Source organism: Engraulis encrasicolus, chromosome 16 (assembly GCF_034702125.1).
Source record: "Engraulis encrasicolus isolate BLACKSEA-1 chromosome 16, IST_EnEncr_1.0, whole genome shotgun sequence".
Lineage (NCBI taxonomy): Eukaryota > Metazoa > Chordata > Actinopteri > Clupeiformes > Engraulidae > Engraulis > Engraulis encrasicolus.
Window position 1 is genome coordinate 34,134,506 of NC_085872.1, and position 70,679 is coordinate 34,205,184.

At 41.9% G+C, this 70,679-nt stretch overlaps 6 protein-coding genes across 8 annotated transcripts; 1 reads left to right on the plus strand and 5 right to left on the minus strand.

Annotated features, from left to right (window-relative positions):
- Positions 1–2,996: 2,996 nt before the first annotated feature.
- LOC134465662 (zinc finger protein 316-like) lies at positions 2,997–5,282 on the minus strand. Its single transcript, XM_063219452.1, has 2 exons — positions 4,276–5,282; positions 2,997–4,068 (listed from the first exon to the last, which is right to left on the minus strand). The coding sequence occupies exons 1-2, from the start codon at positions 4,628–4,630 to the stop codon at positions 3,341–3,343; spliced, it is 1,083 nt and encodes a 360-aa protein (XP_063075522.1). The 5' UTR covers positions 4,631–5,282; the 3' UTR covers positions 2,997–3,340.
- Positions 5,283–5,721: 439 nt separating this feature from the next.
- cactin lies at positions 5,722–13,134 on the plus strand. Its single transcript, XM_063219454.1, has 10 exons — positions 5,722–5,996; positions 6,103–6,688; positions 6,800–6,895; positions 7,037–7,182; positions 7,594–7,756; positions 9,279–9,414; positions 9,654–9,846; positions 10,419–10,535; positions 11,481–11,917; positions 12,379–13,134. Exons 1-10 carry the CDS (start codon positions 5,746–5,748, stop codon positions 12,867–12,869), a joined length of 2,616 nt encoding a protein of 871 aa, XP_063075524.1. The 5' UTR covers positions 5,722–5,745; the 3' UTR covers positions 12,870–13,134.
- On the minus strand, positions 13,133–24,798 carry sema4e (semaphorin 4e). 2 transcript variants are annotated; one of them, XM_063219456.1, is made up of 15 exons: positions 24,630–24,798; positions 22,686–23,012; positions 22,372–22,517; positions 21,469–21,531; positions 21,204–21,302; positions 20,886–20,985; positions 20,664–20,774; positions 18,103–18,254; positions 17,351–17,526; positions 16,932–17,088; positions 16,455–16,677; positions 15,685–15,812; positions 15,327–15,496; positions 14,661–14,713; positions 13,133–14,316 (listed from the first exon to the last, which is right to left on the minus strand). In XM_063219456.1, exons 2-15 carry the CDS (start codon positions 22,792–22,794, stop codon positions 13,727–13,729), a joined length of 2,277 nt encoding a protein of 758 aa, XP_063075526.1. In that variant the 5' UTR covers positions 22,795–23,012; positions 24,630–24,798; the 3' UTR covers positions 13,133–13,726. The 2 variants fall into 2 exon arrangements, with proteins under 2 accessions (XP_063075526.1, XP_063075525.1); XM_063219455.1 differs by having other exon boundaries at positions 24,625–24,798.
- A 2,223-nt stretch (positions 24,799–27,021) lies between these two features.
- Positions 27,022–35,437, minus strand: stap2a (signal transducing adaptor family member 2a). Its single transcript, XM_063220427.1, has 11 exons — positions 35,226–35,437; positions 33,832–33,903; positions 33,560–33,679; positions 33,261–33,317; positions 32,155–32,306; positions 31,443–31,574; positions 30,534–30,603; positions 30,325–30,427; positions 30,068–30,163; positions 28,870–29,001; positions 27,022–28,031 (listed from the first exon to the last, which is right to left on the minus strand). Exons 1-11 carry the CDS (start codon positions 35,325–35,327, stop codon positions 27,973–27,975), a joined length of 1,095 nt encoding a protein of 364 aa, XP_063076497.1. The 5' UTR covers positions 35,328–35,437; the 3' UTR covers positions 27,022–27,972.
- Positions 35,438–37,893: 2,456 nt separating this feature from the next.
- Positions 37,894–51,433, minus strand: sh3gl1a (SH3-domain GRB2-like 1a). Of its 2 annotated transcripts, XM_063219496.1 has the most exons (10): positions 51,094–51,433; positions 47,812–47,880; positions 47,380–47,452; positions 47,083–47,229; positions 46,353–46,486; positions 45,276–45,434; positions 42,976–43,079; positions 42,290–42,423; positions 41,535–41,573; positions 37,894–38,709 (listed from the first exon to the last, which is right to left on the minus strand). In XM_063219496.1, exons 1-10 carry the CDS (start codon positions 51,136–51,138, stop codon positions 38,516–38,518), a joined length of 1,098 nt encoding a protein of 365 aa, XP_063075566.1. In that variant the 5' UTR covers positions 51,139–51,433; the 3' UTR covers positions 37,894–38,515. The 2 variants fall into 2 exon arrangements, with proteins under 2 accessions (XP_063075566.1, XP_063075567.1); XM_063219497.1 differs by lacking the exon at positions 41,535–41,573.
- Positions 51,434–53,140: 1,707 nt separating this feature from the next.
- Positions 53,141–66,957, minus strand: rorcb (RAR-related orphan receptor C b). The gene is made up of 10 exons (XM_063219457.1): positions 66,536–66,957; positions 61,399–61,484; positions 60,851–60,992; positions 60,060–60,569; positions 59,599–59,720; positions 59,008–59,140; positions 57,909–58,016; positions 57,355–57,465; positions 56,706–56,818; positions 53,141–56,071 (listed from the first exon to the last, which is right to left on the minus strand). Exons 1-10 carry the CDS (start codon positions 66,540–66,542, stop codon positions 55,910–55,912), a joined length of 1,494 nt encoding a protein of 497 aa, XP_063075527.1. The 5' UTR covers positions 66,543–66,957; the 3' UTR covers positions 53,141–55,909.
- Positions 66,958–70,679: the final 3,722 nt, after the last annotated feature.

Consider the following 70,679-nt stretch of genomic DNA (forward strand, 5'->3'; position numbering starts at 1 on the left):
CAAAAGTAATTGTACAGTCTAGTATTTATACATCACACTTTCAATTTTTAATTATTTGGTTGCAAATACTTTCCAGTCAGTTACAGCCTGTAATTTGCAATCCATAGACATCAATAGACACTTGGTTTTATCCCTGGTGATGCTATTGAGCTCTATTGCAACAGTCTTCAGTTCCTGCTTATTCTTACGGTATTTTCCCTTCAGTTTTGCCAGCAGCAAGTGAAATGCTTGCTCTACCGTACTCAGGTTTAGGTAATTGACTGGGCCATTGAATAATATTCCACTTTTTTGGGGTAGAAATGGCTTAGTGGCTTTCAGATGAAGCTTTGGGTCATTGTCCATCTGCACTGTGAAGCATTGTCCAATGAGTTCAGAACCATTAGGTTTAATATGACATGATAATATAGCCTGAAAATCTTCAGAATTCCTCCTGTGGCTTTTGTCGGTAGTCCTCATCATCAATAAATACAAGGGGGAAATAGTATTGACAGATATGCATGCCCACACCATGACACTACCACCACCATGATTCACTGATTGGGTGGTATGCTTTCAATCATGAGCAGTTCTTTCCCCTCTCTATACTCCTTTCTTCCCATTACCCTTGTACAAGATGATTTTTGTCTCCTCTGTCCATAGGATGCAGCTCAATACCTGTAAAGTCTTTTTAAGACCTTGTTTGGCAAAGCCAAATCTGGTATTGCTATTTCTGATGCAATCAATAATTTACATCTTTTAGTGAACCCTCTGTATTTCTTATGGTGAAGTGTTCCTGAATGTTCTTGATCTTTTTCTTGATTGTTGCCTTGGACATGTATCCACCGTTCACCTGGACACTGTTCTACATCTGGCAAACTGTTGGGAGATGGGTTTTTGTTCACCAGATACAGAATATTGTCTGTCATCCACAGCATTTGTCTTCCATGTCTGCCAGGTGTTGCTCTAGTATTTCTTTTTTCCAACATTCTGAACTCTTGAATTAATCATATTCAATGTTTCCCTATCTCTCAAATGGGTTTGTTTTGATTTTGTTCAACCTTATGATGGCTTGCATCACTGATGGTGACAGGTGGACTTTGGATCTCATGGACATTGCGTAAAAATATATGGAAATGCTAATGGAACACTTCAAATGACCTGTAAGGCCTTGTATTGACATCTTGGTGATGGTGTAGTAAGGGAATAACACACATCTGACTAGAGAATAGCTGAGAAGCCTACTGTCCAATTACTTTTGATCCCTTGAAAAGTGGGCAACAGACAAAAAACGTTGCTATTTATATCCCCGAAACGCGGAGCGTCGGGTATGTAATGGTTTTGTGTGCGCCGCCGCCGCCGCGTAAGGTCTTTCGTGTTAACGCGATAACTTTTGAACGGATGTTTGGATTTGTCCCAGATTTTTTGGGTGAATGTTCTAGGGCAGGTTCATGAACTGATTCGAGTTTGGAGGTCAACACTTTCAAGATGGCTGAATTCAAGATGGCCAAATTTTTGTTTGGCCCATAACTTCTGACTGGGTGGATGGATTTCTCCCAGATTTGGTGTGTTAATGCTCTAGGGTAGGTTCATGAACTTATTCGAGTTTGGAGGCCAACACTTTCAAGATGGCTGAATTCAAGATGGCCGAATTTTTGTTTGGCTCATAACTTCTGACCAGTCGGATGGATTTGTCCCAGATTTGGTGTGTTAATGCTCTACGGTAGGTTCATGAACTGATTTGAGTTTGGACGTCAACAATTTCAAAATGGCGGAATTTTTATTTGGCCCATAACTTCTGACTGGGTGGATTGATTTGCCCGGTACTACCTTATTTTAACAGTTCACCATTTCAGTGAATCTACCATATTAGGTACAGTGTAACAATATTTAATACCATGTAATACTAGTGTAATACCAGTGTAACAATATGCAATACCAGGTACAGTGTAATAACCAGTGTACAATATTTAATACCATGTAATACTAGTGTAATACCAGTGTAACAATATGCAATACCATGTAATACCACTTACACAAAAATACATGATGTAGTACAAAATTGGTACATGGTGTTACACTGGTATTACATGGTATTAAATATTGTTACAATGGTTATTACACTGTACCTAATGTGGTATATTCACTGTAATAGTGAACCATTAAAACAGTGTTACCATTTGCCCCATTTTTTGCTTCATTTTCACAATAGTCATTTGGTTTTAAGCCTATGCACGTCATTGATCTATGTATAGATATTAAATATATTTCTTTAATATTTTGTATTTATCATACACGTTTATGAAAAGGTGGACGGGAGTGGTAGAAATGATGGGGGACTGGAAGCGTTGCGTTTCGGGGATATACCTTAAGCAGTCGAAGGCGACTGCACAGGCAGTCTAGTTTATTCCTGTTAATGCGATATGGATGTTAACACCTTCACATTAACGCTAAGAGTCTACAGTTAATGCACAGCTTATTTGTTTTATTTCAAATCCATTGTGGTGGGGTATAGGGTGGAAAAGGATGATAATTGTGTTGCTGTCCAAATATTTCTGGCCCTAACTGTATAGGCCTACATCAACTATTTTTTCTCGCACCTGCAAATAAAATACTTGCGCAAGCGCATGTGTGAGGTAAAAGAGTATGTATGAACTTTTAGTGATGATGTGAGACCTTCTGATATACAGTATATCAAAGGGGCACCTCATACCTACTACTTATGTTACATACTACTTAAAGGTTTTTGGAAACGCATCCCTAACCATGTTCTATGACCAATTTCAACAGAAAGACACATCAAGGAATTTAATAGAAATGAATGTAAACAATTCACCGTATACATAGCCAATTTTTATTTTCATAAGGCTAATGGTGCAATTTATTTGTGAACGTATACATTGTTCTATTTCATTTTTGGTGTATCATTTGACACTATAGAACACAACCTGTGTAGGCTCCTGATTGTATGGATGTTGAGTCAATAATAATAATAATAATAATAATAATAATAATAATAATAATAATTCTTGCCATTTATTCAATCTGCAGTCTGCAACCAAACAGGCATGAAAATTGCAGAAATTAGCTGTTTATTGTAGGTTAACTAGAGGGAAGTCAAGTCCACTTTTTCCTAAATGTCCATCATATCACACTACTCAGAATGTGACAAAAAAAACAACTACTAATGTAATCTACACAGAAATCCTTGAATCACCCTCTGTTGAATTCACACAGTCAGTGACACGTGACATCACTGTTGTGTCAGAAACAACGCCAAATTAATTTAAGTACAAATAAATATTTAAGCAATTCACACATATCTGTTACTGGAATGTTGAATACTGAATTAAACTGATTGAGTTTAAGTCACAGACTTGATCTTGCCACACTTGGCACACGGCCTGGTGGAACGGCGTCTGCTTGTGTCATCCTCGAGTGACGCGGGAGAGTCTGCACTACACAGGCTGCAACCAGTTTCTTTGGGCTTGTGTGACCACATATGTATTCTAAGATTGCTATTGCTCTGAAAGGTCTTTCCACACAAATCACAGGAGAAGGGTCTCTCTCCAGTGTGCGTGCGGATGTGGTTCATCAGCTGGCTCCTGAATGGGAAGGTCACTCCACACCAGTTGCAGGGCAGCAAGGCCTTCTCGTTGTGAACGACGCGGTGCCTTAATAAATCGACTGGACGAGAAAACTTTTCATTGCACACAGAGCAGACGCTGGGGAAGTTTGATCGTTTTCCTCTCGGCCTACGTCTCGGTTTCTTGGTTGGTATTTCCTGAGAGGCAGGTTCCTTCTTGATTGCTATTGTTCTTGGGGCATTCAACCTTGGTCTCCCCACCTTTCTTTTCCCCGGTACAGATGACATCTTGTGTTGAACTTCAGAGGTCTTACTATGACTTGGTACCTGAACACCGGATTTGGAAGCTTTGATCTCAAACTGCATCACACCAAATTCACCACTTTCACTTCCTGACCTGGACCAATCAACAGGACCCTCTGGCGGTACAGATGGATACTCCCCTGACTGTTCTATCAGAGGGTGCGCCTCATCTTCATCATCCTCCTCATCAACATCATTGATCCCTGCAGTGAAGATGTCACAAGTTATTACATGAACTCCCGTGGTTTATCCTAAATGATGCCACATGTCACACAGTGTTTGCAATGTACACTGGTCTGGTAGGCAGCCCAGTGCCCTGGTCAGGGCCTTTATGAACTTATAAGAAATGAGACATTTCATTTTAATGTGATAGCAGGTTATGTGGCTTTGCATAAGGATGTATAGCCTACCTTCAAAAATGTATTGTTGCTCGTCGGGGAAATCCCACTGCGTAACTTGTGTGGAGAGGCAATGTTGCCCCATGTTGCCCATTGCCCAATGTTGACTGTCCTCTGCAGACTGGTGATTGCCATGAGATTCACCATGACGTGACGTGGGAAACGTCTCGTCCGAAGTCTTTCCGGTTGTGTCCACCACTTGATTTGAGTGCAGTGTCTTTGTCAGCCTATCAATATCATTCTGTTTCTTATTCAGTTCTTCGATAAACGCAGCAAAAGTGTTGTCAAACAACTTCATGATTTCAGCAACAGCCCTTTTGGCCAAGTCGTCCAAAATAAATGCAACATGAGACTCTACTGCTGACATCTTTCCACAGCAGTTTGTCTCAAAACCAAAAACGTCGTAACCTTCCTAACCCGGTCGACCATTAAGTTGATATTATGAGCTATTCTTCAGATGTGCAATGATGAATCCATACAAATTATGGGCAAGAGCAGGTAGAACAACTTTGCGATAGCTATGCAAGACATATGCTGCTCCAGTGAGTAGACAACTGTCGTGTGAAGCCCGTGACAGCAGCGGTTTTTCGAAATCGTCGGTACCTGAGCAACTGGTCTGTTTCAAAATAAGAGTACCTACCTGGCCTATTTCTACGTTTTGGTTAAATATAAATTAAAGATAGTCTGAGTATAGTCACATATACAACTACAAGTTACGTGAACAGTGAATAAGAAAACAAACATGTGTAGCCCCGTTCGCAGACGTCCGACCGTCGGGGGCTCCCGAGAACTCTCATCTTCGCTCTGGTGGTCGTGTTCACTCTCAAACAGTGATGGCAAAGCCGTTCTGTGTTTTTATCATCGGCTCTGAGAAATGTTAAAGCGTGGATCTGATGGATCCGACGCTGTTCAAAATCTCTAGACCAGCTGTGCAATCTGAGCAATTATTCCAAAAGGCTGGTGGAAATGTTGCCACAGCCGGTTTACATAAGCCCTCTCTGGTGCTGCTTTCGTTCTGTGACTGGATTCCTGTGTGAAAGGAATAGACATTTCTCCTGTCGAAGAAGGGGACATTTTACTTATCATTTGGCCTACAAGTTTTTAGGCTAGATAGACCATTCATGGATTAGCCAGTCAAATATAACTTTGCAATCAAGTTTCTTTAGTAATTAGTTTTATTATTGTTTGATTGTTTTTTTCCAGCCAAATTTGAGCAGATAGGCTTACGTCATTGTAAAGCGCAGATGATGGTTAAGACCCAGAGGTTCCATGGAGGAAAGCCTTCAGATGTGCCTGATTGAAACATATAACATTGGCTACTCTGTTCAGACAGAACATGTATTAAAATACATTTTAAGATGAAAACTTCAATGCATTTAAATAAAGGAAATAGTTGCTGGTCTAAACTAACATTTAATGAAACCTGTCTATGCGACGGCACATGCTATTTACGCGACAATAGAGGCGTAGGACCCCAATTTGATGTGGGAAGCAATGGAGTCGAGAACAAATCGTAGGTCTAGACAGCGATCTCGTTCAGCTGATAGAGAGCACGAAATGTCTCGCAGTAGATCACCAGAAAGAAGATCAAGAAAGAACAAATCTGCAGAAAGGGACACCAGAAGACGTAGTCGGACCAGAAGCGGTAGTTCGCATAGCAGCAGTGACTCCAGAGGCCGCCACAGAGGTGGAAGGCAAAGAAGTCCTAGCCCAGGATCCAAATACGGCAGCGGGTAATGTCTCGGCTGTATTACATTACACTACACATTACATATATAAACATGCATATAAGCGAACTATTTTTAATATATAAATATATTTCTATGCTTGATGACACAGGAAAAGGGACCAAAAGAAGACTAAGAACAGGAGGTCTCGTGAGGACAGCAGCAGAAGTAGAAGCGTGTCGCTCTCTGGGTCAGATTCGAGTGATGGAGATAAACGTGAACGAAGGCGCAACAGAAGTGTCGATCGAAAGAGCAGGAGTCCTAGCAGAGAACGGCAGTGGAGGCACCAAGACCGAGAGAGGAGAAGTCCCGACAGAGGAGGAGGACATAGGAGGGACGAGGCTACGGTCAAAGACAAGAGACGTGAACGAAGTAGGGAAAGTGATGAGAGAAGTCGGGACAGAGAGAGGAGACGGCGATCAGCATCAGGGTCTTCTGCTTCTTCAGAGGAAGCAAAGCGTGGTGGAAGGTCGGGGTCTCAGGGCCAATCTGCAAATGAAGACAAGAAGAAACAAAAAGAGTTGATGAAAGCTCTTGAAACACCCGAAGAGAAAAGGGCTAGACGCTTGGCAAAGAAAGAAGCTAAAGAGAGGAAGAAAAGAGAAAAGATGGGTTGGAGTGAAGAATATATGGGCTATACGAATGCAGACAACCCTTTCGGTGACAACAATTTGCTGGGAACTTTCAAGTGGCAGAAGGTATTTAGAGTAACTCTTCTTTGCTAGTTTATTTATTATGCAATTGTAGCGGTGGGGAACTGTATCCGTTTTAATACCGTTTCAGTAAAATGTCTTTAACGTTTTCACCAGGCTTTGGAGATCAAAGGAATCGGCCACTTGAGTGAGAAAGAACTGAAGGATAGGAACAAGCGTATCCAAGAGGACAACCGCAGAGAATTGCAAAAGGTTTGTTAACTGTGGATCATTGTTTTCTTTTTCTTGGTATGGGCACATTTTCTTTTTATTATTGTTGTATTATTAGCAGAAGTACCTTTGTATGTGGAAGTAGAGTAATTATGTTCAAGGGTTATGTCTGGTATGTTACAGGTGAAACAACTGCGTTTGGAGCGTGAGCGTGAGAAGGCTATGCGTGAGCAAGAACTGGAGATGCTGCAGAGAGAAAAGGAGGCAGAGCACTTCAAAACATGGGCTGAGCAAGAGGACAATTTTCACCTGCACCAGGCCAAGCTCAGGTACACTATTTTAATCCGAACATATTACGGTATATATTTATTTGCCAAGGACATTTTACTCCAGCACATGCTAGCTCTCTACATGCATCCAACATGCAGCATTAGTAACATATTGTGCAGTGAAAAATACAATGGACAATTTAACCAATTGGTGTTGTATTACACAATAAATACATAAACCTGCAGAACGTTAAGAGAGGCAGCAAAGTTTAAAGACACATGAGCAATTTGACGATACGCCAAAACTGCGTAGGTGGTGGGCACTGGGCATATTGGAAGGAATATGCCTAAAATTAATGCCATCTGAGGAACACCTACCTGTAGCACTACGATCTCCTTTTTTTGCAAACATGTTCAATGCGTGGAGATGACAAAGTGAAGGTCTAACAAATTTTGGTGTTTTGTTTGTAGGTCTAAAATCCGCATTCGGGATGGTCGAGCAAAGCCCATAGACTTGCTGGCAAAATATATTAGTGCTGAGGATGATGACTTGGCAGTAGAGATGCACGAGCCATATACCTTCCTGAACGGTCTTACTGTCACCGACATGGACGACTTGCTGGAGGATATCAAGGTAATGTGCATTAATGTCTGTCATATCGGATATATGAATATTCCAACTGGTTTTCTCCGAACCGCGTCATAGCTCATTACCATAATATTAGCTTGACTTAAATATCTGAAATTCGCTCTGGTCACTCAGTTTGCTTCGTCCCTCGCGAATTCGCTCTGGTCGCCCAGTTTGCTTTCCCTCTATAGAGAAATAATGACTTCCGTTGCACAGTTAGTGTAGGTAGCTCTTGGTGTGAACAAGGCATTAGGATGGACCAATACGGATACTGTTATCGATATCGATCCGGTACTTGCTCATTATACTCATTCTCACCAATCACTTGCCGATACCAGTCAGGATACTTCTAATATTGCATGAAGCAACGCAACACCTTATCACATTCCTGTGACTTAACCCATTGGTGCCTGAGCCAGTTTTTAGAAAAGGTCCCCAATGCCTGAGGGTTTTTTGAGATAAGAAAAAATTGTTGGAAACTCCTATGAAAAATTAAATATCTCAGCCTCTGGAACACATAGGGACATGGGACAAATTGCATTTAAAAGGTAAAATCCTCTGCTTTCACGGGATTATGCTCATTCAGCATTAACACTAACACATATTCCTTAAAAAAATCATATCTCATAATCACGATATATATCGTCATATTGCCCAGCCCTATCTCTAACCCAGGGGTGGGGAACCTATGTCTCGAGGGCCGTTTGCGGCCCTTGAGGCAGTTTTATCCGGCACCCGATATCATTTTAATGTTATGCAACTTCACATGAAATATTTTGTAAAGGAATCTTAGAAATTACATTTCCAATGCAATTAAGTTATATTCAGGGGACCAAGAGAAGGCGGGGACTGTTTTAAAGGTGTCTACCTTCAATGTAGGCCTAAATTGCATGGGGAAATCCTGATTTGTGTTCATAGTACGGCCCTCTGAGGACTTTTATGACCCTTGTAGGAATTTGAAGTGGCCCCTCGAATGAAAAAGGTTAACTACCCCTGCTCTAACCCTTCATTTTATTTGGTGTGCATGTAGATAAAACAGAGTCACTGCATTGTTACAGGGTCCCGCAGAAATTCAGCCGACAAAAATTGCGGCGAAATTGACCATATGTGGTCAAAGATGGCCGATCTCGCGGTCCTATTCAGTTTTGCACAGTCTTCACTAAGTTCCTGATGTAGCCTTCGGTTCCATAGAGTATCATTGGGTACTGTACTATTTTTTGCACATCTCAAAGCACACAATTTCAACGGACTGTGTAATTAGTTGACCTAAAATAGTAACTTGTGTCAGGACAATTACAGCATGGCAAAATTTGTAGAATTAGTACACATAACCAAGCCATGCTAACAGAAGCATGATGGGACAGAGATGGGTTTAGCTGGAACCTCTGAGACTAGCGTAAAATCACGTGACCAGATATCAAAGCACAATGTAACTCTATTTTATCTATGCCTTTGGGTGTGCTGTGGACAATGGCGTTCTCTCTTACGTTGAGCTTTAGTTCATTTAAGTTGCTGTGCTATTTCACAGATCTACATGGAACTGGAGCAGGGGAAGAATGTAGACTATTGGAGAGACATGACCACCATCACAGAAGATGAAATCAGCAAACTGCACAAATTAGAGGCTTCAGGCAAAGCGCCTGGCAGTGTCACTGTCAGCACATGTAGGTTGACCATTTCCATACTTTGGCAAATCTTTTGTATTTGTTCAACAATCACACACTAAAGTTAGATCACACTTTGATAGTTTTTTTAAAATGTAAAAGGTGTAATATGTACTTATTTATGTAGCTGTCTGAGTAAACTGAATTTACTCTAAACTCCATACTAGTATTGGTATTTCTCTTGATAAAATTCCTCTTGATGCTAATTCCTAACTGTTGACTCTTCTATGTATTCACAGGGGATCGTCGTGAAGGAATCAACACATCTGTCAGCACTGATGTTCAGGCCGTGTTTAGGGGGAAGACCTATAGCCAACTGCAGGCCCTTCTCTTGAACATAGAGTCTAAGATCTCTGCAGGTGGCTCTAACCTGGATATTGGTTATTGGGAAAGTCTGCTGCAGCAGGTTCGCGTCTATATGGCTCGTGCCAGGTTAGTGATGCCATTTACACACACGCAATGTGCGAGTGATGATGACCTTGGTGACATATGACCTTGGCTGTAGTGCTGATGTTGTTAGTAAAAGCACAGTTAAGTTTTCTTGAATGTTATATTTTAACATACTTGTAATACACACAAATGTTGATGCTGAACAAGATACTGTACAAGATCTCTGGCCAAGGGATCCCTAATATTAAAATGAAAATAGTCCAGTTCATTTTGGTTTAGCAGTTTATAACTTGTAAGTTATTTGTCATCAGTAAATGCCAGGCGTCTGCTTCATGTAAGATGGTCAACCCAGTCATTAGGCAAACTTTTTGCATCCACATGGCGAACAGTAAGTGAAAAGTGATGTAGATTATGAGGGACCAATAAACAACTGATGATTAATTATTTCTCTGATAAACCTGTGTTTTCACCACAAATGTGCTCATATTCTAAACAATCACCACATCTGTTACATATTATACTTGGAAGTTGTATTCTGTATGTTAAAAGTGACATAAGAAAATAAAGGGTAGAGTAAAACCTTTCATTCCGGAACATTCTTCTGAATCACGCAGGCTGAGAGAACGCCACCAGGAGGTGCTAAGGCAGAAACTCTATAAACTGAAACAGGAGCAAGGAGTGGAGAGTGAGCCTCTCTTCCCCATCATCAAAGAGGAAGACGACGAAGGAGAGTGAGTTAATCTTTCCATCTGCCTTTCATGCCTACACTTCCAGCTAGCTGAACTTCAGACTGAAAGATATTGCCTCAGTCTCAGTAGCCTGCACACCACTTTATCCTCAACAAGGTTCCCACTGGTCATGAAATTCCTGGAATATCATGGAAATTCAATAGTTTTTTCCAGTCATGGAAGGTCATGGAATTTGAGCATTTTGTATATGCAGACAGGGAATATCATGGAATTTTAACAGTAGTGTGCTTTGGTTTTGTCTGAAATACTTCCAGCAACATTATAGAACCCAAAAATGTCAAGAAATTTCTCAATTCAGGCAAATATGCCTGGTAGAAGAGAGTTGACTGAAAATGCCAATTTGAAACACTGGCTACTTGAAATTGATCAACACAGAACTAAATGTCTTCTTCTTATCAATATTTTGGGCATGTAGTTTTACGAGAGGTCATGGGAATTATGTTTTTTGGTCAGGGAATGTCATGGAAAAGTCATGGAATTGTATGTCTGTAAAGGAGTGGGAACTAGAGCACGACACGGGAGTGGATTTCCACTCCCGTCCCATCCCGGTCCCAGAAAAAAAATCCCATCCCGTCCTGTCCCGGAGTGGAGTAAAAGAAACAAATCCCATCCCGTCCCGTCCTGAAAAGAATGTCTCCCAATCCTGCCCACTCCCACTCAAAATCAATCCCACTCCCGTTTCATAGGCTTTTTAAATGAAAAAATAAGCAAGCATTCCCGCTCTTATTCATTTTTATTCCCGCTCCTGCCCGCACCCATTCATTTTTATTCCCGCTCCTGCCCGCTCCTGTTCATCTTCAAAATTTTGACTCCCATCCCACGGGAATCCCGCAGGACCCACGGGACCCACGGGAATTCCTGAAAAATGTCATCCTCTAGTGGGAACCCTATCTCAAGCTAGAATTGGTGTTATTGTTGGGTTCACAGAATGCAGGAGGACCAGCCAACGTCATCAGCTGAGGCGGGACCCTCGCGTAGCTCTCAGCAGCCTGAGACGGAGCCCACCGCCACCTCTCAGCCAGATGCCCCAGAGGACGATGACGAGGACAAAGGAGCTCAGGGAAGCAAAGGGGACCAAAGTGAGAAGGAGCCTGACGCCAAGCCATCTACATCTTCATCTTCAGCAGCTGGTGGGAAGGAGAAGGCGGAAGGAGAGGCGGCTGAAGAGGCTGAGGAGGGCGGCGCGACTGAGTCCGTGCTCACTGAGGACGATCTGATCCAGCAGAGCCAGGCAGAGTATGACTCCGGCCGCTACAGCCCCACGCTGCTCCAGTCCTCAGAGCTGCCGCTGGACGCGCACGTCATCGAGCTCGATGAGGACCTGCATCGTCTACATATTGCTCGAAGGCAGTTGCAGGTCACAGGTGGGTTTATCTCAACCCTTCGTTGTGTTTTTCCGTCCCTCTCTCAGTGCCTTTCATACATAACACCCAGGGCTCTAAATGAACACCAGCAAAATGCTGGTGAAATTTCAGTTTGGCTGTTAGAATAGACCAACTTACTAGCCCCTTTGACCCAATAATGAATGTGTGTTTGGCTAGCAAGGTTAACATCTACGAGCCGTTTTGGCTGGTGATGACAAAAGTTAATTTAGAGACCTGATAACACTACACATTTGTGTATAGATGAACTTTGATGACGTTTTTTTTTTATATAGTTCCTGTGTTGACAAAGACGAGAGATGATGAACCCTCATTGGGCTTCAATAGAAATGTTGGGCACAATGCTGTGTTAATGATTAAAATAATGCATCGTCTTGCTAAACCTAATGCATCGTCTTGGTAAACCTAACTGTGAGATTTCTGTTGCTGTGTGTTTGTCTCAGGTGATCTCAGTGAGAGTGCAGAGGATGCGTTTGTGCGGCGCGCCAAGGAGGGCATGGGTGCAGACGAGGCTCAGTTCAGTGTGGAGCTGCCGCTCACAGGAAAGATGTACCTCTGGGCAGACAAGTACAGACCGCGTAAACCACGCTTCTTCAACCGAGTGCACACAGGCTTTGAGTGGAACAAATACAACCAAACTCACTACGACTTTGACAACCCGCCGCCAAAGATTGTGCAGGGCTACAAGTTCAACATCTTCTACCCGGATCTCATCGACAAACGGTCAACGCCACAGTACTTCCTGGAGCCCAGCCCTGACAACAAGGACTTTGGCATCCTCCGATTCCACGCCGGACCTCCGTACGAGGATATCGCTTTCAAAATCGTCAACCGTGAGTGGGAGTATTCCCATCGCCATGGTTTCCGATGCCAATTCGCCAACGGCATCTTCCAGTTGTGGTTCCACTTTAAAAGGTACCGTTACAGAAGATAAATTATGTGGATCACCTGATTATTTTATGTATCTCGTCCACATATTAGTTGGATCTTTTTAAAACCTAACAGTTATTTTTTGTTAACTAGCTGTTTTTTTCCAGCAAGATGTACCAAAATATTATTATGTCTTTGAATAAGGTTGTGCATTGTAGCAGAAGAATTGGAAGATGAGGTTCTGCTCTTAGAGCTCATAGCCTGTGCCCTTTGTAGTGGAACATTTGTTTTCTACATTTGTAAATAAAGATAGATAACGCATAAATGTACATTGTTGTCTTTTCATTTATGTTCAGCTGTTCTCTATATACAAAAGTCCAAGAGTCACCAAATTCCTTGAGAAACAGCAACATTGAGATGCTCCACATCACAACAGAGTCAGAAGTGCCTGTTGATAATGTCCATTGCACTGCTGGCATGGATGGCTCTCTGTACCAGTGGCCACTTTTCAGTAAGCACATACTTAAGGCACAACAATTTAAGCATATAACTGACATACCTTCAGTGTTGTGTAATTAATCACAGTATTGGCTCCAACTCTGATTCCCTCACCCCTGCTTAGTGTTGCTAAATGTCAACAGATCCAAATTTCACATACACTGCTCCCAGCAAGTTGACATGAACATCTATGCTATTCGAAACAAAGACAACAAAAACATTCACAGTGGCACTTAATGCATGTTTCAGTGTGACAGATTGTGAGTATGAATCATTTGATCAGATGCACCCATATCACATCAGTCACAAAGAATTATGAAGAAGACGGTTCACAAGGTTGTCCACAAGGTGGACAAAAGGTATCCATCCACCCTGGACTTCAAACAAAAGGTATCCATCATCAACAGGAAGTTACACCAGAGTTTAGATACTGGATTCCTCAGTGGCGTGGCCATCCACGGGGACAGTGTTTGCCAGGTCGGTGTGGTTGTTGTTACTGTTCCCAGCTGGGGCTGTGGTTTTGTCCTCTGTGCAGTGTAGGGGCTCTAGCACACCGGGCACATCTGCTTGGCTGTCCTCAATGGAGGACTGTCTTTGTTTCTGCATGCAAGGCAATGGAAAGTGGCCCTTATAGAAGTTCCACCCAACTAGAATGCCCAGCATTAGAGACAGGAACACCACCAGGACCTGCAGGCCCACCAAGCCCTTGCTGGCCGACCGTGCCTGGGGCGCGATGGGGTCCTCTGTCCCGAGAGTGAGTTTGAACTCGGCCTCCTGCCTGCGGTGCACATGGCCTGCTATACCCTCCGTTGACCAGCAGGTGTACATGCCAGCGTCATCCGATCCAGCGTTGGGGATCACAAGGCTGTCCCTACTGATGTGATGTTTATCCGACGGAGCCAGCTGGTTGTCCCCTCTATACCAGGTCGCCTCTGCCAGGTTAGAGATGAGCTCACACTTCAGCTTCACATTGCTTCCCATTACGAAGCTGGTGTTGATCATCTTTGCCTTCTCTGAGACGGGACGCAAAAAAAAAGGGAAACAGTCAGGGTTGTTCACAGTGAATTGATAGATGAACTGTAAACCTTGAGTAATAACATCTGGATCAGATAGTTCTGCTACTCATTGTTATAAAACATAAAAATCCGCCATACATATTGTTGAAACACAAACAAATAGGCCTACATATGGCACACGAGAGTGCAGGTCTACATAACAGTAAAACCACATCCATAAACACATACTGTATAGGCACTTATCCGCAATTCCCCACACCAGTCTTGCCAGTTTTGTCAATTTTACACGTGAACTGGGTGTAGAAACGTTAAGGGTGTAGACAAAGACCTTAGTAAACTACCTGAAGGGGGGCATAGAGAAGTATCTCCATCCTGCAGGTTCTGAATCAGCTTCCTGTTAGGGGTAACAGACAATTAGATAGACATGTAGTGTACAGACAGGGTTTACAGCCCCCCCTAGAGTCAGGTAAACAGACCTGCAAACTCGTCAAAGAAAAAAAGGTGACAGTCCCCAGCGGACGCTGCAACCCCCCCCGCACGCGCGGGCCCATCTCAGAGGCAACTTGAGCTGACATAGCCTACACCACGCAAGTAAAAATTATGAGGCAAATAGTTTAATTTCACCCGATTCTCTTGCTCTTCAAAGCACTTTGAACTACCATTGTCTATTAACTATAGTAAGGGAAAGTCCTATAGAAGATATTTATTTGTTTAGAAATAACACAGTGATAGGTCAGCCCGAGACTGTTGCAAGCCAACAGAGAAATGTGTACCCGTAAACAAACTCACTCTGCTTTCTGTGTAATGGTTGGTTGGCAGGACGCAACCCCCCCCCCCCCCCCCCCCCCCCCCCCCCCCCCCCCCCCCCCCCCCCAAAAAAAAAAAACTCTGGTTCTACATGATTCACGTGAATGACCTAATTGGCCAGGAAAAAGGTGACTGTCACTAAAAGGTGACGAGTTTGCAGGTGCAGGTATGGGTAAATGATGGATCTTGAGAACTGGTACCTCTTTGCTTGAGTCTGTGCCGAGCTGATGGCAGTACACTGTCCTGAGGTGAGATCCCATGCACAGTAGGGATCACGGGCAAGGACACAGTCCGCACAGGATTTATACCGGCCACAAGAACTCAGTGGCATCTGCACTATGCCGACTTCAGAGCCCACTAACAGGTGACCCTGAATACACAATTAGGAGCAACATAACTAACATGATACTTATCCAGTACGCACAATAAACATCTGAACACAGGAACAATACATTTTACGTTACGCTTGGATGGCAGATCAGAGATGTAGTGTTTCAGTACATGTATGCTACTGTGTATGCTGTAGTTAATTTGCATATTGCAATGTTTGTGAATTACCGTGCTTTCAGAGAGCCTGAGAATCTTGATTGCATTGGATGACTGAAAGAGTTGCACTTCCTCAATTATGAAGGTGTCTGCTGCATTGTCTGCAGGGTAGTCGACGGCTTTGAGTACAGAGCCAGAGTCTGTGAAAGATCATACATATAAACACTGCTGAAGTATTTAATTGACATGTCATAACACAAAACCTGAATGTTAGTGTTAGGTATTGAAATTAATGACAATAATATGTCATACTTGTTATGGGTTAAGTACTGATTGAATAACAAAATGCCTGTTCTATTGCACACCCTTAGTTGTTGTAATTATTTTTACATACATGTAGAACCTGTTTTCCTGCTTTAAATAAACACCACTGAAATTGTCTTGTTGAAGTACACAGGTACCTTAGAAAGAGGTGTGAAAAGTTAACGTAAAAGTAAAAAAAAGAAACAAAGTTTCCCTCCATCACAGCTAAGAAATCGGGAATAACGAGTAGACCTGTCTTGCAACCAGCTAACTCGGCACTGGTTGGATCATGTTTGAGGTGGGTTTTTCTTGTTAGATTTGTAGTATTTATTTAGTATAGAACAACACAGTCTATCAAGCTCATGAGGTACAATGGAGTAAATGGTGTAACAGCTATGTAATATCATGTGCTTGTATTGTAATTATACCACAAATTTTCATTCACTTTTAATTTTGACACCTCTGGCCTTAGGTAGCTTGTCCTGTGATTCCCACCACTACACTACACAGTGACAGTTAATACCATCTCAGATATCTACCTGTGCCAATGAACATGACTGGGTAAGTGGCTCCATCCAAAGCTGCCACAGGGGCCACTACAATGCGCAGGAACCAGGCCCCTTTCTTTACCAGCAGTGGCCGGCTGCTGATTGGCTGAACCGCCTGGTCCATCAGTGGGCGGTCTCGGATAAACTGCAGAGTCTTGTCAGGCAGGTCGAGAGAGCTCTGAATGCCCTGCTCACGTGCCTCGGCGTCAATGCACTGCGAATTCAAATTCAAATGCATTCCTTTAGATGTCTTGGCATCACGTAACGTAGTAAACAAACAGGTTTACTTTTGAAAAAAATCAAGCTAACCTCACCTCATTCTGATAGTAAATTAATACACATTTAGTGAGAAACATTGTACAATGGTTTCTTGTGATATTTTGATGTAAGTACAATAAATGTAACTGATAAAGGCAAAGCAGTAGGACAGAAACTGGTGTGGGGTGTGCTGTATAAGGCGAGCCTCACCGCTCCCGGGCGAGGGGTGGGCAGATCACCACTGAACATGACCCATTTCACAAAAGAGGTTTCCACGGTAACAGGCGTTTTGAACTTCCCCTCAGTAAACACTTGTTGTATATCATGCATGCTGTATGCACACACAGCTGAATAGTCGGATGAGTCCCTGTTAGGGGGAAAAAACAAAACAGTTAATTTGTTCTTACCACCAAAGCAAGTTCTTTGTAGGATTAAGTCTTCAGCCATGGTTATTAGGCTATTCTACATCAACATCAACATAATGGACATAGCCTACTGGATTAATGGTTTACTCAGAGGTATGCATGTCCATTGACAGTTACCTTATTTCTTTTAAAGTACAGTACATGTAAATCTTAACAATGATTAACAAAGTCAGTGTTTTGTGCACAGTTTAAGAGTTCACTCACATCTGAGGCGTAAAGACGGCGTAGAATATACATGAGTTCCAGTCGTCATCAGGACATAAGCGGAACACATCCTGCACTAAGTAAGGCAGCTGGGACTCCAGGACAGGACACTCCAGACGCGCTTTCACAAAAGATGTCCACTTCCTCTGAAGAGTCCTCTGGCCCCCTAAGTCTCCCTATGGCAAATAGATGAGACAACTCTAACATGACTGACAAATGATATGGGTGACATCATATCTTTGTCAGCATTATAGCATGTTTAAAGGTGCACTGTGTAGGATGTGGTCAGAGTTGGTACTGCAAATATGCTGCTCATTGAAACTGTGCTGCCTAGACCCTATTGGCCTATTGCCAAATATGACCTTTTCATGAATATTTACAAAGTAATACACACATATTTACTAGAATGGCCAAAGTACAGTCATGTTTGCAGCTAAAAATGTCTATTTCAGGAAATTCAAAATGGGGGACCATGGAGAAGATCCCCTTTTTCATGTGTGAAAAGTGCAATTTTCCAGGTCATACTGAATACTTAGAATTTGATTGTGGTGGTAAGTAGGCCTATATTCATGAAAAAGGTAACATTAGTGAATGGGTAACATGAATTCTGGAAATAAACAACTAAAAATCTTACACAGTCCACCTTTAATGGGAAAAAACATCTATTTGAATTTAACTAACTTATTTTGTGTGGATAACTTGATTTGAAGTAGGCCCAAAAATACAAATGAGGTGAGAACCACATGAAGTACCTTGCAGACCCTTGCAACCCGAGACACAGCCAGCTTATGGTAGAAGTCATATTCCACCGCAGTCTCACTGAAGAACAGATAGACCTTGTCGTCATCTCCAGTGGGGCTATTCGCACCCTCAGGAATATGGTCCATGAAAACGAAGTTGGGTTCTGGAGAAGAAGTTCGCAATTGAACCTGAGGTCACCATGTGTTTACAAATGTGGCCTTTAACCCATTTTAGCCTAAGCCCTTTTTGGGAAAAGCGGCCCTCTCCCTATTAAAACCTAAATATCTCAATCTCTGAAGCACATTAAAACATGAAATAGGTTGCATTTAACCCTATACTGCACGGTGTTGCCATATGGCAACATACCATTCTTTTGGCATTTCCTGGTATTTAAATATACATAATAGACACTGATTGGTTTTCATATTGAAACTCTGGTCTTGTTTTATCCAATTATGTGGTTTGTTGACATCACCTGACACCATACACTGCCCCAGGCTTGCTCTTTCCCTCACTGTACATGAGCATGTGTCCTTGACAGATTGTTCTGGCATTGGCCAAGATCTTTCACACTTTTTGCAATATTTACAAAATTTAAAAAATATAGGGATGATCTATAGTTAGTCATGATCTGTTTTCACCATTTGTTTTGTTTTCAACTAAAATTATTTCCATTTTATGTTGAAAAATAGGTGCGTTGCCATATGGCAACATTGTGCGGTAATGGAACAAGACAGTCAATAGGGAAAGTGTATTGATACAAATACCCAATTCTAATTGATTGATTAATTGATCTATTGATTGATTGATTGATTGATAACTGATAATATTTATAATTAGTGTAAATGGCTGTCTGTAAAGAGCATTAAAAATGTTATAATAGGTGTACAGAACTGTTTTATGAGCTTTCACTCTGAGTACATGCATAAAAGCGAACAAGGCCTATGCAGCCTCCCCAGACTGCCAGAAGTATACCACAAAAATTCCCAAACCCCAGATTAGAGCATAAAACTACTGTCATCTTGACCATTTGAAGCCTCCAAAATGTTTTGACTTCATGTGTCTGTTATAATTAGGCTAATTAGCACACAATGTTTGTGCAAATCTGTCAACCCGATCAAAAATTATTGTACAAAGTCAACCATTTTGAAAGTCAGCCATTTTAAAAGCATAATCTCCACATTTCAAACAGCTCATAAACCAATTATATTATTAACACACAAGATTTACTGCAAATCCAAGCACCCATTGAAAAGTTGTGGCGTAAACAAAAGGTAGGCCGTCCCAAAAGATTGCCAACTTCAAAGTCAGCCATCTTGAAAGTCAGCTATCTTGAAAGCACTGACCTCACAATTTTGCATGGCTTATTTACTTATTATAGAGTGTTATCACACAAGGTTTAGTGTAAATCCAAGCATCCATTCAAAAGTTATGACAAATAAACTGTCGTTTATGTTGAAAGATGCTTGGCTCTCAAATCGGCCATCTTGAATGTCGGCCATCTTGAAAGTGTTGGCTTCCAAAATTAAATCAGTTCATGTACATATTATAGACAGTTACCATGCACATTTTGTGTGCAAATCTATGCACAGATATTGTGTTAACATCAAATATATTCATTGGTGGTGGGTCAACGTAATACCATTGAAATACTGTTTTTCGGGGATATAATAAACAGTATTCTCTTGTTCTCTCAGTGGCAAAAATGTGTTAAATAACTCCCTTGAACTTGTGGGTAAACTTTCAATGTTTTTCTGAGATATAAACAATTATATTTCTATAAAATAATCCATAATGTTGAATGGCACTTGTTTGGTCTTGGAGGGAAAATGTACACTGGATCCTTTCCGTAACTGCACAATGTTGCCATATGGCAACAAACCTAAAAGTACCCCCCCAAAAAACTTTTTTTTGAAAAAAATTGCAAATATGTCTTAAGAAGTCCATTTTATGTGACAAAAACCATAGTAAGATTTTTTTCCATGATGGGATAATAATGCGTGCAGTATAGGGTTAAAAGCTGGAACCTTCATTTTGCACTAGAATGTGTTCATTCAGCTCTAACATACCCACATTTTTAATACAACAGCTCAAATCTCATGAACCTGAATGCAGCGTATATGTCGCTCCAGGACACAATGGGTTAAGGCAGTAGGAAGGTTGGGATTCCTTATACTTGGGAAAACCGCTTTAAACACTGTAGACATGCTGCATAGAAATTCCATTAGAAGTTTCATCAGTTTGGCCCAGCTGTGGCTCAAGCGGCTGGGCACTAGCCTAGAAATCTAGACGCCCTACAGCTTTTTGCTGTACGGGTCTGGCTCGCGCTAGGCTAGCTGGGCACTTGACTGCTACACTGGCAACCCGGGTTCAATTCTGGCCCGAGGTCATTTGCAGAACCCTCCCCGTCTTTCTCTCCCTGCTAATTTCCCATCTCTCTCTACTGTCCTGTCATAATAAAGGCGTAAAAAGCCTGAAAAATATTTTTTAAAAGAAGTTTCATCAGTCCTCCTGACCTTCCGACATGCCTTGAAGGGGTTAATAAATTGTGAAACTTGCTGGTATGTCTCACCATTAAGCCAGGAGGTCTTGAACTCGGTGCGGATTGGCTCTGGGGAACCCCGCATCACCACAGGCTCTGAACCCAGGAAGTTCATGGAGGTGGCCGAGTACAGTTCTCCCTCTGCAGATGGGGGTGGGGACGGTGGAGAGTGAGAGAGATGTTAGGCCCCTCTGAGTCTCTTGAGACTATTTTAAGTGGTTTTGTGTGTGAGAAACTGTACGCTGTACTCACCAACCCACACTGATGAGAACCTCTGAAAGGGATCGAAGGGGCATTTCCCTTTCCCATCCTCTTGGTCATTTTGCAGAATCAACTGTCCCTCTGTGTAATTCTACCGAGAAGAATCACTCACAGTGTGACACAAGGCAGCAATATGTCTACAACTCGCATTCCAGATTTCAGGAGACTTCGGGAAACCCTCTATCTCAGGCATGAGCAGTTGAATGACAAATTCATTTTAATAACAAATGGCATAATTGTCTTGCTCACATTAAGTGAAGATGTTCCACAACAAGACGTGAACACATAAAATAACTAATCATAACTCACCATGTAATCACACATTGGATTGAAAGCATTGGTTCCACATACAAATATTCTTCCATCCTCTATTGTATGCAGTATGCGGATGTAGTTCTGACAGTCAATCTGGAGAAAAGGGTGAAATATATGCACACTCAATGCCATAAATGGACCTTCCTTTCTTTCCATATGTGAGTTATTTATTTCTCTTGAAGGGTTTAGGATTGAAAAAAAGAGAGAATTAAGGAAAAATTAAGGAAAAACTATTGGTAAAAAATAAGATTGTACATACTTCTTGGTCCTTTCCCTTATACGTGCATTCTGTCTGCTGTGTATCGGTCACATCCCATTTGACCTGTGTAATAGACACATTATGTTTTAATCATAGACCTGGTTTAAGCCAACAATTTACCAGTGAATGCATCTTTGTTCACCAAATAAATATCTTCTCCTGTGTTCTCTGTAATGAAGTATGACCATTGTTATAAATATCCTTAAACAGACCATGGCATTATGCCATTTCCCAGTAGGCCAGATCAACAGATTAGCAAGAGGAGCAGGGAGATTTCAACACCAAAATGCATCATCATCTCAAACATTACCATATTAGGTTCTAAATCAGTGGCACCAGTAAGGACGAACAGACCGTCCCTACCATTGCAGGTGGTGCACAATATAACAAAAAGAAAAAGAAACATCCTTTACAGCCACTGCAACTCAAAGATGGAAATTAAAGGGGAATTTCTGCCAATTTCGATATGCTGTTGTATCGCTCATGCTACCCTTGACTTGTCCGTACCCGGTGATGCTGAATTTTTCGGCTCAGCCCTTTCCGAGATCTGAGCAATTCTAATGGGGCAGACTTTGTTTACATTAAAAACTTTCTTAACGTAGCCCTGCTCAAAATATCACATCGCTGTTTGCTAGTTGTCTGCTGATGTTGCATAACCTTTTGGATTTTATTTGGAATAAATCAAGATGTTTTTGTTTATTGTAAACAAACTCTGACCCCATAACAATGACCAGGATCTCAGAAAAGGCTGTAGAAAAATTAAAAATATTCTCAGGTACTGACAAGTCCAGTGTAGTGTGAGCATTACAACTGCATGTCGAAATTGGTAGAAGTTATCCTTTAATAACATTTTTAAAAAATCTTCCTTCTACAACAACATGAATATAATCTTTTTCTTCTTACAGAGGCCTTCTTGGTGTTGATGTTGTTGATGTCGAGGGCATAGATGACGCCTCTGGTTCCCAGCACAATCAGACCCAGGTCCTCTCGCAAGATGACCGTGGTGTAGTTCCACACATCATCCTCTCTGAACAGCCTCCCGTTGTCACCTGCACACACAACAAACGTTCTACGCTCATTTATCCTCTCAAACATGGCCATGAACAAAAAGCCATATGACAAATATCACACAAATATCCATAAAAACAAACATCCATAGCATCTGCTGTGTATTTGAAGCAGTATAGCTCTTCCCAAAGACACAACCGAGCACTTACTGTGGTAAGGGATGGTCTTTCGGGCAGTGCAGTCCAAAGGCCAGTCTTGGCTTGTCGCTGGACTTGAACAGCAGAGGTGGAGGACACTCAGAACAGCCAGGACATACATGGTTTGGCAGCATGAGCAGGTCCGGGACAAAGGCACAGTCAAAGTCTTGGGAGCCGTCCGCGCACACACTGTGGGTCTCAGATAAAGCCGTGATTCAGGACACAACGCAGGCAGTCGCCTCCTCCACTGCAGCCGCTCAGAGGACACGCCATGGTAAAATATACAGCTGAGAGCAGAGGGAGACGGCTTCAAAGGCCCAGGACCTGTGTAAAGCCCATCTGAGAGAAAGAGATGGAGAGAGAGAGAGAGGGAGAGCGTTGGAGAAAGGCAATGAAAGGACACTGAAGGAGTCTTGGTCTTAGCCGCAGTATATCTGTCAGTGCTATAGTGATGCAAATGAGAGGTCAGAGAGCTGTTCATGTGGTGTGAAGACTTTTGATTCCTGCGTGCCAGGCACCGCGGCATGTGATGGGGGCCACTCAAAGAAGAGCCTCACCAACAGCCTATGAGCTACAACGATAAATTTGCACATGCAAGTACGGAATCCCTGAATCATTTGCTAGAAGTGGGAGAGGAGGAATTTGTATGTGAGAGTGGCGTCTCAGCTGTGGCCTTCACCGTGACAGCTAAATAGTGTGTCACTTGCATGTGCATATGTTTAACTTTTTTTGGAATTGTAACATGTACACAAAAATGTGTCTGATGCCTCCTCAAGGAGCCTCACCTCTAGACGCCTGGGCCCCTACTGTGTTTTAAGCTATAGGCCTACAGTGCTTGTAAATAGCACTCTCCATTCATTTGGATTCACCAACATGTTCTATCTTTCTCTGCGTGACGATCAGCAGTGACAGTAATCCAAGAATCCAATTTTCACATAATCTTTTGAACTACGCCTTCATATCCTCTGAACAGCATTCCAACTCTTACAGTCTATTGTACTTTCAAGCACAGTATTGGTCTCTAGAGTGCACTCACTACTCAACAGTGATGTGAAAGAGTAAACAAAGAAGTATGTACTGAAACACAGCTTCTATTTATATACTGGTTTGCAACATCCTGTTTCATTGCCCTACACTAACCTAGCCTACTAACACTCCAAAGTTTACTAACCACAAATACATAAGCTCATAAAATACATGGACAATATATTGGGAATGGGCATTACAATTTTTTTGTTTGATTTCAGTGCAGTTCATGCGTACATTATCTTCCACAAACCCGTCACAGACTTTATCCTCACCCTATGCATACAGCTGAAGGCCCCTGACTATGAATCCATATCTTTACTGATGCCTGCGAGAAATGAGCTCCATCATGTTCAGGAATGCGAGTTTCCTGACATGATAACGTGCCTGACATCTGTCTACCCCTCAGGCAAGGAGTCCACACAAGGAGTCCACACCCACAACGGTGTTTCAGGTCTCAAAATGGCACCCTGGTTGCAACATACTTGAGACGTGTGTTGTTGTTGTTTAAACTCATCCACTGAACATTTTGACTGGTTATGAAAGAATGTTTCATATATCTAAACAGAGTGATTTTGCAGATCCTATTATTTGTGAGCAGAGGGGCAGGTTTACTCAGGGACAGCCAGACTGATTGTGTCCTTCTCTGACTATAAATAAAAGTGTCATTAACTCTTCAACTTGTGAAAACAGACTCCAGAATGCAAGCAATTAAGCCCTGTTTGGGGTTTAGCAAAAAAAGTATTTTAAATATATTCCACATAAACATTTCTGTGTGCTTGCCGGCCCTTGAGAGTTCAAGTTCCCGGAAGTAGACACACCTTGAATCACTGAACCGTCCACTAATTAAGATGTACAGGTGCAACATGTACATTTCGTGTAGAAGATTACAGTAGACAAGTATGGCAAATAAAAATGAACTGACCTCACTTCATCATCTGTCCAGAATCAGTGCAGAGCCAGGTTAGTCCAGCTGTCAACAAGAAATCGGGTTCATCACAAATGACACAGCCACCAACTTCTGTTCTCTGTGCAGGACAGCTTGCAAGCATTACAGAAGGAACGCCCCCTTTGTGTTTTCAGTTGTGCGTCTGCAGAGTGGAAGCGCTCCAGTTGCATTGAGTGTAGGGGTACAAGGGGAGGGGCTGTCCAACCTCCTCTCAAAGACTCTCTACTTGGCAACAAGCGTGCAAGAGCGTGCTGCAACAGGCAACTTGACAAGTTACTACAGAGTTGTGTGGTTAGTTTTTGAGGGAGTGCCTTGGTGCATGCGCAGCAGGGGAGGAAATGGTGAGACGAGTATTACACGTATTACCATTGTGAGTATATATTAGGTCTATTATAGAGGCCCAGAATAGGATTCCTTTTCCCCTACATTCTGCCCACCCAAAGCAGGTTCTTTGGAGTCAGAAGTGCATGAGAGGGTTAAACAGGATTTTCTTTCACTGGTGAAAAGACTAATTACACACTGAGAAGTACAGACGGGTTTCCTCTGTTTTCCTGGAGGGGACAAAGTGTTCAGGGGCTTCCGCAGGAATGGAATGGAATGAGAATGATGCCGGGTGCGTATCCTCAGTAGCTTGTGCTTAATGGTGACATTTTTTTATTTTAAAGCATGTGACTCTTGTTGGCGTACAAAGGTCAGGATTCAAGACAAACACGTGAGAGAACACTTAAGATATGTTATCAAGTTGGTGGCTTATCTCACTTAACTTCACATATTTTTGAATAACAGTCAAACTGTATCATAAAATAATTTGAAAATCAAAACACTTAACAAAGGTCACCAGAGGCTAGTCTCATAATTAGGGACATCATAGCTTAAGTCTATAATAGGTCCCAGCGTCATGTATTGCATATTGTCAGACGAAAAGCAGGTTTTGTAATATCAACAGACTGGACAGTCTGGTTTTGCACACACTTAAGCCAAGGCAGTTACCCTTTTCAGTCATCTAGACATTATGATCATCATTCACATCTACAAAGGATGTGAATTCACATGGAACCCAACCTGTTAACAGCAGAGTGAATTACCCACTAAACTATATCATTTTTAGCCTTGTAAACTAGACAAACTCACCATACAGGCCAACAATAGTTTTGCCTCATGCCTTAGTCTAGCCTCGTTCATTCTAGGATTTCCACTACAGGCACCAGTCGTAGCCCACAAGATCACAACACAACACAACCTCGTCTTTCACCCTTCTGTTTGAATCTTCAGTGCGGACTTTGGCAGGATGGTGGTGACTGCAGAATGGCTACACCCAGGGCCGCTAACAGCTCTTGCCGGGCCAGGGACAAACTCATTTGAAAGGGCCCCCGAACCAAAACATACAATGTAAGGATGCCTCCATTTTGGGCCCCCTCTCTCTCTTGGCCCGGGACAACTGACCCCTTTGTCTAAAAACAAAAAGTTGTCGTTGATTGGTCATAGTGTTGGCCATGGCAGTGCAGAGGCCCAGTAATGACGAGCAAGCCCAGACAAAATGTTTCACATTCAGTCTGGCACGTCCATGCAACTCTCCCATAATTCTTCCACAACTCAAGATGTTGATGCAATATCTTTTAACGGTACCTCTCTGTGGTATTGTTTGGCAACAAGCAAATCCTAATAGTCATATTCATATATCTGTGTCTGAAACCATAATTATGAAAAAATTCTTAACTGAATGGGGTTGATAAATGCCTCCAGTATCATGTTACACTGTGGGCTGTTAGAGGTCAATGGCAGGATATTTGAGGATTTTTGTTTGCTTTTTCAAATGTAAAACCTGACTCTCCTACACTCATCGTGTTCACTTCCTTGAGTACAACCTGACCAACATGACAGGAAGCACCAGACAGCTGTGTGGGTCTACGCTTTACATGAGTGCCATTAACCCATTTTGTCCTAAGCTCTTTTTGGGAAATGGTGCCCTCTGCCTATTAAATCTTAAATATCTCAGCCTCCGAAGCACATACAAACATTAAATAAGTTGCATTTAAAAGCTAGGACCCTCATTTTACATTAGAATGTGTTCATTCAGCTCTAACATACCCACATTTTAATAAATAAACACTCTAATCTCAAGAGCCTATATGCAGCATATATGTGTCTCCAGGATAAAATTAAGTTGAGTCATGTTCATCATGTCCAATTTATGTGCTTTCTCATTTGCTGAGCCAGGGTGTTTTAATTACCCCATGCTTCATGTCTCCCCCTGCTGGTGGAAGGCTGAAATGATTTTCTCCTGTAGCAATCACACACAGAACACAGAAAAGTCAAGATAACATGAGATTTCACTTGAGAGGTTGTGTATAGTTTTAAGACAATACAACAGAGTTCAATGAGAAAATCTTTCTTTAATCCAACCATAAATGCGGCATCTATAAATAACACAGATTTTTTTTCCATAAATAATACAAAAAACAAACACAAAGAGAAACATGTACATTAGATGAGACCATGCACAGATACACATAAAAAACATGAAACAATAATTCACAGAGGGAAAAAAGGGAATGAGTACAAAAGTAATGGACAAATGCTACTGGGTACTATTATTTCGAAGTACAGTATCTTACAGTTCACAGTTAGTTCTAAGGTTCACAATGGAAGATGTAGTATTTACTAGCAGTCAGTTCAGTGGTTAATTAAATGAGGTCACATGCTGCTAATGGGGTCTCTGTGTGCTTTTTGATTTACTTTCATACCCCTGTCAGACGTTCACCTAAAGAGAAACATAGACACTGTTTGCCCTTATCTGCACAGTCTCAGATTTGATTTGTACTTTGTATCAATCAGAAACACAGTGCCCCCCACTCTGTTCCTATGGTGTCTTGGCCACCTAGTTTGAAACGGTAATGCCAGGTGTATACAGTATTTCACTTTAAAACAGTAAATTACAGTGAGAGGTATATTGCAAAGCAACAGCTCCTGGTGAAGCCGACCTGTAGTAGCCTAAACCTGCTGTGTTTGGCTGGAGTCTCTACAGGAGTCCAACCAGACAAGTTAGCGCAAATGTGTGTGTGTGTGTGTGTGTGTGTGTGTGTGTGTGTGTGTGCGTGCGTGCATGTGCGTGCATGCGTCTGCACGCATGCATGTTCTTTCTAAACTTCAGAAGACACCACACTGCCTTTGTGAGCAGAGTTGCTGCAGGATGCAGCACATTTGATTTCATGGGAGTGAGTCCACGGTGTGATATAACAGAAGGCACTGGCAGAGAGGCTGGCGAGCTGGACAGGCTGGCTGGGCAGCTGCAAAGGGCTGAGTGGCAGGGCTTGGTCCACAACATTACTCCTGGTTGACTTTCTGACGCTTCTCCAGCTTCAGTTTCAGCTCCTCCGTGAAGCCTGAGGAGAAGAGAGGAGAGGAGAGGAGAGGAGAGGAGAGGAGAGGAGAGGAGAAGAGAGGAGAGGAGAGAAGAAGACCAGAGCAGAGTTAAAGAGAAGAAGTGGGAGACTCAGCTGTGTGTGTGTGTGTGTGTGTGTGTGTGTGTCGGGGGGTTTGGGGTCAGTATGAATGAGATGTCTACATGTGCTGACAGCCTCGTCCTGTTCCCTGATTGTTTCAGAAACTAGGCCACAAGACCTCTATTGTGCCCCTCTTCATTTAGAGTGGGTCAGTAAGTGTGTGTGTGTGTGCGTCTGTGTGTGTGTGCGCGTGCGTACGTGTGCGCGCGTGCGTACGTGTGCGCGCGCGCGTGTGTGTGTGTGTGTGTGTGTGTGTGTGTTTGCTCGCTCGCGCTTGTGTGTTCGTGCGCGTGAGCGAGCTGTATGTTTACTACACCCAAGCCCAGACATTGTTTGTGTGCAGAGGAAAGGCATATTCTTATTGTCTGCAAGACCTGCCACATTCAGCAACATGAAAAGCCCAAAGTGAAGTAACCAATGAATCAACCACTCAAAAAGCAAGTCACCTCTAGCTCTAGGCAATGTCTATATGTACAGTGTATATACTGTCGACATTTCTGAACGATACGTTCACTTTGCTAACATGAAGACATACAAATAATTGTTACAAAAGCAAAGCCATCTTGCAGTGGTTAAAACCAGTGCATGACATGAGACGTTATGGGTTGAAGTCCCTGACTGTGGCTGTGTAAGGATTTTTGCATTCGTGTTGGATTGTCTGTATAAGCCTGTGACACATACACTGGTGGAAAGGCAAGAGTACACGTTTATGACCTACTTTGTGCAAGTGGAGAAGGCGAGAGTGTGAGGCGCTTCATGGGGCTCAGTGGCGTCTCTGTTGGGGAGAAGGAGCGGGGAGACGCCGGGCTCTGGGTCAGGGCCTGGTGGCGAGGGGACCATTTGTCTGTCGCTGCAGAATGGAAGATGGGAGGCACAGGAAGGGAGGGCAAGCAGGACACACAGAAAAAGGAAGAAAAAAATTCAAAGAGTTTGGAATGAAAGGAGCAAGTTGGGACGGCCAATGAGATAGCAAACAGGAAGTCCAAACGCTGAGCCAAAATGCCAAAACAAACTTTTGGGTTCATTCATTTCCTCCTGAGCCTTGGCTCAGAATCAGACTTGGCCCCCCATGAATGCCTCAGCTGTTGACACTGTTTCTTTTCTCTTCCTGCTCTCATCTTTGCAAACTGGCTGAACACAGAAATAATATACTGCAGTGCTTAACCCAGGGACAAGCCCTGCAACATTGCCTGGTGCTGAACTAGATATTGAAAGGCAATGCAGATACACATAATTACTGAGCATCAGGGCTTGACATTAACTTTGTTGCTTGCTGGCCACTGTGGCTAGTGGTTTTCCTGAGTCAATAGCCATCCAGCTATTCTACTAGCCACAAATTAGATTTAAAAAAAAAATGTATCACGACACAGTACATCTAACCTCAGAGGATGAGGTGCTTTAAGCAAGAAGATGAGTTCATGGGTTTCTACATGGAAATAAAACAAATAGAAACTGAGTAACTGAGCTTTTTCTTGAACTTAAATAGAAACTATTTATACACAAGAGGCAAAGTGCAGAATATAAGTTATTCTGATATGTCATACCATAGAATAAGCTTCCTGCCAAATTGGCTAGTGACACTGAAATTGTTACCAGCCACAGCTAAGTTTTACCAGCATTGGGCCGGTTGGCAGGTGCCAGTGTCAAGCCCTGCTGAGCATATAAGAATGTGATAATCATAACCACATTTACACTGCAAGTTGCTGTGTCTGGGAATGCTGTTGACCCAGCCGTGGATCAACCGGCTGGGCACTCGACTGCTACACCGGCGACGCTGGTTCAATTCCGACCCGAGGTCATTTGCCGAGCCCTCCCCATCTCTCTCTCCCCGCTAATTTCCTGTCCCACTCTTCACTGTCTCTGTCAAAATAAAGGCGTAAAAAGCCTCCCCCATAATATTTTAAAGAAATAAGTACCCTGTTTTGGTGGGAGGACAGGTCCTCGGACAGGTGTTGCTCCCCGGACACAGTGCAAAGTCCTTTCCCCGTTCTCATCATTGGATGACACAAATGCTGTGCGACAGAAAAAAACCGACATATTTCTCAATTGTGAACAAAATAGTAAATAACACGAATCAATGGAATATGCATTACTTCATTCAAAGTGGTGAAGTGTGGGATTGAATATGCATGCACACATATTGTTCTGTATTTATATTGTGACTCAGACTTACTGATATTTTCTTCATAAGGCTCCTCTAGTAAGAAAGGCTGCAGAGTCCCTGATGTCTTCTCCACGAGGGCATTTATAACATCATACAGTGTTTCACACGGGATCTACAGATAAGAAATCAAAATGCAACCAAAGACTGGTTTTAGCTCAGCCTCATGATGACAGGCCATAAGCAGGACAGTTGACAGAAAATGAAGCAGCCACACATACCGGATTTTCCACATCTATCACATATCCCCCTTGGTGCTTCTGAGTTACACGATAGTGCCTGAACACAGACCTGGGAGATATTCATGGGAAATAGGAGAAATCATACATATGCAATACACACACAGAACATTCATTTCTCAAACATCTCTCTCTCACTCACACTCACACACACATACCCACACACACACAGCCTCCAATCGAAAACAACTTTCTATCATGGCAACATGTTGCACAATACAACTTTTTGAATCATGGTAAGAAGAGTGCATCTGAAGCATTTAGGTTTGCAGAAGCCGATGCCTTTAAAGTGTAAGGCAGATATGACAAGAGATGACATACTGTATCACTTTCTGGATAGTGTCAGGCTGACCACATGGTTTTGCGCATGTATTGCACAATAGTGCATTCGGCGTGGTGGTGCGACGCCTTTTGAAGTTAAAGTGTGCACCTCAAACGCAACGGTATAGCACTTTCATGAACTTTTGTCACGTGACGAGGTTTGCAAAGTTTTGTTTTGCCACTGCGAATTTCTGTTGCTAAACGCGAAAAATTCTCTGCTGTGCCCAGACCAAAACTATCCCTAACCCTAACCTGTCAGTAAAACAATGTTTCTGAAGCTTTACTTTTGCCAAGTGCAAGGGATTGGCAAATGTCTTGCTAAATTGTGCCCAAACCAAAACCACCTCTAAACCTAACCTGTCACAGGGTGTTGTGGAGCACGCCTTAACTTGCAAAGGCGTATATGACAAGCGATATTCTGTTCAAATCAGCTTGTCATCCTCTCATGATGCCATGTTGATAGTGTAGAGCACTGAGGAAGACTAGGAGGTATGTACTGTATGTATTCTGGGATGCAAGCAAGTACAGAGCAGGAGTGAGGGAGGGAGGTGAGAAAAGGCAAGTGGTTACCCGTTTAGATCTTGTCTGGTTGTGACGGCCAATGATGTTCCATCCCTGCCGGGCCTCAGCAGCATGTTCCCACAGTCAGGGTACCTCTCCAGGAGAACCTCTGCCTCTACTCGCGACACGGGACGAAAACACCTGCCCAAACACACATTGCACAGGCTATGAAAGAATGTCAAGTACAGATAGACAGACAGACAGACAGACAGACAGACAGACACACACACACGATTTGGAACACGCCATAGAAAGTAATAATCCAAAGAATGTTAAGTAATTCCCGCTGCAAAAATACCCATAAGACTCTGAACTCAATTTTCATATTTGTCACTTAGTCTGAATTAGTTTTCCCCAGCTTGATAACTCCTTGGCATACCCTCCGCTTTTTCAAATACAAAAACGTGCCACGGTATAGATCTGCTGATGCACGCACATTCCAAAGTTCCAACGAAAACAATCCTGTTTGAACCTGGTGTAAAATTTCCAAGCATGCACACACACAACAAATAGCCACACAGTCACAACATTGGGCAATTCTCCTGTATAGTGAGGGGTGGAGGTGTACGGCTGCCCTACACTTGACTGCGGTGTAATAATAAACTGTTTGATATGTGACGGAAACTACCTAGTCAGAAAAAAAGCCTCTGAAACAAGTATTTCCCTGCACCATACAGCCTCACATAGCCTTGGGGTAAGAAGGAGACAGGAGGGAACTCACGGGGGGATCTCTCCCACCAGGGGTAGAGAGAGTGGGGAGGAAGGGGCACGCGAGAGGGAGCGCGTCTTCCGTCTCTGTTTCTCCCGCTCCACTACCTCGTTGAGCATGAGCAGTTGACCAGGAAGAAGAGTCAGGGAGCTGGGTATGGAGAGCTGCAGACAGGGCAGACATGAAACAACATGAAGTATGAAGCGGCAAGGTATTTTTTAAATGACTTGCCTAGTTGTAGTGTCAGTATACTATTCGGGTATAGTGCACATGCATAACTGAACAGCTCTTTTCCAAAAGGACTTAGTAAAATAGTCATGGTCAAAAGATCAAAGAGGAGGGAACTTAAAACTTTTTTCAGTTGGCCTTGATAAATGAGAGGAAAATGTCTGCACACTTAAATCCTTGTTGTGTTCTTTTAATTTTCCAAGCCTTTGGTCTGCTGACCTTCCTCAGGGCTCCTCAGTTAGCCTTGAAAAACATCTACACGTGAACACGTTTGTTTCCAGTTTTACCAAGGTTTCTGGGTGCTCAACATTTTGTATGACAAAGAATGAACAGTGAAATGGGCTGTTGTTAAAAGTGAAATGATTGCCACTGCACTGATAACAAAGACGGTTCTTAAACAGAAGTACAAGCAGCATGTTACTGGCTGAGCACTAGAGCCCTGGCTCAGATTACCCTCAGAGAAGGTCTTGACCATGACTCATCAAGATCAGATATATAAAATCAAAAAAGAAAAAAGGAATGCTTCACTCGGTCATTTGTGCAAGTAGTGCTTCAAAAGTTTTCTTCTTTTAAAAAAAAAAATAAGATCCAGATATATGGGTCAAATACTTTTTTTGGGCTCAGATGTCAGGAGATGCAATGGCATCTAATGCCCATAAATGAATTAGTAAGTGGAGGTTGATATGCTCTAATGACGATGCTTCTGAGATAATCCACTAAAAACAAACAAACAAAAAATCCATACAATAGTGGCATTGTGACGGTCGTTGTGCTGCCCTGATTGGTTTAACTGCTGAAACTTCATTGACCCATATGGAGTCTGATCAAAGCCAAATCCGCACATAAACATGGAAAGTTAATTTATAAGAAAACAACAATGATTTACTGACATCCACAACTGCGTAGAGAAAACCTTTCCAGAGTTCACGTGCTTCCAGATTCGGTGCCTATACAAGAAGATAAAAGAAAGGATTAAAGGAGAGATTATGAATAAACCACCACAGAGTAATATGCATAGAAATATATGCAAAATATCCAAAAAGAGAGCATGCAAGCAAGCGAGAGAGAGAGAGAGAGAGAGAGAGAGAGAGAGAGAGAGAGAGAGAGAGAGAGAGAGAGAGATGTGTGTATGTGACTCATGCCATTCTTGTGCTGAGTGTTGGATGAGAGGTAATGCATTGATGCCTACTGTCAGCTTGGTTTCGCCATCCTTCAAGCGCAGACTGAAGCGAGCCGCTTCCAGGTTTCTGTCTCGGCTGCAGTCATCAGCCAACGAGACAAAGCCACTCAAGTCCAGCTTCTCCACATACTGCTCCACACAGACACAAATGAAATTGACACGAGGTGACCAAAGAGATAAAAAAGACCCAAAACTGTTTTGTATGATAAACAATATAAAATGTGTTTGCCACACCAGCTTTTCAGTTTCTACAGCATTTCGTCTCTTGTTTTGTAACTCACATGTGTGTCCTTGGTGTTGTTGAAGAAATAGAGCGAGTTTCCACACAGACATGTCCACAGCCGTCGGGACACCTACATGATGAAAACAATGGCAGGACAATCTCTGCATCTCATGGAACAACATTACTGGGCCTTTTTCATAGAATTATGCATACCACATTAATTACAATAAAACAATGTGCTGAGCGTTGTGCCTGAGATCGACATGCCCAGGGTACCATGTGTTTGCAGAGATGCAGATACTGACAGGACTTCATCCAACATTTCACAAAATGGACAATTGAAACTGCACATATTTAAAGAGCCACACATTTACATTCAGTCGCACAGTGCATAAATCACTTCGACTCGTGCTTGCACTCAGCAATATAAATGTTTCACACAATAGGGCCAAATAGCTCCCCAAGGGGGCAGCGCGCACACTCCGCGCAGGGCCACAGCTGTTCCTAATCTGACCCGGGACCATCCTCCATACACACCCTGCACCTGAACCCTGTGTCACCAGTATCACTGTTGTTTTCATGCTTGCATACAGCTCCATGAAACATCTCTCCATAGCAAGTTATATAGACCCTACCCTAGTTCTAGATCGTTTTTGCTGCATGTAATACATTTTCAGTCTGACAGACTGACAGTCTAGCTGTCATGTCCGAGAGTAAACAATCTACAACCCCACATGTTCAAGCGTATTAAATATGTTTATGATAAAGGTTTCGAAAGAGCTCGTGCGTACCGTGACCTATATGTAATCGTTCCACTGCCTGTAGACGCGAAACATCAACGATTCATTAAAATAATTTGCTTGGAATGACTGGCATTGGAATTGGCACAGCCATAGATGCGCCTGGAGCACGCCAGGAAATGTATGACCGATTGGGATGACAGCACCAAATTCTCTCAGCAGTAGATAACCCATGCCACAATGAGCTCAATTGTTCCTGCGAGGAGGCGAAAACAGCCGCTCACTGACCAAGTCACTGAATTAGTATGGAACTACGGGTTTGAAATTACTCACGGCAATGTTGTCTCATTTGAATGCACCACCAGTGTGATTAGAAATATCATATGCCGCACTTCACACAAAGCGAATGCAACGCAAAAGTGATCAGTAAATGCATCAGCTGGTGTAATTAAGGAATGGAGGCTATTATTTTCTCTACAAGACACGAGTTTAAAAGTGATGCAATGTGATGATAATCGTACGTCTTATTATGGCATTCGTTTGTAACTAAACGCTGTCCGAGGATTTAAACCCGCCTCGCCCATGCAGACAACTCAGCGGCGCCTATCCAAGTACAGTTATGGGAACCATGTGGAATTCAGTCTCAACTGATAACGTTTCATGTTTTCCTAATGCATCTTACTGACACAAATGGATGAACTGTATGACCCACCTTCTCTTTTGGTCCTCTTTTCTCGAGGTATCCCTCGTAGTAGCAAGGAGGCAGCTGGGCTCTGGATCCACCGGTTCGCTGCTTGACTGGAGCAGCCGCCATATGTATCGCCAGCCAGCAACGGATTATCAGGACAAAGGGGCTGCTACAGTGATTGGGGAGATGGCACGCCTTTTTCTGATGAGAGATCACCGGGGATTTTCGTGAACAGAACTCCGGGCGGCCGGTGCTCTCCACCCATATCTTGGGTTGGCAAGCTATTGGGTCTAGTGTCAGTTAGGCTATTGCAACCATAAAGACGGTAGAATAAGACAGAATATGTCATGCTGTTTGAAGTGCTCAATGAACATCTGGGTGATTTCTCAAATGGGCCCAATTTAGAAGACTGCCCATATTACCCACAATGGGTAATGTAATAGCCTATCAAATAGGCCATCATTTAAGCAAAGGATAGCTACATAACACATTTCTCACAAAGAGTCGAGGAAACCAATTGAGAACCTTTATTTTTCATTAATTGAATGATTCAAATGCATCATTTTTTTTTAACAATTGCCACTGAAAACGTACCAAACAAGGTTTTAAAAATACATCTTCAGAAAATATTATGTGCAACTCAAAATGACAATTTTCTCATTTCCAGCAATATGAGATGGTTGCAATACCAAGCAGTATGCTAAAAATATATGTTTTAAATAATAGAGTTTAATATTTGCATAATCAATAAACACATGGTTGTGGTCCATATTAAAATGGATAGCCAGTAGAAAATAACCACGCCAGCATGCTTGGAGGTACCAAAGAAACTTAAGTAACCATGCAGTAACATAAATTAGTGTTTTTTGTGGCATTTTCACATTTTAAGACAAGTAATGCCTGTAGTGGTGTGAATAGTCAAAAGACCACATATCTGCACTACATAAAATAGATTAAAAATGTACCTATACATCTTAAATACATAAATGAACATGCATAGTTTGTGAGGCGTAACACATTTTAAAACCCATTCACAATCACCTCATTACAGAGAAAATAGAAAACATTTAAACACTTAGGGCATAAAAACATCATGGAGTTGTAAACATGTAGCCTAAGATAGGTTAAGGTGTACCCCTGGTGAAAATGCAAGTGTCTGAATCTTGTTCCAAACCTGAAACATCCCCTGTCAAACAGACCGTTTACTAATTCTTTTCAAAAATTGACTTGAGAGTTTGCATTTTGTGAGTATTTTGGGTAACATGACAGCTTTGGCAACATCAATGAGAATAAAAGGCAATACATCTTATTAGGCCATGGGTATAAAAGGGACACAGATCCAAGAATATAAAAAACTAAATTGGATGGTTCTTAAAATATTTTGTCAAATATTTCACCCTGTCCATATCCTTCCTTATCTTTTTTTAAGGCAACTAACCCTTTGGTTAAGAGTGCCAATGAGAGAGAGAGAGAGAGAGAGAGAGAGAGAGAGAGAGAGAGAGAGAGAGAGAGAGAGAGAGAGAGAGAGAGAGAGAGAGAGAGAGAGAGAGAGAGAGAGAGTTAGTAAGTAAGTAAGTGTGCATAATGAGAGAGAGCTCTGCTCCACCATCGTGCCCTAACTCTGACAGAAGGCTAACTGGTCTCTGAAGCCCAACTCCTGCATTCCTGCATACACTTTCACTTTCACACAGACTTCACAAGGCCATGCTCACACTGTACAAACACTGTAGCATTCAGAGGAGCTAGTCACCCTTCCTGAAACAGCAGATAGTGTCAACACTTCTTTACTACAATACTACAAGGAGAATGCAGCTTGCACACAGAGATTCTGCACAAATATAAATGTAAGTCTGGACAAAAAAGAGAGGCACCGCCTGAGATTTGGTAAGGAGGTGTTTGTGAAAAGGAATGGGCCAGCTTTCAGTGGCCTAACAGAAAAAAAACTGCTCGGTGTATATGCTCAAGATTACACATACAGTGTAAAAAAGTGCCTGATGTCGCAATTGCAACGTTAGAGAGACTGATTAGTTACCTGTGCTGAAGCTCTCAACTTGACTTGACTTTGCAATATTGAGAGACCAACTCTTCCAAAAGTCAAAACCATTTCCACCCAAAAGCACCACTGAAGAAAAAAAAGGTCCACATATAAAAGCTTAAAGGACCAGTTCAGTCAATTTCAATATGCTGTTGTATTGCTCACGCTACCCTTGACTTGTCAGTACCCGGTGATGCCACATTTTTCGGCTCAGCCCTTTCCGAGATATGAGCAATTCTAATGGGGGCAGCATTTGTTTACATTTTTAAAAAATGAAACATAGGCCAACTCCAAATATTTTCCCAAAAGGTACTGCTGTTTGCTAGTTGTCTGCTGATGTTTTATAACCTTTTGGATGTTTTTGGGAATAAATAAAAGTGTTTTTTTGAAATGTAAACAAAGAGCTGCCCCCATTACAATGACCAGGACCTCAGAAACGGCTGAAGAAGAAGAAAAGAAAATCTCAGGCACTGACAAGTCCAGGGTAGTGTGAGCATTACAACTGCATGTTGAAATTGGCCAAACTGTCCCTTTAAGCAGCTTTGAGCTAGTTCATTTACAACCCATTCCTAAGTGTCTTAAGTAGGCCTATATTAGAAATATATACAACAAAAGATGCCCCTTTAGCCATACATAATAGAAAATAGTACAAGTACATAATACAAAATAGCAGTATTTGCTGCTTTTATGCATCTGGTCTGAAAAGTTGAGTCACAAAAGTTAACGTGTCTCTAAATATCTATGCTGCATTCTCATGTCCACCACTAGAGGGAGGTAGTAATTTGCACAAAAAAACACTAACCAGCAAGAGATAGAATGGCACAGTTGCTGAAGTCAATTCATAGATACTATGTTATAATAAAAAGTAAATTAGTGATAGGACTGCTACCATAAAGACTACCAAGAAAATACACAGGAACTGATAGCAGCGGAAGCCTGATGAGTGTCTATTTCACCTGAACATCCAAAATGCAGAATTCTATTATGCAATGACTAACTCCAAATAGCATAACCACCAACCACTAGTGACCAATGTAATCCAAATAAACACATTTAACATGTGTGAAGTTTCACGGATACATTCATATTTTTTTCATTTTATAATTTTTTTTTGCATTTTACTTCATTGTTGTGGAAAGGTGCAGATATATAGCATGCATGCTTAGATAGTGGGAGCTGGCCAGAAAGGAGGTCCACACATGTGAGTGTTATCTCTCACATGCCTCCTCTCGCCTCCGCTTTCCCTTCCTCTGTCTGTCTGTCTGTCTACCTTCCCTGTTCAGCGAGGCAGAGGCACCACCACCTCCACATAGCTACAGGGGAAGAATCCTGACTGGCCACGCACCGAACCCTCAAACCAATTCTCGTCGATCTGATTGGTCAGGGTGATGACGTCGCCCTCCTGGAAGCCCAGCTCGTTGGCATTCTCGGGCTCGAAGTCGTACAGCGCCTTGCAGCATGGCTGCTCTGTAGCTATGGAAGACAAACGAGAAGGACACACAGAGACAGAGAGGGGTGGGGGGGATAAGAGAGGAGGAGAAAAAGGAGGGAGGAGAAGAGGGAGGGAGGAGAGCAGATCAGAAGAGACAGGTGATTTACAAGATGAATGATTTTGGGTATGACATAGTATGTGTTGACAAAACTTGAATTGCCTTTCCCAGAGTAGTATTGATTAGAGGAAAATAAGAAGTTCAAGCAGACTGTACTGCATGTGATCTGGACATACTGTAAGTGAATGTAAAAGGTAATGAGCGTTGTGCACAGTGGTGGGGAGATGAAGCATGTTTTATGACACACCAGTCCAGAAATGACGTGCATGAAATAAAAACCGAAATCTTAATCCAACAACCCATCTAACAAACCAGGGACTGAGGTTGCAAATTAGCTATCTAGCTATAAACCTTCCATGTATTCACATCTGCAAGTTGTGTCATGGCTCTGCCATGTCATGTTTTTAACAATGTGCATTGCATTGTCCCTGCCAAATAAACTACAAATAAATAAACAAACCACCTTTTTCAGTGTTACAAGTTAATACAATGGTTTTGTAGACTACTTACATGTAAATCACCTAGCTAGTTCAGCAATATCTCTACACTTCTTACATTTCTACGGCTCAAGACTTCATTGCTCAAGTGGAAAAATGAGTGCATGTGTCTGACTTGCTCTGTGGAGTTGAAGGATACCCATCCCAACGTCTTTTCCTGAAACTACTCAAACGGTCTCCTCCCTCTCTCCATGTGGAAAAAGCAGGATATCAAGAACAGGCTTGATCAGTGTATAGTGTACTCTATGAGGGGTATTCGGCACAAAATACCATGTGACAGTCATCCTTAGAAAACGCTGTTGCCACACTATAAACAAAAGTACCATCAGATTTTTTGTTGGCTTTTGTGCTTTATTTACGATAGGTCAGTGACAAAGGGACAGGAAACGAGTGGGGAGAGGGAAACAGGGAAGGATTGGCAACATGACTTAGGCCGGAGTCGAACCCGCGTCACTAGTGTAGTAACCTTGGGCAGTCGTGGCCTAGTGGTTAGAGAGTTGGTCTTTCAATATAGGGGTTGCAGGTTCGAATCCCCCCTAACCTCTCCCTACATCTCCATCCATGGCTGAAGTGCCCTTGAGCAAGGCACCTAACCCCAAATTGCTCCAGGGACTGTAACCAATACCCTGACAAATAATAACTGTAAGTCGCTTTGAATAAATGAAAGCGTCAGCTAAGTGAAATGTAATGTAATGTAATGTAACCTGGTGCCCTACCATTAGGCCAAGTTGGTTGATTATTATTTTCTCTATATTGGAAGACAATGGTCTGGCCTCCCAGCCAATACATGCCATTTAAAGCAAAATAATGAAATAAGTCATTGTGCAGCCCAATTCATTTTGCTCGGATATGGCAAACAAGCAAAGTTTTTAGATGCGTCCTAGCATCTCTATAAGAGGGTATATCCGTCTGTCTGTCTGTCTGTCTGTCTGTCTGTCTGTCTGTCTGTCTGTCTGTCTGTCTGTCTGTCTGTCTTTCCAGGGCCCCTTTGCATAGACGGACGCATCTTTGTCAGCCTGTCAGACTTGTTAAGAATGACCCTCAATGATTCTTGAAAGTTTGGCAAAAACACATTCCACGCTCATTTTGTAGAAAATCAATAAAAAAACGTCATGGTCAAAAACATCCAGGCCATGATCAAAGGCTCTGTTACACACATGTACATTTGTTTTCAAGGCTTAATTGAAGTTTCATTATTTTTAAGACACTTTCCCAATGAGTTCAGATCAAAATGTACTATCTTTTTTTGATTGCTCAAGATGTGTCCTATTCGTCACCGCTTTCGTACCACATTCAGTCACAGTCAGATATCTTCTAAAGACAGTAAATTCAGGCATGAACAATGCCATCTAGATTACCGAGGACCCCTTTTCAAACCTTCATACCGCATGCTATACAATCACTGAAGCTCCTGTAAGTTTACCATTTTCTCTTGAATGCGTTAATTCACTTGTACATTGCTACCGTCACAAGCATAGCAGGTCAACATTATTTCACTGGTATCTCCTGTATCTTTCACCTGATTTCATCCGCTTCATTTAAGTCATACAGTAGAGAATAAAACATGGGTAGGGCCTTTGTATTAGTAGTCAGAGTAACAGAAGTTAGCCACTCTCTGCACCATTTCCATCCATAATATTCACCTGATCATGTCTGTAAGTGTACATTTGTTTGTAGTGTGTGTCTATCATCAATCTATCGAAAGAATTTGATTGTAATTCAAACCAGGTTTTCCATCCATACACACACACACCCATACAAGTCCAAATGTACATGTGAAGAGTTCAGATGCAAAACCCCCTAACTCCATTTCTGAAGACCTGCACTTCTATATTTTTAGAGAACCCTGTTGTTGGTTTGGTTTACATTCATGTACTTGATAATACATATAAATAGTTATATTACATAAATAAAATATAAAATATGCAATTTTGATAGCTTTGTATTAAATAAAAATGAATTAAGATTATTTTCTGAAAAGGCACTTAGGGGGTTTTGCATCTGAACTCTTCATGTACAGAGACTTAGTAACACCTTTTCACCCATTCAGTGCTTGATGTCCAAATCAGAAAGGCAAAAGTGGCAGCTTCACAGTGCAAGAGCATTGTACTTTGTATTGTCATGAAAATTTAACGTATGTCCAGCACTTTTTGGCTGTTCGGGTATTGTCTGTTTCAGGAAGCCAAACCAAGCCTTTCTGATGAGGACCTATTGTCAGTACATCACCGTGACATTTCAGTAGGGGACTCACAACGCTGACGCACGGAGCTTCGGTTGAATGAGGGCGGAGCTACAACCACAAAGGATTAAACACAGAGCAAAAAGCATTCAAACAAACTTCAAAAGTGCGTACACCATGGCCACTGTGGGTATCCTCTTGATACAAGTAGTACAATCATTAACATGCGATACCAATGTCCTGTGATATGATGCCTAAGTTACGGTATATTACGCTAAAACCATTAAGTTAGAACATTAGACTAGAGGTGACCCCGCCGCCTTTTTAACGGCAATCCGTGGCAGACATCAGTCCCAGACCTGAGAAATGGAAATGAATGGAGAAGGGGGCTCACCTCTGTCAAACAATGGCTTAATAATGTGTTAATGTCCATCCACACACTATACAAGGACAACAGTTTAAGTGTGTTGCTAAATATCAACATAATTAATGTAATTTCATTTTTAAATGTATTTTATCGACTCATAGGATTTAAGTAGATATTTAGCCTGACATTTCAAATCTGCTCTTTGATTAATGTGTTACCGGTACTTCACATTAACACAGTTTGTCCATTTGTTGTCAGATGTGGGCAGGTTCTCCATTGATTTGCATTGACTGAAGGTACCTACACAAGGTGGGAGGCTGCACTTGCCGTTTCCCAGAGAAATTGGTGTGCGGATTGCCGTGTCACCTCTAGTCTAATGTTCTACCTGTATGGTTAAAACAGGCATGGAATCTGACAAGACAAGAAAAGAGAAGAGAAGAGAAGAGAATGGTCCTGTTACCTGGGGAGTAAGATGGTGGAGCAGAGGAGGGAGGAGCATAGCCCCCGTTGGAGCTCCCCTCATCGGAGTAGCTGTAGGCAGGCCTGGGCCGAGGGGTGCGTGTCTGACGAGGCTGGGCCTGGGCCTCGTTCACCCTGGACAATAGACAGACACATTAGAGAGAGAGAGAGCCATACTTGTAGGTGTGAGACAGGCTCTGTATATCTATTATTATCTATTGATCCGTGGTATTTGTCATTCCCTGTCTTGCTCTCTTTAACCCATTGTGTCCTGAAGCAACACATACGCTGCATTCTAGTTCTTGAAATTTTATTTTATTAAAGATGTGGGTATGTTAGAGCTGAATGAACACCATACTAGTGCAAAATGAAGGTTCTAGGTTTTAAATGTAACCTATTTCATGTTTGTATGTGCTTCAGAGTCTGATATATTTAGGATTTAATAGGCAGAGGGCACCTTTTCCCAAAAAGGGCTTAGGACAAAATGGGTTAAGCTGTTATTTTCCTTACCAGTCCAATCATACTGCCTTGCTTGTCCATACTACCCTGCCTATTATAATTGTCGTGGTCTATAACTAAAATGTTATAGTGTGCGAGTGTGCCTGTGTGCGCGTGCACGTGCGTGTGTGTGTGTGCGCGCGTGTGTGTGCGCGCGTGTGTGTGTGGTGTTAAAAAAAATAAGCTTACTTTTCCACCATCTTTGCAGAAAGTTCCTCCAGGACTTGTGTGGCTTGCCTGTGGTACTGCAGCTGGGACTCCACCAAAGCTGCCAGCTGACTAACCTGCTCAGCCTGCACACACACACACACATCAACCTTCTGTAGAGAAGCTACTGTAGAATCACAGTGAGAAGCCCTCATACACCGCACCGCGCCTTAGGGCACAGCTGTCATCAATCATCACTAGATGCTGCATCGCTGGATCCAAACACGCATTAGGGGGGTGCCAAAATACACAAATTGGGAGTGAAAAACTAAACATTTCACATTAAAATTACAGACGGATCATATCTTTACACCGCATTCCACATTATTATGCAAATGACATTTTTCGCTGTTTCCCCAAATAATCAATACAAATGACAGTCGTCATAATTTTCAAGTCATCAGCCATTAGAGTACAATTTAAAAGTTTTTGAATGAACCTTCCAATGATGACGGTATTTTTTTAAATAATAAAATACTTTAAATGCTCTGTTCCACATTATTACGCAAAATAGTTTTGTAGTGTTGTAATCCAAATTTCTTTCTTTTTTTCCCATTTACCTCAAAACAGTTGGAATTTGGTACCTTCTAAATTACATTTCAATGTTCAATACTTGGTGATAAGCTCTTTGTCTTAGTAACTGGAATGCTGCGATTAACATTGAAGTCAATGGTAGGGCATTGCATGGGAGTTATGGAAGCCCAGATATCCTTGATGCTTTGCTCTCAGCTGTTTTTGTTTGTTTGGTCTGGTGACCCACACTTCACTCTTCAATAGACATAAAACCCCATTGAAAATGAATGGGATGCTATGTCTGGTGAGTTAGAATGTCATCACCTCCAAAGCACCTACACGTGGCATGGAAATCTACGGGTATATTGAAGAGTGAAGTGTGGGTCACCAGACCAAACAAACAAAAACAGCTGAGAGCAAAGCATCAAGGATATCTAGGCTTCCATAACTCCCATGCAATGCCCTGCCATTGACTTCAATGTTAAACGCAGCATTCCAGTTACAGCTTATGACCAAGTTTTGAACATCGAAATGTAATTTAGAAGGTACCAAATGCCAACTGTTTTGATGTAAATGGGAAAAAAAGAAAGAAATTTGTATTACAACACTACAAAACTGCTTTGCGTAATAATTTGGAACAGAGCATTTTGGGCATTTTAAGTTTTTTGTTATTTAAAAAAATACCGTTATCATTGGAAGGTTCATTCAAAAACTTTTGAATTGTACTCTAATGGCCGATTACTTGAAAATTATGACGACTGTCATTTCTATTGATTATTTAGGAAAACGGCAAAAAATGTCATTTGCGTAATAATGTGAAATGCGGTGTATTTGTGGGCAAAGCAACAAAATCAGCAAGGGATCAAATACTTATTCTCACTGTGTATACCTAGATGACCATACATGGCAACCCACACAAAGTCATCACTTGTTGCTGAGTGCTGTTGACTGACATCGGTCTCTGTGTCCTGCTCAATTATTTACCTTTTCAACAGCTTCATCAGAACTAGTTTTCATGCTGCCCACCCACAACATTTGACCTTCTCATTTTATGGCGAAAACCAGGATTGTTTTTCTGCAATAAAAACACGAGGGGACGCTCTTTGAACGCAAGTGCCTCAGGTGGAAGTGAGTGTGTGGTGGGTCTCATCATGCTATAAGGTGAAACTTCCACTTTCACAAAACCGCAACTTCTCCTTTAATGGGCTCTCCTAGACATCTTCCCACCCACCACACCCAGAGGATTTCATCAGCATGACGGGTCCATAGCTTTCTCACGGTCCGGGTACGAGACCTACGTATCCTGCAGTCTCATGGTCTTACATAGTACGTGGCAATACGCATCTGAAATGCCACTGAAATAGCCACAGTATTTCCCGGTTGTTTACTTTTATGCTCATGTCTGTCTGTAAGGAGGGGTGTGCTCAGTGCTGTGTTGCACAGGAAGTACTCAGCTACTCAAACAGGTCATTTCCAAATCTTGGGTGCTCTGCTGGATCCAACACTATTCTTGATTTAATTATAGCTTTAAGGGGTCACATGAACACATAAAGGAAATAAAACAGTACATCAGTGATATAAATATTGGAAACATTTTTTTGTGCAATCCATGTATGGGAAAGAGAGTGAGAGAGAGAGAGTGACAGTGAGAGAGCGAGACAGAGCGAGAGAGAGCGAGAGCGAGAGCGAGAGCGAGAGCGAGAGAGAGAGAAAGCAAGAGAGAGCACGACAGAGAGAGAGTACGTGAGAGGAAGTGTGTGTGTTCTTACATCAGTTGCCAGCAGGTTGTGCATGCTACTCTCTGCCGCCTCTCTTGACTCCTCAAATTTCTCCATTGCCTGGCGCAGCTCCTCGTCAGGAATCTTCCCCTGCCTTTTCTTCTTGTAATCAAAGTCCAGCCGCCTGCTCTCCATTTTTTTCAGGTGATGCTGTGAGGATTAGAGGTTGAGTACAGTACAGTAGCCTAGACAGTGCCATTTTCTGGTCCACTAGAACAGTGGTTTTTAACCTTGCTTTCTTCACGCACCCCCCTTACCTGTGCCCAAGACAAGCCGCGCACCCCCCACCCAAATTTCTACACGTGTATACTGTATACGCACTAAAAAAAGGATTTAAGTGATTCATTACAATAATTATTGTTTGAAACATTAACCAATACCTCAATGCCTTTACATGGGGACCAAAACATGTAATTTGGTCTTGATATGGTCTAATTATAATGTTTGCTAGCAGAATTTTGGTCACAACCTCAACACAAAGGTTAAGAACCACTGCACTATAAGACCATGCTTTCTAGTGGTGTCAACAATGATCGATTCGGCGATCCGATCCAATCCAATGCGGGGCATGGACGATCCAGGATCGATGCGGCAAGTTCCAGGATCGATGCAGCAATTTTTTTAAGTTTCAATTACTTCCGTGGATATTTCGAGAGCAAATTAATGTTAAATTAAATAAAAGTACTTCAAAGCATTGCAAGACTGATCCAGACTGATACAGAAAACAGCCAATAAATTGTTACTCAGTATCTGACTACTTGTATTGCCTTATGACTGATGAAACATTTGCTTTCCTTTCAGTAGAAATATAATTCATTGCAATGCATTGTAGAATTGAATCGGATCGGATCGAATCGCATAGAATCGAATCGAATCGGATCGCTACCTCCCGAATCGTGATCGAATCGGATCGTGAGGGCAGTGCCAATCCACACCACTAATGCTTTAATTTTCTTTACACAGCTTTTTTTTTCTAATTTACATGGAAAAGCACAAGCAATTATTGAGGAAATTAGGATATTATTGAGGAAATGTTGAAATGTAAGGTCCAATGCATTATTTATGTACCTGAATGTCTTTCAGGTCCTTGTCAACCAGGGTCTGGAAAGGGTCAATGAAGTTCTGCTTGACGTCTATATCCAGTGAGTCCTTCACCTCCGCCAGTCTCCTCATAGACTCTCCAACCTCAAGGAGGGCTCCACCTTTCAATTATCAAACAAGAAATATACTGTAGGCCTACGTTATGCCAAGTAAGGCTATATCTGAGAGTGTTTGGTTCAGTGAATGACCTTTTAACTGCCGCTATGCAGCCATCACTCTAGTATAAAAAGATCTTTAACATACACAAGGTAACACTTTATAATACAGACTCCTTGTTAAGCATTAGATATGACATTTATTAAGCATTATTCAAACCTTAAATAACCCTTTGTAAAACATTTGTTAACCATTATCTCTTTATTAGTTAATGAGTTTTTCCACATGTATTGGTAGTTTAACCGTATTCCCCACTACACGTATGATAATGCAAGTTTCAAGTAGAACACAATACGCCCTGAAGAAGGCCATAAGGGCGAAACGCGTAGGCATTGTAGCCAAATAAAAAAGGAAAAAAATTGCAACCTTGAGTGCCTCAGCATCTGTCTACCTGGACCAAGTTTGAGAACCCCTGCATTGATGAGCACCAAGGAAAAGGTGAAGACCCAGAAGCAATCCAATTACCTGCTTGTGTTTGATTCAAGTAGAACATTTAAATGTGACATTAGCCAATCAGTCAAACACGGCCCCTCTCTCTTACCAAAGTTGGTGCCTGATCCCAGCTCTTGGGCATACTTCATCATGCACTCCCCAAGGAGGCCCTCTGCCTGAGGGTAGCCTGGGCTACGGGGCTGCTGCCCTCTGATTTTGGACACCGAGGACATCATGGAGAGCTTTGCTCTGGATGCTGGGACGGGACACAATCAGTAGTGAGACAGAACAAAATAACAAAGCTGTTGGTAAGAAAAGACAAGAGGGAGTGATATGGGGGAGGGAGGGTCCAAGTAAAGGCAAGAAAGGGTGGGGATGGCAGTGCAGCAGCAGCAGAACACCTCACCTGGATTAGGCTGGAGAAACTCTGTTGTTCTACCCAGGACGTCCACTATGGCTTTGCTTGTTATGTCAGCTTTCTATTCATTACACAGAATAAAGTAATTGAATAAGCAATTCATTTCGAAAAGATCACTTTTTCCACAACTAGATCCTAACCCATTCTTGTGCCAAGTCATATGATTATGCATTATGTTCTGCCTGGCAACGATTTATGCTTTGGTCAGTATATGCGAGTCTATGCTAATTAAAATTAATAAACATATGTACCACATCTATTCAATTGTAGTGCTTGTCTTGAAAACATTAAAGAAAATATTAAAGAAGACAAAAAACAGTGTGATGGGTGGTTCTTGACATACATAGTTGCTCAATCTAGGAGAGCATCAAGAGAGTGGGAGTTAACTGCAATACAAAACCACCATGGCACGTCACTCACTCGCTCAAGCTCTATGAAGTCCTCATCGAGTTTGGTTCCCTCTGCATTCCCCACTTTCTCACTCATCAACTAGAGAGAGAGAGAGAGAGAGAGAGAGAGAGAGAGAGAGAGAGAGAGAGAGAGAGAGAGAGAGAGAGAGAGAGAGAGACTCATTTTCGATCATCTCATTTTTGTTGCAAAAACAGAACAGACAAACACCCGGTGTTTGCAGTTACAATACACTCAGTTGAGGTTATTGGTTACAGTCCACCGAGCAATGTGGGGTTAGGTACTTTCAACCATGGATGGAGGTGTAGGGAGAGGTCAGGTGGGATTTGAACCTACATCTCCCAGATGGAAAGGCAATCTCTCAAAGCACTAGGCCACGGCTGCCCCCATTAGCCCTCAAACATTCATTTCAGTTTGTATATTATACTCGTTTGCTTTAACATTACAGGACCTAGGACTTACTGTCAATTATTTTGATTGTAGAAAGGCTTCAGTCATTTCAACAGTTGTACATTGTGATTGCGCACAATGGAACAGTAATCTCTACCACTGATACAGAATAGAGTAGTAGTATACTATATAATAGTACACAGTATACATAAGTTATCTCCACTGTACACTGAATGGAATGACCACTTGTTTCCACGATGTACCCAGAATTGCTATATTCTCCACACCAAGTTCTATAACTGTTTTGCATACTGTAGGAATGTTATATAAAACAGTTGGGGTTTTGCAATAACATGTTTTTGAATGGCTGAATCTTTCTACCTTGATAAAAACTGCAGTTAAAATCACATGGCAAGTTCTCAAAGGTGATGGTGATGGTGATGTAATGTGGGCTGGAATGAGCACTGAGACATCATGTTAGATAACCTTCATTCTTTTGACTGCTTTCCTTGAAGCTCTCAATGTCAGTAAACATGTGGCGCACCTTCCTGGCTCTTCACAACATACTGGCCTCAGTGATTAGCGCACTTAAACACTGTTAAACACTGCACTGTGTAATATTTTTAGTAGTTAATTTCCAGAATTCATGCTGCATGACAAATGTTACCTTTTCCATGAATACTTACCACTACCATCAAAGTCTAAGTATTCATTATGACTGGAAAAATCACATTTTTCATAGGTGAAAAGGGGGACCCCATGTTCCGGCATTTTGAATTTCCAGAAATAGACATTTTTAGCAAAACTTAAGCAATACTTTGGTCATACTAGTAAACAACCATTAGTTTATTCTTTAGTAAATATTCATGAAAATATCAAATTTGGCAATAGTTTCAATGAGTAGCATAGCTGCAATACCTACTTTGGCTACCATCCTACACAGTGTACCTGTAACGGCACGCTTTGTATTTGACACATAAAACAGAAAGAAAATGTTTAAAAAGAAAGAAGAGGAGCATTTCTCACAATCTCAGAGTATTTAGGAAGTAGGCTAAATCTGTGCCAGGAATGGATCTGACTATGTATCAAAAATGGTCTGACTTTGCCATAAAAAGTTTTGCCACTTCGGCTGGAAAAGTTCATGTAGTCCCCACAGTTATTCTCCTCCTTTCTTTCTTTCCCCGAGATCTCATTTGAAATGTTTTCCCTCAGATCAGCAAAATTCACTCCTGAATGCCATTGCTCTTTCCCTCCACACACACACGCTCATGAGTGAAGGGGAAACACAGCACTTCCTCTTCACCAGTTACGCCTAGTGACTGTATCGGCTCGGATTTGTGCAGCCTTCTGTGTTTTGCAACTGCAGCAAAGCAGGGAACTGACTTTCATGAAATGTAACGGAGCAATAAGAAGGCAAACACAAAAGCTGATTTATCAAACTAGCATTTTCATTTAGTATGATTCCCTCTCCTCTAACCCCCTCCCACACACACTTGCGCTGTTGATCGACGCTGCTAGCACTGGAGAGAGGAGATTTGCATTAATATGACCGAACAGAAGCATGTTTATTATCTGTCCATCAGATTCCCTCTGGACCACCCAACCCATACCCTGAACCCTGTTGGAGTACATCACAGTTGATTGTATGCATTTCACTGAAAAGGTAGACTCTAACTGAAGTGTAGACTCAAACACTGACTCCATTGTATAAGGCCTCGCCGTATAACTCGGAACAGCTGTGCCACAGGCCCCAGTGAGCTATGTGCTAGGAGATCATTCGAAAAAAACACCTCAAACCCAGAGATTTCATATGGGCCCTTAGGTAAGTGGTGTTTATTGATATTTTTGTTTTCATAAGATTTATTTCTTTTTAAGGACAAGGTATGCATGAATGCTAGTTCTCTGTTTTGATTTAGTCTAACCCCCACTACACCTGACCCACACTGAGAAGAGAGAGAGAGGGGGATGGGGTGAGAGAGAAAAGGAGGGTGAGGGTTACCAGGCAGGTATGCATTACAGTGGAATCTGGTCTGACAGCTTTGCAGCACACAGAATTGTGTCATTCTTTTTTAAAGAGTCAAGACCAACACCCAAGCCAATGTAAAGTAAACCAGACAAAGGCAAGGCAACACACTGTGTCCTTACCATTTTTCCACATGTGTTGTCCCAAAACAGACCCGGATAGCATAGCAAATGCAGCCATATGAATACAGGCGTGCAAGATGCTGGCTTGCTGTTTGCCTTGTCATGCACCTCTCCATTTTTCTCCAGCCTGCAGCCTTATGCATACAATGGCAAGGAATAGCAACATTTTTTATAGCAACTTTTTATGTTGCCCATTGGAGAATACCAGGGAGGAAATATCCCACTGATACAACCCCCCAAGCAATGGCCAACAAATGTAGGCCTAAACTGTAATTCTACTAAACTGTAGAATGAAAAAAAAAATCAGCGCAGACTATTGGCACCTTGCGACCATAACTTCATCATGCTGAACTAGATCAAAAACAACAAGAAGGCGTTGAGCATAAGATTCCCCAGAAATCAAAATGACAAATATGCCTGCGTAAATAAACCGACAGACTGCAGTGCCGAAAAACACTGACAATAAAAATAGCCTACAGGAGCCAGAACAGCCAAAGCTTATCATTCAATTTGATAACTTGTAAAGTTTGGGCAAAAGTTGAAGTATTAGTGTGAAGTTTGCTTGACTTGCATCTTCGTGTTTGATCAACACACGATACTTTGCCGTCTGTCTACACAAGTGATTGTGGCAAAAATGAAACGGTATTTTTTAACCAATGTGTTGCGTACACAAGGACCTTAACGTTTAAGTTAATCGTGAAAGTTCCGCCAACGTTGGCCTCCAAGTGAAGTGCGTAAAGTTGAAAACTTATGTCTCACCTGACTTGCTTTATAAAACTGCTTCTTCAACCCAGCCACAGACATCTTTGCCAAAGGTGTTGACGTTCAAAGTAGTGATAATAGAGAAATATGTAAAGCAAATTAGCCTATCTTATTTAACAGAGCTCCTCTTTTCCAAAGTTTCATCAAATCGATGTCTTTAAATTCCACTACGTCTTCACCGCACTCCGATCTTCGCGTCTTCAAAACTTCAGCGCCAGGCAAATGAAGTTGCGGTTTGGAAAGGGGAAATAACAGCTACTTCCGGGTCATTTAAATACATTTGTTGCTGATTTTACCTTCACACGATACAATTTCTATATTAAGTTTTATTAACCCGGAGGTGTGTGTTTGAATATGGTACGACAACTGCGTTGTTGTTAGAGGCGAATATGCGTAATCTGACCGATTAGGCGGAGGGCAGTATTTTGAACTCAGACCATCATAGTCCTTTGCAGTAGAACAGCAGGCTCTATTGGGGAGATATGTGCTTGATTTCTTTGCAATGAATCTTGAAGATATTTTAGGCATGGATTAGCAATAGCATTAAGATCAATTTAATGTACAGTAAGAACCATTACAGCAGCACAGCTTCTGAGAATGTCAAATTAACCACAACCATTTCACTGAACATGCATACATTTTAACCAAAGGTTATCCAAAAACAAAAGTAGCCTATTGTTATGAAGCATGACATGTTGTTTATGGAGGACGAAAATTGGTTATGAACTGGATTCATATAATATAATATATTATAATAATATTATAATAATATAATATAATATAATATAATATAATATAATATAATATAATATATAACCAGTTATGGGACTGTGTGTGTATAATCTTATTAGGCCTCAAGGTGCAGAACCTCTTGAGTGATGATTGGATCACTTAAGCCTGGTTTATGCTCCGAAACTAGGCTGACGTGCTGGTATCCATTGTCCATTTTCACAGTGTGCTCATCTATTTGTAGCTGTTGTAAATGTAAAGGTATATCTTTCTATCCATGGAAGTACATGTGATTAACCGGACAACTGTCTATTGTTCTTATATGATGCAATGAGTAATGTTGGGTTGCATTAAAACGTACACCTATGTGTCATCAGGAAAATACTGTTTGTGTAGGCCTAGAGGAAGGATGGGAAATAAAATGGAAGGATTTCAACACATTTGGTTCTTCAGTGTTTGTGTTTGCTCCATTAATAAGGGTGAATGGTGAACTGACTTCAATAGATAGATAAGGATCGAGGAACACAACAGGTCAAAGGAAAACACAAATGCTCTTTGAAAGCACTTCTCGAGCTCTACAACATATTCAAACAACATGGAACACAACAGTCATCCGAGTATGAATTATATGATAAAGTGTAATTATATGATGAAATATAAAAAATTGAATATAAGAAAACGTATAATCTAAAATGTCCAATATCTTGTCTAAACCTAGCGTGCAATATCAACACCTGAAATTTCTATGTTTGGTTCTCCAGGACTGTGAGGGATGTGAGTTGAAGGCTGAAATGAGTTGTAATAACGTAGTAATAGAGTTAGGCAGGGCAAGCTTGGTTTGGACAAGACAAAAGGTGCATTTTTTGTCCCATAGGGCAAAGGAGCAGGTCCATCTTATTTTATCTCCAAAACAACTGTTTTGTAACCCCATGTTTGGTCAACTGATAAAATTTGTATATAATACTACAAATAGGACAACAACTTATTTTTAGACAAAATTGAATGTATAGTCTTTTGTCTTAGTAGGGTAGCATTACAAAAAGGTTAGGCTTACATTTCCGTATCTGAGTTCTTTCCTTTACCGAGTCATTTATTGTGGATTTAGCCTTTTACCTTCATTGTAGGTAGCATGAAAAATTACATCACTTAAAAACCTCTATGATTCTAAATAAGCATATAGGAAATGCACAGAAAAATAGAACATGAAAAGCCTTTCGCTTTCTGTTTCAATGAGTGGACCATTTAACCCAATGTGATTCTGCCAAAATATGAACAGCTAGACGTTGCAAATACTATATCCTAACCCTAAACCCCAACATGCACTAGTCGGCGCGCACCTCCACACACACTCTTCAACAAAAAAATGAAAGACAATTGCTCTTCATTTACTTTTTATTTGTTTTTAAAGTAAAAGTATCCTATATCTTATACAATTCAGGCTCAAAGATCCCGTAATATATGCAAAAGAGAGAGGAAAAGTCTTTGACACTTTGTGATTGACATTCACAAAAATATATAATATATATATATCTAGCTACTGGACACAGTGATCAAGGATAAAGGGTCTCCTACTCGGTGCAAAGTGTGGAGTAGACTATGTGAGGCCTGGTGGAACAGAGACCAGCTATCTCCCTGAGTGTCTACGTTTGGTTGATGCTTTATTTGATGCATCCAGAATATTCAGATTAAGAAAAATAAATGAAACAAAAAAATAGACGATACAGACAAGGTGCTCAGGAGAAACTGAGGTGCTAGTGAGGTTGTGCTGTGTCCTCTCTCCGACTGCCAGAGAGAGAATCAGCATGTCAGCGAGCGTTCACAACCCACGCCAGATTGGTAGAGGAGTAATGCAATTGCAGCAATTGCACAGTCAGTATTTACAATTGAATGATCTAAATGCTGCATCCGATTTTTGAAATCAATAATGCCAAATGTATTTTCCCATGGAAAGTAATGTATGTCCGTACCAAAACCTCATGATTATAAGGTGTTTGCACTAACGCCTATGTTTTTTTTTTTTTTAAAGCAGTGCTTTATATTCTCTTTAGAGCAGTGCTGCTGGACTTGTAAATGCAGAGTCAGGGGGGTAGCTGACATCTCTGTCAACTCGTCAGTTGTACTGAAGTACATGTGAAAGAACAAGAGGACAGAAGGACAGGAAGTGGTCCAACAGGCTAAAGGAGAGAGGAGCCTACATTTACAAAATATTACATTGAAAATCCTGCAGTTGTCTTAACACGGAGGCGTCTTGACCCAGTCTGGTAGTGGGGACTGTTCGGGAGTCTACTTGTGTCAACTGCAGATCGTATAGGTTAGTATGACATTGTTTATGAAACCACAAACTAATATAAATGCTTCTTCTCCTAGCAGAGTCCCTCCTCTTCTCACATCGCGTCATGATGTGAGACCAAGATTGTCCAACAGGGTCAGGCTGTGGGGTCGGGGGCGGGCCGTCTACAGTACGTATGCTGCTTCTGATAGGTCCATATGTTGCCTCCAACAGCACCGAACCCTTTGCCTTCATGTCAACAACAAAAAAACCTTTAAACAGAGGATTCTCGTCCATGGTTCAAAACATAAAACGTTAATTCTCCAGTTGTCCCTCTAAGAGACTTCCATGGCAATGTCTCTGGAGGGTTGTTATAGGCAGAGTCAGCAAACTGAAGAGGTGAAAAACCCCTGAGATCCAAGGTCAACATAGCAACAAAATCAGAACTGTTTATGAGGTCTTCAGAAGTCACTTTTCTCCATTTCCGCTGGAAACTCAGCTTCCTCCTCCTGTGCTTCGGCTTTCTCCTGTTTCTCCTGTCCTGCCTCTTGTTTTACATCACATTTCCCTGGAACCTGAGGTCACTAAACAGGCCTAAACCCTGTTTTCGATCTCTGTCTTTCTTCAAACTGACCAGGTGTCCTCTATTATGAATCACTGACGCTTTCTTTCTCTCTCTCTCTGCTAACATATTTTCATTTATATACATTCTTTAAAATAATCATTTATAAACGTATGTATAAATTAAACATAGCTATTTCTCACTTTTTGTATAAGTGGCATGTTGAGGGGAAAAGGATATGGGACTGAGGTTTTCCATTGCATTAAAAAAGAAAAATAGAAACAGCACCAAACACTGAATGAACAAGTGGCTGTACAAACGTGTTCATGAGTTAATTATAAGTGCTTTTACATTTAACATAAGTGACTGACTTACTGAATGTGTGTGTGTGTGTGTGTGTGTGTGTGTGTGTGTGTGTGTGTGTGTGTGTGTGTGTGTGTGTGTGTGTGTGTGTGTGTGTGTGTGTGTGTGTGTGTGTTTGCATGCATGTGTGTGAGAGAGGGTGTGTTTTTGGGTGACAGCCCAAGGTAATCAGTGAGTTTCCTGGCTCAATATGGCCTCCATCCGTTACATCTGTACTGTAACAAAGGGAATACTGTGAGAATGTCTTGGTCCCTTAACGCGTGCAGAGTCACTGGGGTCCAGTGCTGTGTGCCCAGACGTTTTAAACTAAATGAAATTTAGTTTTTTCTAAAATGAAAAGGTTTGCAGGGTTCATGACATGACGCACGATGCAGGACCAAAAGTAAAAGTCTATACATTCGGCCTTTCTGTGGGAAAGTGCTACTGCATGGGGCTTACATTCATGATGAGGGCCAGCAGGGACAGGGAGGGCAGAGAACTGAGCACCATCCAGACAAGTGCTAGGCATCTCAGCTACATAGACAAGGAGTGAGTGAACAACACACTGTAATGTGGACTATTGGCACAAAGGCCCACTATTGTCTCTCTTGTGTGTCTTTAGACAGCTAGACGCATTTTGATGGATAATGTCATGGCCTGCTGCAACAGTGATTGGTGCTGGAACAAACAGATAAGAGAGGTGTGATGGTTGACAGTTTAAGGGTCTGATTGTCACAGAACTAATGCTGGTTAACTGAGTTTCACTCAATTGGAAGTCTTCTTTTATCAATGGTTTTACTTCCCCTATCCTATAAACACCACCTCTTTGCCAAACTCTCTCTCATTCCTAGTTCTCTCCTGCTCTCCCTGTCTCTCTACTCCCTCTCTGTCTTTCTCTATCTACCTTGTGTTTAACTGTTTGTGGAATCAGGGAAGGCGATATCGCTGCCAAACACTTCTCGGTAGAGTGGAGGAAAACTGTGGGCTGTCTCGGGGTGAAGCAGGCGGAAAAACTCCAGCTTGTCAATGTGTAGATTGCAGATAGACTTCATCTGGGAAAGCTTTGAAACCATCTGAAAAATAACAAATGATAATACGTGTTTATTACACATTGAATGCCAGAAATGTAACAATGTGTTTTTTTTTGCTCCCATGAGTTGAGTGCCAACAATGTAATAATATGCTTTTCTTTTAGTTTAGTTTTTTTTTTAAACTTGGAGATTCATAGTTTTCCCTCATGATTTTGCACACCAATACAACCTACTGGAGGCTGAGAATCTCGCCTTTTAGACAAGCTATGATAAACTATGAGTCCGTAGATCTAATTCTATTCTAACTATTCTGTGGCTGTCCAAAAATAAACATAAAAAATAATCTAGACTGCTGCCAAAATTCCAAAAACAGTGTGACAATTGAACACGTAAAATTGCGCACATTAATTACATCGAAAGTATGCAGTGAAATTAAAATATATAGATTATTATATAATTAATATAAATTCGCATTTATTTTAATTATAATAATTATAATTATTATAATTTATATAATATAAATTATTTGCAAGAAAGCAAGGCACGCGCTCATTTCTTAGACAAATTGAATAATGCCATTGCCAGCGCTGTTATATGATATGTGACACATATAGACAGACGTGCTCATGATTCTGTCACAGTGTTCCAGCTTTAGTGAGCGGGGGGGGGCATGTACCTTCTCCAGTTTCTCAGCGGGGGCTCCAGCCATATGGAGACTGTGCTGCAGAGCCAGGTATGCCTTCTCCTGCAGCTTGTGGACCTGCTGGGTGTCTGTCAGCCAGGGACGATCTACAAGAGGCAGGGAACAATAACACAACAATCTTCAAGCCCTGTACAGTATACATTCTTGACTCTTTTTTTTTTTTTTACATTACATTACACTTAGCTGACGCTTTTTTGTTTTATCCAAAGCGACTTATAGTTAGTTAGGTACAGGGTATTGGTTACAAGCAATGTGGGGTTAGGTGCCTTGCTCAAGGGCACTTCAGTCATGGATGAAGGTGCTGCTGAGGGCGGGATTTGAACCTGCAAAACCTCTGACCTAAAGACCAGTGCTTGAACCATTGAGCCATGACTGCTCCGACTTTTTAAACACAGTGAACTATAATCAGTGTCCATCCCTGCCCATTTCGACACTCATCAGGGTCTAAATCCAGTTGCTAGTCATGTTAATGGTAATGCTAATTGCTAATGTTAATTCATGCTAATTAGTTTTTCTTCAATATCTTGTGAACAGAACGTCGTAGAGACAGTGCTAACACTGTACATATTTCAAGATGCATGATGCACATACACAGCTGCAAATGTCGACTTTGTGTACTGACCTGGAGACAGAAGAACGGCAGCACTGAACAGAGCCATCTCCTCTTCCGACAGCTGCAGACGGCTCAGGCCCTTGGCCAGGTCAAACACCTCGTTTACAAGGTCATCACAGCCTGCACAAAAACATGCAACACACAAACACAGATCAAGAGAAGGGTTAGAGGAGGTCGAAAGAATTAATACATTTGTCACTAATAGGACACACCCTGTGAATTAAGTCCTAAGTGCAGAAAATAGTGCTTAACCAAGGTTTCCACAAAATTAGATACATTACATTACCAATGTTGTCATACTGTGGTGTTCCACAAAAGCATAGGTGTAGTAAGCAGAGATAAATAACTGGCCTTTTTAAAGGTGCACTGTGTAAGATTGTGGCCAGAGTAAGTATTGCAACTATGCTGCTCATTGAAACTGTGCTGTCTACTGCCAAATTTGATCTTTTCATGAATATTTACTAAATAATGAACTAATATTCATTTGTATGGTAAGTACAGCAAGTTTTCCCGCTTGTAAGTGACATTCACATAAACAGCAGAGCCTGTAGAACAGCACTCACCTAGAGCCTTGAAGAGGTGAGGACTGGCAAACTTGCCATCGAAAAACATAGTGTTGTTAGAGGAGCTGTACGCCCGGCAGACACGCACCAGTAGCACCTCTAGGCAGCCTGCAGAGATTCCCCATAAACAAAGAGAACGAGACAGAGAAGAGAGAGAGAGAGAGAGAGAGAGAGAGAGAGAGAGAGAGAGAGAGAGAGAGAGAGAGAGAGAGAGAGAGAGAGAGAGAGAGAGGGAAGCGGGAGATGCTCGACCGTGCAAAACATACAGAATGCACATGAAATTTTGATCCAAATTAAAAGAAATACAATAATGTGAAGTTGTTCGAATAAAACCAAGTTTGAAATAGGAGAACCACATTCAACCAACGTGAAGTTCGAACATTTCATCAATATTGAATATTTATATATAGTGATATATAGTTATATAGTTAGATATATAAATATATAGTTATATACAGTGAGTGTTTAGAAATAGAGATGAATAAATAGAGAGGTTTTGAAGAAACAAATAATGGATTTTAGGAAAGGAATTAAGTTTTAAAATTGGTAAAATGCAAAAGAGAGCACATAAAGAGAGAAGTTTGGGAGACAAAAAGGAAAAAAGAACACACATTAACTACTGAAATATTACTGCTTTCAAAATGTCAGTGCATGTCTGGTAGTGTTTCCAAGAAAGTGCGTCTGTGACAATATGTGTGTTCGAGAGCATATCCTGACTGTGTATGTTCTGCTTTGCGGTTGCCACCTACCTTTTTCTGGACAAACAGGTACAAATGAGTCATGCAGAGGCACCCTGTTCCCTGCTATGCGCACATTTTTGTGTGTTAAATGACGCAAAAAGACACAAGGTGAAAGCATGCACAGCTACCCTCCCAAGGCAAATAAAGACTCCTCCTTTTCCCGCCTTTGAAGAACTAGACTAACTGGTACATTTCCTTTGAGTGACTCGTGTTTTCTTTTTGTAAAGGGTGAGATATTTTGTTGTGTACGTGCATGTGTGTGTATGTGCATGTATGTATGTGGTGTGTGTATGGGTGTGTGTGTGACACAAAGAGAAAGACACAGTGCAAGTCAACATGACGTGGTGATTATAACTGACCTGCTTTGAGCAGGATGATCTGGTCATTCTGGCACAGGTCCAAGAAGCCGGTGATGCGCTTGGCAAACTCCACCACGTACTGGATGGCATGGGTGATGTGGATGGCACAGCGCTGCCACATCCACTCCGCAGACTGAGGGAGGGAGGGAGATTGAGAGAGAGAGTTGTCACATATCCATCTGGTACAATTGCTGTGGAAAAGAGTGTGTGTATGCATTACATTACATTACATTACATTAAGCAGACGCCTTTGACCAAAGCCACTTAACAAGGAGGATGTTCAAGCAAGTACAGAGTCAGCACAGTAGTATACAAGTAATTAGTGGCAACATTTACATCATAAACAAAGACATCTAGGCGCAGTGTACAGTTGCAACACTGACAGCGTTGTCCAAGACATGGTAATAATGCGTGGATATGCGTGTGTGTGTGTGTGTGTGTGTGTGTGTGTGTGTGTGTGTGTGTGTGTGTGTGTGTGTGTGTGTGTGTGTGTGTGTGTGTGTGTGTGTGTGTGTGTGTGTGTGTGTGTGTGTGTGTGTGTGCATGTGCTGTAGCCCGACTGAATGGACGTAGAAGAGTAATGGAGCTCACCTTGCACTGGAAGCTGCGGGTCTCCTCGAGTGTGTACTGACTCCACGTGAGCCTCCTCAGCTCCTCGGAGCTGTACTGACACGTCTCCAGGTGGGACTTCACCACATTTTGGGTAATGCGCTCTACACAGACACACACAAATACAGACAAATGAATTTCCACTCGAGCATTCAGGCACTTTACATACACTACGTACATAAATTAGCGATTGAGTAAGATCTGATCCAAATGTTTCAAACTTCACAAAACTTTCAAACAAACACACATTCACACGGACAGTCTGAAGCCTGTGCTCAATGACCAGGTCCAAACACAATTACCAGGTCCACACACTCACTATGCAGGAAATGAGTATGAGGATAGAGTAAGACCAGCCTTCTCTTTTAGAGCATGCATCAAATCTATGCGAATGCAAACCCATCACCTTCCCTCCCCAGCTCGCTCCCGTCATTGCGACTCACCTATGTCGAGCAGGGAGCAGTCGTCGGGCAGGGCCCCCAGGGGCGAGTGCGTGAGCACTCCGGTCTCCGCCAGAAGCTGGTACTCGTGTTTGACCGGCGGACTGCCCCCGTCGCCCATGTCCAGACTGCTCTGCCCCGGCGAGCTCTGATTGGAGGAGCTGCTGCCGGCCTCTCCGCTGCTGCCGCCGGTACTGCCGCTCAGCATGTCCAGGCCGCTGCAGTACTCGCTGGCCTCCTCCGGGGTGAGCGGCAGCTCGAAGAGCATGTCGGGCAGCGTGGTGATGTCGTCCAGGTCGCTCAGCGTGGTGGTGCTGGAGCCGCCGCTGCTGTAGGAGCGGCTGTGGCCGCCGTCCTCACCGCTGTCATCTCCGCTGCCGCTGCGGCCCCCCAAGCCGCCCACCCCCATCACCGTACCCCCGACCGTACACTCGGCCTGAGACTTCTGGTGCCTCTGCACCTCTTCGTACAGGCTGTCGCGCTGCTTCTTGGACATGCGTCCGAACTTCACCGCTGCAAGAGAGGAATGCTGAGATTAGGCCTATGGTTCAAGCAGTGATGTGAAATTGTATGGGATTGACCGAACGGGTTATGCTGTGAGGGTGAACATTAGAACATGCTAGCTTCATGTAACAACATTGACATGTCGCTGTGTTACATGTTGAATATTTGAATAGTTTATTTCAGATATTTCAACTGTGACAGGAAAGCTTGTTCCTCCCCCTCCTCCCAACACATGACAAAGATTTGTAATGTTATCTGTTTGAAATGTCTTGGACATCACTGATGCTCACCATCACGGCTCATGCCCAGTGCCAGGCACTTCTGCAGGCGACAGTGCTGACAGCGGTTACGGTTGGTGCGGTCGATGAGGCAGTTCCTCTGTCGTGAGCACGAGTACATGGCATTGTTCTGCTGGCTGCGTCGGAAGAAACCCTGCAAGAGAGGTCAGACAACGGAAGATGTTACATAGTCCTAATGGCTTTAGGTTTCAATCAAAGCACAATAAAGATGTCCTGTAATTGGACTCACAGAAGATTCCAGCATGGTAATGTTGAGTACTCCAGAAACTATTCCATATTTCATAAACTCTCATTTCATAGGCCTTGGGTGTCAACCAATCTACAGAATAGCATCTTACTAAAGGATGTGTCAGAATTCCGCATGGCCAATAGAACTATATAACTGATTTTAAAACTCTTCAATAAATAAAATGGCCTGCGAGGAATTTCCTTTTTAAGGTCTGTTAGACTTATGATGTCTGAGTTTCAAACTGGTCCTCAAAACATGCAAGCAGGCAGAACTCTCCTTCTGACAGTAGGTACCACATGCCTGTTCTTACCTTGCAGCCTTCACATGTGATCACGCCATAGTGGATTCCTGAGGATTTGTCCCCACATATTTTGCAAGGTATGACTTCGATTTGGGCTGCAAAAAGAGACATGAACACAATAAGCCTGGATGCATAAGACCAGTACACATGTCAAACAAAGTAGTTAGCAAAGCAATCATAACAGCCACAGAAAAACAACAATGTTTTGACCGAACAGTATGTACTTACAATGAATTCATGCAAGTATTTTGACCATAGCAAAGAATGAGCAGTGCACTTGGCTACATAAAATACAGAGAGGTTGATGCGTGCTTAACAGCAATTCACCCTTTGAGCATTGAAGCTGTACTTTATGCAGGCCTTCTTTGTTTTTGTTTGGTATGTTAAAGCCACACCAGCCTGTTCACTTATGTCTCTAACCATTTCTCACGGTGAACAACTCTGTCTCCCCCTAGTAGTAGTCAACACTGTTGTTAAAATGCATGTGAAACAATGAATTCCTGCATCTTAAGGTCAGGAGACAATAATCATTCACCCATTAAGGACTCATTTAAGCATTGGTTGGCTTGCTAAGGTGATTAATTAAGACACTTTACTTTTAAACTTTTAAATGTTAAGGGGGGATATGATGAAATAACCCTTATTTTCTGAACTCAATTAGTCATGGGGATGTCTTATTCAATCATTATGCAATTCCTGCAGATTCACACGACCAGTTGACCAACGCTTACTTCCTGTGGTGTTTTGCTACCATTTCAAAAACATAAAAAAATCAAAATGGCACACTTCAGAAACACATTATGGCCTTTTTCATATCATCTTGGTTGTAAAGCCATTATTTAGTCTGCCTATGATGCATTTCCATAGCACGTTAGATGTTTCTGTGGGTGCGTGAGAGTTGAGCTGCTCCACTTTAAGACACTGTGTCCTTTCCTCTGTGACAGGAATAGCCTGGAGTCATGTGTCAGTCAGTGCAGTATCCTCTGCCCAAACACCTGCAGACTACACTGTATGTCAAGACCTCAGCTGCCTGTTAGGTAACACACGATAATCAGAGGAATTTTCATATCTGCCTGCCATTCCATTGCCATATTAAGTTATCAGTCAGTTCAATCTTAAAAGACGTAATGAAATTCCCCTTGAGAGATTGTTGTGATTACTATTTGCCTTGATGACGGGTGTGGTACATTAAAAAGTAGGGATCACAGCTCCCCACCAACATAATAGTGCTACAGGCAAGAAAAAATGTCTCTGTCCTCCATTTTGTGCTACTGTGTCGCTCACAATGTCAGCTGAAAGCAATGGCCACGATATATCGAGGCATGCGATGGAAAAATCTGTAATCCCATAAGAAGCGCTCCCTTCCCCCTCCCCCTCCCGCGCTCTGTTCATGGTTATATAACTGCCGTCTGCTAACATTCCACAAACACAGTCATTGAGGGTTGGTCAGTCTAGCAGTGCTGTTACTCCGCCCCCCTTCGCCCGGGCACTGGCTGGCTCCTGAGTGAGAGATCTCTGAGTGGCTGCGTGAGGTGTCATTTAACTTGACTGGGCTGTCAGCCCATCTGGATGAGCTGTCCTACTGACACACTTTCCCACTGAAAAGGGGAGGGGAAGGGAGGCAGGCGAGCATTCACCATTTGAACATGCTTTTCTTTTTTTCACCTTTTAAGGTGGAACGGTAAAGGACTCCCCTCTTTCTATAGGGCAAATACTATGAGTAATGACAGTAATTACAACACTGAAGTTGTACTCATGAATGATACGATTACTGTTGGACAAATTAGAATAGCAAAAATATTTCATCTGGCTACAGCTCCTCAACATACATACATACTTATGCTAACTATACAGTTTTTTTCCTGGTCTATGTAATATGGCATACTATTGCAAAATGTCAACTCTGTAGCCATGGATATAGCTACCCGAGCACATGCAGTACAACACAGATAATAACAATAGCCATATAGATGAGCACAAGAAGCCTCTCATTGCAGAGGAAGAACAACTTCTCATGAAACTTGTCCAGATGCAAAATAAAAGAACTGGAACGCAAGGTCTCACTGGTGCCCATGATGTCACAGCTGAGAGGGAGAAACGGTAAAAAAAAGCCAAATTACCCGTCCTTAACTGGTGATTTTTACTAGCCTTGAAGGGACACATAAAATGTGGAAAGTTTACTTTTAAAAATTATTGACTACCACAGTAAAGCCACTTGAGACTTAAATGTCTGGTTCTGCCGTCTTGAGCAGGGGTAACTACAACCATGTTGCCGTAGTGCTGTGGTGTACAGCCATGTCCGGGCATGTTTCTGAAGCAACAGTTACGACCAGAGAAAACGATTTATGTGCACTGGTCTCCAGATGTGTAACGACACTTGCACAGCACACACAGACTCCTATAAAAGCATGGCATGTTAACTACAACCAGCTTTAGGACCAGGGTTCAAAGCTGTAAAATTATTTCAGGGGTTGACAGTTTGGGAAACAATGACTAACAAAACATGATGTGACTTGTGCTACAGAGAGCTATGTTACTGTGTATTATTATACTATCAGCGCCATGCAAATATCAATAGAAATCTACATAGCCAATGTCTGGATGGAAATATACAAACATTATCAACATGTAATAAGGAAACTGATGTCATCAAATCTGATGACCTATCGGTAAACGTTCAACCTACTTTACCTGAACATAAAATTACTTATCTTTCTGTGTAATGGGAGCTTTTTTATGTATGTGAATATAGTTCTTGTATCCATATCAGGGTGTTATGATCAGGTAGCTTCCCTAATTACCCTTTGCGGTGAGCATTACCTATGATCTTGCCTATTTTTGGTTGCTAGGAGTTGGAAAGGTCATACAAACACATATTGGACTTTTGACCTTTTCCTTCATCTCCCAGGCTACAACATACAGCTATAGGCTATTGGGCATGTCCTTTTCACAGATAAGCTACCTGACTGTACTATTTGCCTATAGGTTTTTACTCTCATAGAAATTATGGCTTTTGGATAGCTATGGAGCATCTCGACTTGTTCATGATTACTTCATGATTTTAGACCTCTAGCGAGTTATGTGGTTGTTATTAGCCTCGATCGCAACCGGGCAGCAGATTTGCCGACCACAACGTGGTCTGCTTAGTCGTAGAAAGGTGGGAGTAAATGCTCAGCAAGCAACGTGGACAGAAATTCACAATACACATCAGCTAGATGAGTACCAATGAGGAGAGGCTTCTGACGTGATAGGTCCCATGCCAGTGCAGCAACGTGCAGCTTTAAAGCAGTTCCCACAATGACTTGACACCATGTGACATGACTGCAGAGCATAAGACACAGCCATCACCATCGTCATGGACACAATTTCTAGCCAGAATGCATTGTAATTTCGCAGTGGGTATGTGCGTTGCACAGACTGGTGTAAAATGCACCATCAAGAACGAGCCCATTTTTTTCTGTGAGGGTCAGGAAATTCGCTATTTTTTTAGGCTACTCTCACATTTTCTGAGAAGCAACTCATGAGTGGAAGAAGTAGGCCTACACTTGAGCTAAAATACATGATTATGTTTATTACACTTTAATTAAAGGTGCGTAAGATGGTGGTCATAGTAGGTATTGCAACTATGCTGCTCATTGAAACTGTGAATACAAAGGAATAAACTAATAGGCTATTTAGTATGAAGTACAGTAAGTTCAGCAGCTAAAAATGCCTAATTCTGGAAATTCAAAATGGCAGACCATGGAAAAGTTCCCCCTGTTCATGTATGAAAAGTGTAATTTTCCCAGTCATAATGAATGGTTAGAATTTAATGGTGGTGGTAAGTAGGGCCTATTTGTTTAAAAATGCAACATTTGTGAATGGGCAGCATGAATTCTGGAAATGAAAAACTAAATATATTACACAGTGCACCTTTAAACAAATGGGCATTGATAGGCCTACAACAGGTCTACACCACTACACCAAGCATTGCTGAACCATGACTGCATGGCAGCACATTGTTGGTTGTGAGGGTTATGGCCATTTTAACTTGCCATTCCATGTGAACTTGGGAATTTAGTTCATGATTTCTATTCACTGAAACTTGTTAAATACCTAGTAGACATATTTACTTTTCGTGGGCACATTGGTAAATTAAGTGACCTTTCTCATGCATCAACTTCATCAATGATCAATATGGTTTAATTCAAACCACCAGACCCTGTGGTGCTTTGCAAGTAAACCGCGTGGGTTTGCACGGTGTCCTAGTGAAGGCCCGCCCCGTTTCCTCCCTCCCCTCCCCCCGCACCCCCCCGCGGGCACTGTGTAATGTTCAGTGACATAACTGGGTCAGTAGAACAGCTAGCTCTTCACCGCTCACACAGCCTGCCATGCTGGAACCCGAAAACAACAACACGCTCGCGACACGCGACCTAAGGAGTTGCCGACCGAAATGCGATCGAGCACAGAATTAAAAGATTCTGCCTGTGGTAAACCAATCAACAAATTGATGTGTTTGCTTTGGAATCAAAATGACATCCACCTATCCTAATTTTTTTTCTGAACACAAGGGCTTTGGCACACACTGTCCTTTCCCATAAAACATAGCCTACGGATTTGTTGTAACACTATGAACAAGTGGCCATAAGGCTCGATCTTATTCTTACACTCAGATGTTTGTTTATTTTATTACAAGATTCACACCAAAGACACCTTGAAAATAATTTGCAGTCTGGACACTGGATATAGACACGACACATTCAGGCCTGAACACAACATAGAAACTTGCATAATGCTTGACACTATAACCTTTACAAAGCAACATTGTATCCTGAATGAGAACACATTCAAGCCAAGTAGGCATTGCACTCCATTGAAGGTGAATAGTTTTCAGTCAGCAGTGCAGGAGTCAACCTCATGGTCTTTACGAATAGGGCATACAAGTAGACCTTCCATAGAATGTTTATTACGGCCGATGTTTTATTATAGGCTAATTACAATTGAATTAGTCACCGTTCTGCAAGCCAATCCAAAATGGCATCTGACGTTTTATACATTATTTACCCAAATTGTATGCATAGACTAGCCCAGATAAGGACAAATAAAGACGTACAAAGTCCATACAAACATGACAAAGTTGGAGATGACAAATAAAGGGTTGGCTTACCTCTCATTTTGATGATCTTTGGGTTGAACTCCACAACGTGAAAAAAATGTCAAGTTGGCCAGCTAAGTGGCTAACGTCAGATAGCAAGCGGAGTAAAACCTTTGCGCCCCAGAGAGGAGCATTATCGACAAGAAATACTGCAAAAAGAGATTGATCTTCGTCCTCTAGCCGACGGGATTATTTGCGAAACTTTTGATAGACGATTACTGTAATGCGCCGCGCAAGCTTCAACTGCAACGTCGATGTCGTCGCTCTGATCTCTCCTCCTCCCTTTCCTATCCTCCAAGTCCTTCCCCTCTTTGAGCTTTCCTCTCACTCTACCCTGCTAACCTACTTTTCGACGCGTGGACTCTCACATGATCTCACTCTGCTGGCTCATGCACGCTCCTCTTGGGGGCGCGCATCTTTCTCGCTCTTAAGGTGGACTTGTTCTATAGTTTTACGCAGATTTTTGCGCACAGTTTTGTAGTTGGACTATATGTTTCAAAACAGAGACAGTTGGTAACACTGCAATCACAATAAACTCAGTCACAATTGGCCCTAAAGCATAAAAAAACATGGCGTGTGGAAAGTCGTCCAAATGTGATTTTGTAAATAGCCTACTTCAATTCGTCTGAAGTCGTTTGCGTAGTCCTGTAACCGAGCATTTATGCTTGAGACTAACAAATTATTTGACAAGGCGTCCCAAAGTCAGCATTCAATGTGATCAGTGTTTGTCAACATAGGTTATGTAATCTGAATTGGAATCATATTATGTGCCTTGGCTTCTTGTCTGGACATCTGGAGGCTGGAATTTGGATCAGTCTCCCTTGACTGTGGATATTTGATGTGTAAAAATCATAGATATTGTCTAGGCCTATCCAGTCTATTCTGTTGCCGTAAATGCCGTGTTAGTGCAAAACAAGGTGTGCATATAGTTATTAGCACATGTTGCAGTTTATTGTGTAATGACTCTTTTTTTTACTGTACTTTGTGTTGTTTTCGTCAAGTACAAGTGATTTGCATTTACTGAGGAGTGCTGATAAGGCTGCAACCGCTGGTTACAGGATTAAATGATGCAATTTTCTGGCAGGCTGTTATGAAACGGGTAGAAGGGGAGATTACAGTAAGTAGGTTAGTAGAGCAACTTAGAGTACACAGCAGGCTTCACCAAGCCCTCCCTCCCGTTCTTCCCCTATCCAATTCCCTCCCTCTCTTGCTTTCCCCGTCCCTCTCCCTCACATGCACACACACAAACACACAGACACACACACACATGTGCACGCGCACACACACACGTTCACTCACACTCCCTTTCTTTCTTTCTTTTTTTCTTGCTCCCTCACTCTCTCACTCACTCACTCACTCACATACTCACTCACTCGTGCACGCACACACACACACACACACACACACACACACACACACACACACACACACACACACACACACACACACACACACACACACCCCTTTCGGCAAACCCAGTGCACTCTCATTTGCTTCATTCCCAAATCCAGCCCCCCACGTTTATTTCTAGATCTATTGGCACATGCATGGTGTGGATTTGAATATTTAGGTCAAACAAAATGGTGCATTCTTTTCACAGACTCACAGACTAAAATGTGTTTGAATATGGAGCTCCTAGGCTTTTGATATTTTCTGTCCGAATCGTTTGTTCTCCTTTTGTAGCCTCTCACAGCTCACTGTTACTAGTAGCAACCGCCATGACACTTTGACCCTACCCCTTACATAAGTGCTGTGAGACTGAGGTGCTGTTTCCACGTAGCAGGATATTTTTAAATGTGGATATTCTTTTCTCCTGTTAAGCTGGAAACGCAACATGGGGATAAAAATAAAAACTCCATTGTAACAAATGCTTTTTACCCCCCTAAATGGGATATTTTTAAAGCCTGCTTTTTTAATGTGTGTGTTTTAAAAATCTGTTTACGTGGAAACAGAAGGCCACAATCAATGTAAACGGGAGAAAAAAATATCCACATTTTGAAATATCCTGGAAACAGCTCCTGAAACAGAGGGGAGAAGCAGGAGAGAAGAGACAAGCACTGGTAGGCATTGTACATACTCAGTGATCAGCAGCTGTTTTTCTTCATTATCAATCATCATCATCATCATAAAACGGAAGTTAGTGTAGAGGTGCTCAAGACAGTTTGTGTGATAAGTAGGTGAGGAAATAAATGGAAAAAACACACTCAACCCCTAACAAACTGATAGTCCTACAAAAGGTTTTTTCATGGATTCTATTACTATTGGACATGCTAAATGACATACTAAAAATCTAGAAAAATCTGATTTTGGGAAATGGGTTATTTTCAACATGACTGCCAGAGGCAGAGGGTCTGGAGACACTACAGGTGAATAGGCCAACATTTTCAACTTTCAACCACGAAACTTTACCCGGTGATTACTCGCATGAGAAAAAAATGTATTGCAAGTTTTCTGAACTATTATGTTTAAATATGGTAATACACTATATCCAGGGCTCTAAATTAACTTTTTCCACCACCAGCCAATTTGGCTAGTAGACATTTTTTCTTACTAGCCAAATGGAAGGTCAACTAGCCATTTTTTCTCACCAAAATAAACCATGCATTAATTATGTTGCTTTTAATTATTTTATTAAACTAGGCTATGTCCTCAACACAGATAAACAATATAAATATTATACTCAATATAATTCAGTATATTCTATAATTATTAAGTAATTATACTTTTATTACCTGCATTTCATTATTTTTCATTCCATTTCCATATACTGCACAGACAGCCAAACACTAGCCTATTACCTCACACACCATCACCCAAACCTCACATACAGTATAGGCCTACAACTCACACAAACACAGCATGCCTTCAACACTAATGTCACACACATACCAGACTTTCAACATACACTAGCCAAACACACACACAACCAAACACTGCAAAACCTCATATACACAGCATCACTTCACACACAGTGGGCCAAATACCATGGACAATGCAAAGAAGACAGGTTGTAACGCCGCATTATGTAATAACGGTGCAATATGTAATAATGTAACAAATTATTACATAATGTGGTGACAATCGCCGCATTGTGTAATAATTTACGCATTTCGTAATACATTTCTTGAACGCATTTCGTAATAACTTTTTTCTCATCTTGTAATAAATTATTACAAAATGCGAAATGTATTACGGAATGCGGCCGCAACTTTTTTTTTTTGATGGAAATGTAATAAGATGGTGCATTATGTAATAATCTATATGGATATGTTTTTTCTGCACTTGGATTCAGTAGGCGCAGCACACACACATAGTCTCAGTGACATGGTATAGTCACTGCCCTCTCTCTCTCTCATTCTTCTCAGTTCTCAAACTGCTCGAGAGTCGCGAATGATGCGGTTAAAACCGTTAAGAAATAATTTCACAACTTGTTGCGTGCAACGAGTCCAACGAATGTCTCGCACTTTCTGCTACATTACACCAATTTACAGCGACATTAAATAGGCCAGGTCTAAACACTTCACGAGGTGGTGAAAACTAAATTAAATATCTAAATTAAATATCTTGGATAGCCTATATAGACCTAGGCCTAACTAGATTTGTTGCAATACAGATTCATTTTCTAGAGCCAGAAGTGTTCCGCTGGACTGACGAAACCGAACACGATCAAGTTTGCAACTTCTTTCCCTCGTGCGCTGTCCGTCAGCACCACCTGTCATTAGACGTCCGATTAGCTTTCATTACGTGCTGAGGGAAAAACTCCCGCCATTAGGCCTATGTGCTGTTGCACTGTTGTGAGGGATATCACCAAATAATTTAGATAAAAGTCAGAACATTATTTTGGCAATGAAAGGCACACAGGTGGCTGGAAGCTCAAGCAGTCTTCAGTCTGTTCATTTAAGCTTTTGGGTGCTCTTGGATATCGGGGATCAGTTCATGTAGAGAGAAGAGTTCATCCAGGCACTCCAAAATAAGGTGCCCAAACGATAAGTTACATTAAAAAGCCTTTAATGGTACTGGGCTGGGGTTACATTAAAAAGCCGACATGTTTCGACCTCACCAGGTCTTCATCATTGAAAAGAAAGGCCTCCCTTAAATAGTGACATCACCACATGTGACCCATTACGCACTACACACATTTGCGCACACCATAGAA

Coding starts and splice junctions, on each gene's coding strand:
- rorcb (XM_063219457.1), bottom strand. Junction 60,993..61,398: donor TCACATGTGAAGGCTGCAAG/GTAAGAACAGGC, acceptor CCTCTCTTGCAG/GGTTTCTTCCGACGCAGCCA. Junction 56,819..57,354: donor TGCCGTTCTTCTGTCTCCAG/GTCAGTACACAA, acceptor TGCCTCTTGTAG/ATCGTCCCTGGCTGACAGAC.
- sema4e (XM_063219456.1), bottom strand. CDS start 22,794: ATGTATGTCCTGGCTGTTCTGAGTGTCCTCCACCTCTGCTGTTCAAGT. Junction 20,775..20,885: donor GTTCTCATCAGTGTGGGTTG/GTGAGTACAGCG, acceptor CCCCATCTGCAG/AGGGAGAACTGTACTCGGCC. Junction 15,813..16,454: donor AGTCATGTTCATTGGCACAG/GTAGATATCTGA, acceptor GATCTTTCACAG/ACTCTGGCTCTGTACTCAAA.
- stap2a (XM_063220427.1), bottom strand. CDS start 35,327: ATGGCGGCTGCTCCAGTCAAGCAGCGAACCGGTGGATCCAGAGCCCAG. Junction 33,680..33,831: donor ACAACACCAAGGACACACAT/GTGAGTTACAAA, acceptor TGTGTGGAGCAG/TATGTGGAGAAGCTGGACTT. Junction 29,002..30,067: donor TGTCCTCCCACCAAAACAGG/GTACTTATTTCT, acceptor TCCATTCTGCAG/CGACAGACAAATGGTCCCCT.
- cactin (XM_063219454.1), top strand. CDS start 5,746: ATGTGGGAAGCAATGGAGTCGAGAACAAATCGTAGGTCTAGACAGCGA. Junction 7,183..7,593: donor CTGCACCAGGCCAAGCTCAG/GTACACTATTTT, acceptor TTTTGTTTGTAG/GTCTAAAATCCGCATTCGGG. Junction 10,536..11,480: donor GAGGAAGACGACGAAGGAGA/GTGAGTTAATCT, acceptor TTGGGTTCACAG/AATGCAGGAGGACCAGCCAA.
- sh3gl1a (XM_063219496.1), bottom strand. CDS start 51,138: ATGTCTGTGGCTGGGTTGAAGAAGCAGTTTTATAAAGCAAGTCAG. Junction 46,487..47,082: donor GGGATCAGGCACCAACTTTG/GTAAGAGAGAGG, acceptor GATAATTGAAAG/GTGGAGCCCTCCTTGAGGTT. Junction 43,080..45,275: donor ACAACCTGCTGGCAACTGAT/GTAAGAACACAC, acceptor GTGTGTGTGCAG/GCTGAGCAGGTTAGTCAGCT.
- LOC134465662 (XM_063219452.1), bottom strand. CDS start 4,630: ATGTCAGCAGTAGAGTCTCATGTTGCATTTATTTTGGACGACTTGGCC. Junction 4,069..4,275: donor GCAACAATACATTTTTGAAG/GTAGGCTATACA, acceptor TCTTCACTGCAG/GGATCAATGATGTTGATGAG.